The sequence below is a fragment of the Geotrypetes seraphini genome, chromosome 1 (assembly GCF_902459505.1).
Source record: "Geotrypetes seraphini chromosome 1, aGeoSer1.1, whole genome shotgun sequence".
Taxonomy (NCBI): domain Eukaryota; kingdom Metazoa; phylum Chordata; class Amphibia; order Gymnophiona; family Dermophiidae; genus Geotrypetes; species Geotrypetes seraphini.
Window position 1 is genome coordinate 447,646,166 of NC_047084.1, and position 72,089 is coordinate 447,718,254.

Here is a 72,089-nt window from a genome sequence, read left to right on the forward strand (position 1 = left end):
TGTTTTGCAAGACGAGCAAAACACTCGCAAACTTTTGTCTCGCAAACCGAGCATCTTCCGATACACGAGCACCTCCCCCCACCCTAACCTGCATCGCACCCCCCGAACCGGCATCTCAACCCCCTCCCCCCACGAGAACCGCATCTCACCACCGTGCTGGAAGTGGCATCCGCCCACCTTCCCTCCCAAACATGCTCCTTACCCCATCTGCTGCTTGTGCGAGTGAAAAAAAGCTCCCTCCTCTTGCCTGGACTGGGCCTTGAGCATCTGCGCATGCTCAAGACCTTCTGGCTCTCGTTCTCTCCGAGATCTCGTTCTCTCCGAGAGAATGAGGGCCAGAAGGCCCAGCCCAGGGAAGAGGCGGGAGCTTTCTTTCACTCGCACAAGCAGCAGATGGGGTAAGGAGCATGTTTGGGAGGGAGGGAGGTCAGATGCCGCTTCCAGCACGGGGGTGCGATGCGGTTCTCGCGGGGGGGGGGTTGCGATGCCGGTTTGGAGAGTGCGATGCTGATTAGAGCGGGGGGAGGGGGTGATGGAGTAGTGCCGGTAGCCTCAGGGGAGGGAGGAGGAGGTAGAATGAATCAAAGCAAGTTTCCATTCATTCCTATGGGGAAACTCGCTTTGATATACGAGTAATTTGGTTTACGAGCATGCTTCTAGAACGAATTATGCTCGTAAACCAAGGTTCCACTGTATTTTATTTTTTCAAATTCTTGATTCTTTTTAAAAGCCAACACAAAGTGCAACAGATAACCAACAATTGGTACAAAAAATAGCATTCACTACAATCAAATAATAAGATAAGTACTTATCCCCACCTACCCTTCCTGGATGTGCATAACACTCATTCGGAAATCAAAGGGTAATAATGATCAATTCGTACCAAATTTTGTTAATGGATCCCAAACCTCTTTTGAATTTATTATAGTGTACCAATTGTAACAAGTTCATACGTTCAAACTTATAAACTTGGCATAAGGTTTCCCACCAAAAATTATAATTTATTCTATCCCATTTTTTCCACTTTTTTGTAATTAGCTGCATAGCAACTTCTGTCATGATAAGAAGTAATCTATTCTTATTTGCATTTATTGGACTCTTGGGGGTCCTTTTACAAAGGCGCGGTAGCGGTTTAGTGCGCAGAATACCGCATATTAAACCGCCTGCCGCACTAGTACCTAACGCCTCCATTGACGAGGCGTTAGGATTTCAGGCTCCGCGGGGGTTAGCGTGTGATGAAATGTCCGACGTGCTAACCCCCGTAGCGCGCCTTGATAAAAGGAGCCCTTGGGCATTAACAGTGTTCCAAACAACACTATGTCATATGACAATGACAGTGAGACTTCCAATATTATATTCATTTGACCCCAAATAGACCTCCAAAATCTAAGGGTTCCTTTTACTAAGGTGCGCTAGCGTTTTTAGCCTGCACAGCATTGTCACGCATGCTAACCCTGCGCTACACACCCAGAACTAACACCAGCTCAATGCAGCGCGCACTAAACGCACGCTAAAACCGCTAGCACAGCTTAGTAAAAGGAGCCCTAAGTATCAAGGGACAATGCCAGCATCTATTAGACTTAGAACTATCTAACTTTTGCAAACGAACAGGGGTCCAATAAATTCTATATAACAGAAAAAACCAAGTTTGTCTCATGGATGCTGACGCTGTACATCTCATCCTCCAAGTCCAAATCCGTGGCCATTGAGTTGCAGAAATCTGCTGCTTTGTCTCAATGCTCCAAATGTCTTTTAGACTAGTTTAAGTTTTCTTATTCAGATATTAATTTATACCACTTGGCAGCCTGATGCCCTAGCAAATCTGTCTGGAAGAACAGGTCCAGCAAGCTGTACTGATTATTTAAATTTCGCCAATCAGGAAACCCTTGCTGAATGGCCTGCTTCAACTGCATCCCTTTAAACTGCTACTGGGTAATAATATAGTAAAGACTAGTGTCCAAAAAATAAGCACTTAGCACAAAAAAACAAAGAAAGAACGCTACAATCATGAAAGCACTTTATAAACTTGCTCGCAGAGCTCAGAACCATAAGATGGCATAAAGAATCACAGACAGGGATGAACCCTGCAATGTGTATTCAACGTGTCTATCATTGCTCCATCCTCGAGTATGTATAAGGTTATTTCATGTGTTGCAAAACTTGTTTCCAAAAGTTTATAATGGTTCATGAGTTATCAGTCTTTCATAATATGTAAACTTAAACTTAGCTCAAAACGGATGAATCAAATCCTGAATGTAAAGATGTCTTGCTGAAGCGGGGGTCTGACGCGTTTCACCAAGACGGCTTCTTCAGAGAACCCGCTTGAACTGGTTAACATTCTCTAATGTCCGGTTAGAGAAGTCAGGAGAATTTGAAGAATGGCACTTTTCTCACTGAATGTTAACCAGTTCAAGCGGGTTCTCTGAAGAAGCCGTCTTGGCGAAACACGTCAGACCCCCCGCTTCAGCAAGACATCTTTACATTCAGGATTTGATTCATCCGTTTTGAGCTAAGTTTAAGTTTACATATTATAAAAGACTGATAACTCATGAACCATTATAAACTTTTGGAAACAAGTTTTACAACACATGAAATAACTTTATACATACTCGAGGATGGAGCAATGATAGACACGTTGAATACACATTGCAGGGTTCATCCCTGTCTGTGATTCTTTATGCCATCTTACGGTTCTGGATACTGCTTCAACTGCAACCACTTATATCCTTGAGTCTTTGTAATGCCGAATGATTGTTGCAATCGTGAAGAATCAAGCATTTTTCCATTTGATAACACATCATCTAATGTACGTGTACCCACCTGCAGCCAGTGCTTCCAGAGGATCTTAGACTCGCTAATTTGAATCCATAAGGACTGACACGTGGATTGATGAATCGGAATAGGTATTAGGTTATTAATAAATTTTTAGGGCTCCTTTTACAAAGGTGTGCTAGCGGTTTTAGCTGGATTTGCTCTGATTTAAAGAGTGGACAGGACATTGTGGATAACTTTTTCACATTTGCTGACCTGGCGAAGAAACCATTGAAGCGGACCATCAGGAAAAATAATGTGGACAACCCAACCAAGATGCTGCTATATCTGAAGAGGAATCAATTAAACCAGCAGAAAAGTTTTTGAGATTTGCTATAATATCAGATTTCACAAAATTATGCAAATCACTCCATTTGTATACTGAAAATATTCTTCACAACAGTTTGCCATAGAAAACTTTTCATTAGCATCCAAACAATTCTCAAGTGGTGTTTATAGAGCCACCAGAACCTGCACTCCAGATATTGTGAGAGGGAAGCCCCTGTCACTGGTTTAAAACCTGCTTTAAACCCTGCCACTAAAACAAATGTGCCTATTCCTAAGCCAAGGCAATTGCCCATTAACTCCATTCCCAGTGCTAAGATCAGACAGGCAGGGCAGAACAGAGAAGGGATGGCAGAGAAAAACAGAATACCTGTTCCAAGTCACTATACAGTACTCCCCCGAAATTCGCAGGGGTTCCATTCCAGGAACCCCCGCGAATCTTGAAAAACCACGAATATGGTTTTTCATGGGGGAGACGGGAGAGGCAGGAGAAAGCAGCCGGAGCGCCGGCGAGTGAAGGAAATCACTCGCGGTATGCTCTGACCGCCTCTTCCTGTACTAAAGTCACCAATCAGGAGCTGCGTGTCAAAGCAGCTCCTGATTGGTGAGGCCCGACTTTAGTACAGGAAGAGGCGATCGGAGCATACAGCTAGTGATTTCCTTCACTTGCCGGCGCTCCGGCTGCCCTCTCCTGCCTCTCTAGCTGTCCTCTCCTGGTCGGCAGTTCGCAGTCGGAAAATGCCGCTAATGACCGGGACCGCAAACCACAGACCACAAATTTGCAGGGGAGCACTGTAATCCCTTTTATAAATCATCTGTTAATTCTCTAGCTAAACCTCTGGTCAGGCAATCTGACACAGCAAGGGTTAAGGAAAGGGGGTGGAGCTGACAGGAAGAACCTAGCTAGAGCACCAGTGAAAGTTACACAGCAGAATAAATCAAGGCCAGCTGAGAACAGAGGCAGGCAATCAGGAACCTGGAGGGAAGGACCATCCTCACAGAACAAGGAACTGAAGGCTAGGAGCTCTATCTTATTGCCTTCTGCTAATAAACTTCCTGTCCCACAGCACTGCCATGCTGAAAAATCTTTGCTTTCCAAGCAGAGGCTAATTGGAAGGGAAAAGCTCCATGAGCAGGGCTGGCCCAAGGCTGCTCTAGAGGATAGCTTGTACCCAGCTTCAGAGAGTGAGGAGTCCCTTATGGAAGTAGAGGTCTATGTCTCCAAGGGGGATGACATGGACTGTAGCCCAGAAGCCTTCGACTGAATGCAGCATAAGTCAGTAAGGTACTGTGTGGGGGAAGGGAATGAAAGTTTATTCTAAAACAATGGTCTAAAGTGATTAAAGAAACCTTTCTGTTCTCATGAGGGACTGTATAATGAATGAGAGTATGATGTGTGAGTGTGAGGATTGGTTAGCAACAGAAATTAAACCAGAATCCCTGTATGCAAGCAAAGCATAGTGAGTGGGGGATGGGTAATGCTAACTAACTCCGAATGGAGGAGAACCTTGCGAAGAACATCAAGAAGAGCGATAAATCCTTTTTCCGGTATATTAGTGACAAAAAAAGAAACACAGATGGGATAGTACGCCTTAGGAAACCCGGTGGAAACTATGTAGAATCGGACTCCGACAAAGCCAAACTTTTAAATGAATACTTCTGCTCGGTCTTCACTTGCGAAGCGCTGGGATCCGGCCCTCAGCTGCCGACGAGGGAAAACTCGGAAGACCCGTTTTGAAATTTCGAATTTACGCCCAGCAGTGTCTATGAGGAGCTATCAAGACTCAAAGTGAACAAAGCTATGGGACCGGACAAACTACACCCCAGGGTGCTCAGGGAGTTGAGTGACGTCCTGGCGGAACCGTTATCCGCACTCTTCAAGTTTCAAGTTTCAAGTTTCAAGTTTTATTTAAATTTGATGGTTCGCTTAATATTTCTAAGCGAATTACATAAAATGTACAATTGGATTAAAAACATTAAAAATATTAATAAATTTCTACAATAAATAACACAGGGCAATTTCAAACTGACAATACTGACAAATACTACAAAACTGGAGTGAAGTGGAAAAAACGTGAGGGAAAAAGTTACAAAATTTTGATTCCTAGTGCGGAGAAAAAGAGGGTTGAAGGGTGGAGGGTAAAAACATTAGGATTTGGGTATAAGAAACTGGAATTAAAATTTACATGGAAGGATGAGAATTTAGAGGTTAAATGCAGCTTTAAAGAGGAATGTTTTTAAATTATTTTTAAATGAGTTGAGATCTTTAGTGTTTCTAATATACAAAGGAAGGGTATTCCAAACAAGCGGTGCCTTAACTGAGAAGATGTCGTGACGTCTAGTTCCTATTGTTTTTAATGAGGGGACCATTAATAGATCTTGTGTATTAGATCGGAGAAAACGATTTGAGGTTTGTGGAATTAGAAGGCGGTCAATGAACTGTGGTTCATTGGTAGTTGTTGTTTTAAATACTAATAAAGCTATTTTGTATGTTATTCTTTGGTTAATAGGTAACCAATGTGAATTTATTAGGTAAGGCGTTACGTGGTCGTATTTCTTCCCGTGATGGATTAATTTAATGGCGATATTTTGTATAATTTGTAGTCGCCTTTGTTCCTTATATGTTATGTTTAAATACAATGAGTTACAGTAATCTAGTTTCGAAATTATGAGGGAATGGACTAAAATGTTTAGTGATTTTGTCTCTAGATATTTAGACATTGACCGGATTAAACGCAAGCGATAAAAGCAACTTTTAACGATATTATTGATATGTTCCTGGTAGGTAAATTTGGCATCTAATATTACGCCTAAGATCTTTAGAGATGGTACTAAATCGATTGAAGTGTTTTCGATTAAAAAAGGAGTGGAAAGCTTTAGGTCCTGTCTAGTTGGAAAGAGTAGTGCCTTTGTCTTGGATATGTTTAAAGCTAATTTATTTTGAGTAAGCCAGTTTTTAATTTTTTCTAATTTTTGATTAATTTGAATTACTTCATTGGGATTTTCTGGGTTGACTACGTGAATTAATTGAATGTCATCTGCGTAGGCGTAAGTGGTAAAACCTATGGATTGACTTAAGTTGAGTAAGGGAGCTAAAAAGATGTTAAATAATAAAGGAGATAGAATTGAACCCTGAGGGATTCCATAGTTGTGAGAAAAAGGTTTAGAAGATGCATTCTTGAACCGTACCGTGGATGTCCGATCCGATAAAAAAGAAGTGAACCATTGAAGAGATACTTCACTAACGCCTATGGATTGTAGTCTGTTTAAGAGGAGGGAATGATCAATAGTATCAAATGCAGCTGATAGATCTAAAGAGAAAAGAATAACTGAGTTATGGTGATCAAGATTATATATGATGTTTCCCTAAGTACAGGAAGAGTCCCGTTGGATTGGAAAATGGCTAACGTCATTCCACTCCACAAAAAGGAATGCAGGATGGAGGCTGAGAATTATAGACCGGTGAGTCTCACATCGATAGTGAGTAAACTTATGGAAATACTAATCAAATGCCAAATGGATACGATCCTGAACGAGGAGAATCTATGAGATCCCCCTCAACATGGTTTTACGAAGGGAAATCTGATCAGCTTCTTTGACTGGGTAACAAGAAAGTTGGATATAGGGGAGTCCCTGGACGTCATGTACTTGGACTTCAGCAAAGCATTTGATAGCGTCCCACACCGCAGGTTATTGAGCAAGATGGGTTCGATGGGACTGGGTGAAACATTAACCGCATGGATTAGGGACTGGCTTAGAGGTAGACTTCAGAGGGTAGTGGTAAATGGTACCCTCTCCGATATGACGGAGGTGATCAGCGGAGTGCCGCAGGGCTCGGTCTTGGACCCAATCCTATTTAACATCTTCGTAAGAGACTTGGCTGAGGGGCTTCAAGGTAAAATTACATTATTCGCCGATGATGCCAAACTATGCAACATAGTAGGCAACCGCACAACAGATGAAAGCACAGTGCCCGACAAAAGCTCAATGCTCAACAGTATGACGCAGGACCTACTCCTGCTGGAGCATTGGTCAAAGACTTGGCAACTAAGTTTCAATGCCAAAAAATGCAAGGTCATGCACCTTGGCGGCAAAAATCCATGCAGGACTTACACCCTAAATGGTGAGATCCTAGCAAGAACTGTAGCAGAAAGTGAATTGGGGGTGATTATTAGCGAAGACATGAAGACTGCCAATCAAGTGGAGAAAGTTTCATCCAGGGCTAGACAAATCATAGGCTGTATCCGTAGAAATTTCATCAGCCGTAAGCCCGAGGTCATAATGCCGTTGTACAGATCCATGGTGAGACCCCATCTGGAATACTGTGTACAGTTCTGGAGGCCGCATTATCAAAAAGATGTGCAGAGAGTTGAGTCGGTTCAGCGAATGGCCACCAGGATGGTCTCAGGATTCAAAGATCTCCCGTATGAGGAACGATTGGTTAAGTTGCAGCTGTACTCACTCGAGGAATGCAGAGAGAGGGGAGACATGATAGAGACGTTCAAATATGTCACGGGCCGTATCGAGGTGGAAGAGGATCTCTTTTTCCTTAAAGGACCCACGGCAACAAGAGGGCATCCGTTGAAAATCAGGGGTGGGAAATTTCATGGCGACACCAGAAAATATTTCTTCATCGAAAGGGTGGTTGACCGCTGGAATAATCTTCCACAACAGGTAATTGAGGCCAGCAGTGTGCCAAATTTTAAGAAAAGATGAGATTGGCATGTGGGATCTCTTCATGGAGGTAGTTAGGGGGTGGGCCATTAGTGTGGGCAGACTAGATGGGCCGTGGCCCTTTTCTGCCGTCATTTTCTATGTTTCTAACCTTAAAAGGAGAAATAAAGCCCGGAGTGGATTCAGTGACCTGACATTTCACATCCCTGATAGTGGGAACTTTTGGGACCGGAATCTTAGACCAGTGGTTCCCAACCCTGTCCTGGAGGACCACCAGGCCGGTCAGGTTTTCAGGATAACCCTAATGAATATGCATGAGAGAGATCTGCATATAGCGGAGGTGCCAGGCATGCAAATCTGCTCCATGCATATTCATTAGGGCTATCCTGAAAACCCAACTGGCCTGGTGGTCCTCCAGGACAGGGTTGGGAACCACTGTCTTAGACCATTAAAGCAAGGGTGGATGGTTCCCAGCCCCCTGCCCAGAAATAAGAAGGGTAGTGGGGGGTATTTATACTTCAGGTAGTCAGGTGGGGAGAACTTCATGAAGAAACAGGGGGCTCAATACAATAATTGTGCCAAGCCTAAAAAGAGTGGAGCTAAAGCACAGGGCCAGCAGGTCTTGTTTATAAGTTCTTGAAGCCAGAACGCTGCCCAGAACTGTGCAAAGCATGGCAGTCGAACTGTGAGAAAGAAACTCGAATTAAAAGGGACTTGTTTTGGGTTTTTTTCTTTTTTTCTGTGGGTGTAAGGAGAACTTTTGTTTGTGATAAATCTCCTCTAAGCACCATCAGCCAGTGTGGCTGTATTAGAACCAGTGCAAACTTGGAACTGGAAATTATTGGTGGAAAGTTTTGGTTTTTTAACCTCTGCTGTGCTTATTCCTGAGTGGTCCTCCAAAGAGCGCTAATACTTGCACCTGTGGCGGGAGCCAGGTTGCTAGCGCTAGGCTTACCCCTGACCCCGTCACAATATACAAGATATCAATTTATGGAGCCTATGAAGAAGCATCAGTGGTAAAAAGCTCCATAAATTGATATCTTGTATATCTGGAGTGCTGGCTCTGATGGCTCTATAAACACCACTTGAGAATTATTTGGATGCTAATGAAAGTTTTCTACTGCAAAGTGTTGTGAAGAATATTTTCAGTATACAAATGAAGTGATTTGCATAATTTTGTGAAATCTGATATCTGAAGAGGAAGCAGTTCTCCTCAGTTTTGATTTGGGTGAGAACACAGCTCTTGGGGCTTATGCGCTCAATAAAAGGAAGGCTGTGCTACTGCTTGTTATGAAATATGTCTGCAGTGGCACAGTCAGGGGGGTGCAGCCTGCCCCGGGCGTGGTCTTGCTAAGGGCATGGCACCCCTCCTCCTCTCTAACCCCCTATCCTCCTGTTCTTTTGCGCGCAAGTGCTCCTTGCCTTTCCCAGTACCTTTTTTACTTCCCTGGTGTGAGGTTGCTGCCCACATCGGCATCGGCGTTTTCTCTGATGTCACTTCCGGGAGCCGCACCTAGGAAGTGATGTCAAAGGGCAAGCCATCACTGTCGCTGGAGAAGTTAAAAAGGTATGGGGAAAGGGAAGGGAATAGCGCATGATATGGGGGGGGGCCACACACAGACAGGAAGATAAAGATCTCCTTCTGATGTGGAATATAATAGATAATTTTACAGTGCTAAAATATTAAGAGCACCAGTAATCATATATAATGTTCACATCCATTGCGCACATAGGGGATGCCTAGCAAGAGCGAATGTATATAATGAGCGTCTACAGAAAGTCCTACACACCGCATTCTGGCCTAGAGCCAATCCTTTCAGACCTTCAGATCCACTGCTCATTAGCTTCTCAGTCCTGGATGACGTCCAAAGCTAGTCTGCACATGTCCTCACTTTTATAAAGCAAACAAGTGTCATGCGCTTAATGCTACAGGAGCTTTTGTACATTGCCAGAGCCGTGATCTATTACAGTTTCACAAAGTTATGTGGTTTTAACATTCCATAGCATTATCAGCATTCATGGAGACAAAGACTATACTGTATATCTGAATTTATGAAAGCAAGCAACAAACCCAGAGGACCTCTAAGGGAGAGGATGGGCAAACTGAATAGACCATCTGGTCTTTATTTTCCATCATTTTCTATATTTCTATACACTGGAGCTGGGAGTGAAGGGGGGATCATTCCTGCCCTGACATTATACCACCAGTGATTCCCTCAGTAAGTGATCAGAATGATCACTGAAAAATTTGTCCACACTGGAATCTGAGTTAATCTCCACATCGTGGACAAACTTTTTGGGATCATTCTGATTGATGTGTTCGGTGAATGGCTCAATCATAATCATTTATAAGATAGAACAGTCAACATATACTGTATTGATCAAAGCATTAAGACTCCTGAGGCAGGCCTTCGGGCCGAAACACGTACGTGTCGAGTCTTCATAGAATAAAGATATTGAGTACCACCTGGTCGCCTTCTCTGTTTTCTTTGTGTATATGCCTTGATAAGGTAGAATCTCCTGTTGCTTTGTTTATGCTCACATATTCCACCATAAGTGTATTAGGTAGAGCAAAATATGGGCCTGAGTCCCCATCTCTGTGGTTGATTACACCACTCACTAAACTACTTCAGAGACTTGCTTGCTGCTCTACTAGGACTCTGTTTCATTCACATCTTTAGGGGGCGGGAGGGGGTCAGTGACCATTGAGTGAGTGTGGGGAAGTCATGTTTATATCTCTCTAGTGGTTATCTGGTCAGTTTGGGCAACTTTTTGGCACTTATTCATTATTAAAATAGGTCTAGCCCCAAATTTCCAAATTGTGACCTGTATGTATTATTCTAAAATGTTTGATTATGGCAGAAAAGATCCAAGTCTTAGGCTTGCCCTAATCCTGCCCACACCACGCCTCTAACATGCCACCTTGAGATTTAGACAAACTACTAATCCACAACATAGATATCCATCTAGAAAATAGGGTTCAAAAATAGCGAATTAGAAGGGTTTGGCAAGAAAAACTTCTACTTACTAATACTGCTATTCATTATTTCTATAGTGCTGAAAGGTGTACAGAGTGCTGTACTTTTAACATTCAATAGACGGTCCCTGCTCAGAAGAGCTTACAATCTAATTTGGACAGACAGACAGGACATCTCAGGGTTGGGGTGTATCTAACATAAGGAATTATACAATGGGTAAAGGTAACTGATGGTGAGTGGGAGTTAAGAATTGAAAGCAGCTTAAAAAATGAAGGCCTGCCACATTGTGCCACTTTAGGGATGTTTTTCTCTTTTCACAATGAGTCCAAAACATTGTATACCAACCAGCCATTTTATCTTCCTTCTCTCGTCACTTTACATGTACCTCTCAAGACTTTGCAGTCTCTGCACGATGGTCACCTTTACATGCCACCTTCTTGACAAGCTCATTTGAAGTCAATCCACCATAATGCTTTCTTTTGTGCTGCATCTCTTCTCTGACACTCGCTTCTAGTAACTTTGCACATAAAAGGTTGTTCTATGAAATTTTATTCAACAATCAAAACCTATCTATTCAAAAAAAGGAATATGGCCTCATAGCTGACCGGACAGTGGAGTACAGACTGTGGGCCAAATTCTATAAATGGCATCCCAATTGTAGGCAGCCAACTGCTGCCTAACCAGCACCTCCCGAGGCAGGTTGCCTACATTGTAGGCGTGTCCAGGAGCCTAGGGAGATGCATAAGCTCGCCTAAGGCTAGGCATGGGCGTTCCTTGGCCCAGAAGTAGCCTTAGGCGGGCCTAAGCAGCTATACGTGCCTCCATAGGACCATGGTAGATGCATACAATGGAGGCCAGCAAAATGATGGCCTATATTGTAAGCAGACGTGGACGCTGAGCTTATCGGGTTAAGCGATCTCCCTGCTGCGATACGTTTATCGGCCAACAGTCCCCCATACATCGCCGGCATGAGGGATGCCCAGTCCCTCCTGCCGAACCCCCCACCCATCCCCCCTAACATCCCAGGTATCCCTACTGCCAGAACCCCCCAGCCCGCCCACCCCCAGACCCCCTTCCACTCCCCGGACCCCCCCAGCCTGCCCATAGAACCCCCCTCTACTTTAAATCACTCGCCAGCTGGAGGCATCCTTCCTGCCTCCAGCCGGCTGTCCCACCATCTCACGAATTACGGGCCTACCGGTTCCCGGTACATAATGGAATACACCGAGGAGGGGCCTTAGGCCCTAATTGGCCCAAGCACTTAACTTAGGCACCTGGGTCAACCAGAATCATAGGTCCCATTCTCAGTGCATTCTGGGATGCATTGGGAGTGGCCTAAGATTCTGATTGGCCAGATCCCTTAGGCTACTTCTATAGGAGGGGAGGATGGTGAAAATGATTACAACTTGGGGGTGAGCATGATATGTTTCTGCCAGGAGGGTGAGCAGGGCGATATGATTATTCGGGGGGAGAGAGATTGAAGGCTTAAAAATGTATTTATAGCATGATAGGGTGCTAATGTGCTTGTTTATTTACAGCCAGTCCAAAGACTTAATCCTGCCCTGTGTCTCATTAACACTTATTCTGTACCATCATTAAGCTGTTTATAACGTTTTTTCACTGTTTGCATTTTTTTATTTCACTTTAAAATGACATACGCTCCGGTGCCTTGCTGTACAGACCTATCATCCTCCATAGATGTTATCAGCATCAGACAGAAAGACTGAGCATTTCATTCAAAATGCCCTACTCACCTTGCTTTCCAAGCAGGGTCAGCGATGGGAATCATTTGAATGTTTTGGAGTATTTACTACATGCCCCTATGGAAATCTAGCATCACCACAGAAATGTTATTATCTTAAAATATTTATTAAAACATTAAAAATTAAGGAAGATATTGTACAGATTATATATTACATATGAAGTTATTATTTAAAGGGCAGAGTCATTATCAGCAGAACCAAAGGCAGTTGTCTTTCAGCATCAAGTAGTTTTCTCTGGCAGAATTGCTTCACTGACTCGTGCACTTTCTAAACGAGGGCTGTCCTGCTTTGAAACATATCTATACAGCTTGTGACCAGCGGAATCAGTTTCTTCATAAATATAGCCTGGAGGGTCTTTATAAGAGGCAGGGCATTTATGAATTTGCTTTGGCGTGTAGCTAATAGCATAAGTGCTGTGAGCATCCAAGGGTATGAAAGACCTAGGTGGTGGAGCCGGTGGCTTGCAACTGGTAGTAAAGGGGCATGGCTTTTCAGTGTAATCCCTTCGGAAAGTAGTCACATCATCAAAAGGGTCTTTTGGCACTAGCCATTGCTGTTTAGGTTTGATCATTTCAGGTTTATTGTACTGCCAAAACCTGTAGTCTTCCTTCATGGTGGAATTGTTATCGAAAGGTGCACTTTTTTTAATCGATACCAAAGGGATAAATGGGCTGCGTGGTTTTACCTTGAACTCTTTAAAATCGCGGGCGTGAGTTGAAAGGCAGTCCATTTTCTCCTCTGGGGGTATATATGCAGCCATTTTCCTGGGCTGTGCTGGAAGATTTGGCCATGCTTTGTATTGGTCCTGGAATTCTGTGCTGTCTGAAAACGGAACATCACGTTTTGGTATGAAATAACAGGGTCTTATTAACTTTGCTGCTTCACCTTGAGACCCCCTGAAATCTTTCCTGTGGGTGGTCAGAGTATCAAATGGTATGTCACTGGGCTTGTACTGTGCCTTTTCACGGACTTCACGTCGTTCTAAACGGAATGGGATATATTCCTTTCTATAGTTGGACTCATGTTCCATGGGTGTGGTTGAAATCCGGGCTACATTAGAAGGTTTGAAGCTCTTTGTGACAGGTATACCCCTAAACTGATAATCATCGTGACACGTGGTTGTGTTGTCAAACAATCCTGGTGATTCACGTACATTTCGTGGTTTGAGTGACTCACGTTTTGCTTCTTGCCATTTCTTATAGTCACCTGGAAGACAAAAAAAAAAGCTAAACCAAACTCTCAAAAAAATTAAATAACATTCCAGGAAGCACTTATATACATTAAAACAGCAACTAAAACCTTTTATAATTCAATCCTAGCTATAGAAGTGGAATGGAATAAGACAGAGTGGTCAATGATATCCAACACTCACAAAAGAAGCCTGTGAAGCTACTTTAGGAATTAATACACCTTTTTTAAAGAGCATCACATATAATAAATAAATTAGGGGGAATTTAAGGAAATTTCAAAATGTGTGGGAGCCGTTAACAAAATATTGTAATGAACAGATGCCATTTTTCCCTTAAATTTATAAGTTCAATATTCAGGGAGGGGGGGGGAATTTTAGTGTATCATCTTCTATATAGGATATTTGTTATGAAAGGGTGGGAAGGGAAGGAAATAAGGTTATATGATTTGTATTATTGCTGAATATTAAGTGATATATTTAATGTTAAAATGTTTTAACTTGTCACACTTATTGTAAGTTTGAAAATGAATAAAGATTTTATTTTAAAAAAAAGAGCATCACATATAATATAAACAAAATGAGTGTCAAACAGATGAAATAGTGAAAGGTAGTCATTCTGTAAATTGGCACCTCATTGCAGACACCACAAAAGGGGCACGCTTCACACCGGGGTCCTTTTACTAAGGCACGCTAACAGATTTAACATGCACTAAGGCCCTGAATCTTTTTTTTTTTTTAATTCTTTATTCATTTTTAAAACTTCAATTGTGCACAAGAGATGATGCATTTACAAATAATATTAACATTACAGCACAATAAACTTAATAGAATATAAGAACATAAGAAGCGCCATCTCCGGAACAGACCCTAGGTCCTTCAAGTCCGGCGATCCACACACGCGGTGGCCCCGCCAGGTGTACCCTGGTATAGTTTTGGTCCCCATATTGCTCCAAGCTTCTCATAAAGACAAGACTTATTCCCTCTCCCCCCGCCATTTTCCAATTAACCAACACCCTGATTCTATAAACTGTGCATAACTGCTAGGCGCTGTCAAGCACAATTGTCAATCTTCCACTAGGCTCCATATATAGATTTGCACCTAGGCGCCAGTAAGTATTGAAACCTTAGGCGCACTCCCATATAGGCCAGGGTTTTCATGGTCTAAATGAGAGCGCCTAAGTCAAGCTAGACCCAGAATCCACCCAGAATCTGTCTCTGACTGTGCCTATTTCCTGGTAGGCACCTCGGAGTAGATGCATACTGATTTAGGCATCTCTAGCTAATTAGACTGTCTACCTCACACTTGACTGTTTCTTTCCTTTCTTGTGCTCTCCTGCTGTGGATTGGGAAGGGATATTGCTTACTTGTTTGAAGGAGTTTTTAATGACTTATGATGATTTGAGGGCTCACTCTTTTTACAGCTTGGTTCTGTTATGATGAGTGCCTTGATGGAATTGAGGTCATTTTCTCCTTCATATTTATTTGCAGCAATTTTGCTTCTCTCTCACCAGTAGAAGGAGATTAAATATGTAGTGTTTTTTTGTGATTGATTTATCTCATCTAGTGTGACCTGATTTCAATTACCCCAACATTGACTAGTTAAATGTTATATTGGGGAGTGCTAGAGAGGTAAAATTCCTAGATGTCATTGCTTCTTGGAGCAACTGGTCCGGGAACCGATAAGAGGGGGTGCTATTTTAGATTTGGTCCGTAGTGGAATGCAAGACATAGTACAGAAGTTAACTGTGTTGGATCCACTCAGAAACAGTGATCATAATGTGATCAAATTTGAGCTGATTCCAGGAGTAACATCGCAAAAAATTTTCAAAAAGGGCGATTATGATAAAATGAGGAAAATGGATAAAAAGAAGTTAAAAGGATCAGTTGCAAAGGTTAGGTCTGTAAACCAGTCGTGGATGTTATTTAAAAATACCCTCGTGAAAGCCCAGATTAGATGTATTCCACATATCAGGAAAGGTGGAAACAAGAGGAAACAAGAGCTGGCATGATTAAAAGGTGAAGTGAAAGAGGCTATTAGAACCAAAAAAACCATCCTTTAAAGAATGGAAAAAGGATCTAAATAAAGAAAATAAGAAACACAAGCACTGGCAAGTTAGATGCAAAGCATTGATAAAGACAGCTAAGAAAGAATATGAAGAGAAACTTGCAAGACAAAAACTCATAACAATTTTTTTAAGTACATCAGAAGCAGAAAACCTGTGAGGGAATCTGTGGGACCGTTGGATGATCAAGGAGCAAAAGGGGTGCTCAGGGAGGATAAGGCCATTGCGGAAAATCTGAATAAATTTTTTGCTTTGGTCTTTATGGAAGAAGATGTAAGAGATCTACCTGAACCGGAAATGGTTTTCAAGGGTGATAATGCGGAGGAACTGAAAGAAATCTCAGAGATCTTGCCTCACCAATTTGCTTGACTTCTTTAAATGTGTGAATAAACATGTGGATAAAGGTGAGCTGGTTGATATAGTGTATCTAGATTTTCAGAAAGCTTTTTGATAAAGTTCCTCACGAAAGGTTCCTCAGAAAATTAAAGTGTCATAGGATAGGTGGCAAAGTTCAGTTGTGGATTAGGAATTGGTTATCGGATAGAAAACAGAGGGTAGGGTTAAATGGTCATTTTTCTCAATGGAGGAGGATAAACAGTGGAGTGCTGCAGGGGTCTGTACTGGGACCGGTGCTATTTAACTTATTTATAAATGATTTGGACATTAGAACGATGAGTGAGGTGATTAAATTTGCAGATGACAATAAACTGTTCAAAGTTGGCAAAACGCATGCAAATTGTGAAAAATTGCAGGCGGATCTTAGGAAATTGGAAGACTGGGCGTCCAAATGGCAGATGAAATTTAATGTGGACAACTGCAAAGTGATACACATTGGGAAGAATAATCTGCATCACAGTTACCGGATGCTAGGGTCCACCTTGGGGATTAGCGCCTAAGAAAAGGATATGGGTATTATCATAGACAATTCGATGAAACCTTCCACCCAATGTGCTGCAGTGGCCAAAAAAGCAAACAGGATGCTAGGAATTATTTAAAAAGGGATGGTTACCAAGACTAAGAATGTTATAATGCCCCTTATCGCTCCATGGTGCGATCTCATCTGGAGTATTAAAGCATTCCGAAAAGAAATCAAAACTCATCTCTTCAAAAAACACTTCCCATCATCATAACCTCACAAAAGTTTAAGATAATGCTCTCATGACTACCCAAACACCACCACCAGCAACACCCGAATCCGAACAGTATTATCTCTACTCGTCTAAACAACAGAATCCGGACAATATTATCTCTATTCGTCTAAATAACCTATCACTATCTACTATCTACTACCAATTTATCCTGGAAAAGTCCAGAACAACAATTGTAACTTAACGCATTCTTGTTTATATGTACTGCAATGCTACTGGAAATGTCCAGTCTTCTAACTTGTAATCCGCTTAGAACCGCAAGGCACAAGCGGAATAGAAATCACTTATGTAATGTAATGTAATGTAAGTATTGCATTCAATTCTGGTCTCCTTATCTCAAGAAAGATACAGTGGTGCTAGAAAAGGTTCAAAGAACAGTTACCAAGATGATAAAGGAGATGGATCTTCTCTCGTATGAGGAAAGACTATAACGATTAGGGTTCTTCAGCTTGGAAAAGAGACAGCTGAGGGGAGATATGATTGAAGTCTACAAAATCCTGAGTGGAGTAGAACGGGTACAAGTGGATCGATTTTTCAGTCCGTCAAAAATGACAAAGACTAGGGGACACTCAATGAAGTTACAAAGAAATACTTTTAAAACTAATAGGAGGAAATTTTTCACTCAGAGAATAGTTAAGCTTTGGAATGCATTGCCAGAGGCTGTGGTAAGAAAGGTTTGGACAAGTTCCTAGAGGAAAAGTCCATAGTCTGTTATTGAGAAAGACATGGGAGAAGCCACTGCTTGCCCTGGATCGGTAGCATGGAATATTGCTACTCCTTGGGTTTTGGGCAGGTACTAATGACCTGGATTGGCCACCGTGAGAACGGGCTACTGGGCTTGATGAACCATTGGTCTGACCCTGTAAGGCTATTCTTATGTTTTTATGTTCTTATGATTGATTTCTTTGGGTGACCAAATAGCTGGATATGGGAGGGGACGCTAGATATGGTGTACTTTGACACAGTTCCACATAGGCAGCTGATAAACAATCTGAGTGACCTTGATAGAACTTAAAGTGTCAAACTGGATTAAAACCTGATTGAGTGGCAGGAGACAAAGGGTAGTGGTAAATGAGGTTTGCTTCATGGAAAAGGATGTTATTAGTGGAATGCCACAGGGATCTGTCCTTGGACCAGCTCTTTTTAACAGAAGGACTTTTGTGGATAATACCAAACTCTGTAATAGGGTAGACACCCCAGAGGCTGTGGATAACATGAGGCTGGATCTAGCAATGCTTGAAGAATGGTCCAGAACAGTATAGTAAAGGGGGGGGGGGGTGAAGTATTTCTGTGTATAAAACAAGAGTGAGACTTGGGGAGAGACTTGATTGTGTCTAATAACCTCAAGGTTGCAAAAGAGGTAAAAAGTGACTGTTAAAGCCAAGAGGATCCTTAGGAGCATATGGAAAAGAAAGGTCAGTAGGAAAAAGGGAGGTGATAGTGCCGTTGTATAAGTTTCTGGTAAGGCCCCATTTGGAATACTGTGTGCAATTCTGGAGACCACACCTTCAAGAAGAAATAGGATGGAGTCGGTCGAGAAGGCTGCTACTGTGTTTCCCCCAAAATAAGATCTATCCCAAAATAAGATCTATCCCAAAAATAAACTCTAGCATGATTTTCAGGGTAGGTCTTAATATAAGCCCTATTAGGGACAGACTTAGAGACCTCAATATGTATACTTTGGAAGAAACAATATTTCAAACAAAAAAGGCACCCCCACAGAAGTACTCTGACTAATCCCACATTGACTGAAAAACTGCTCAGGCCGTTTTAGGTAGAAATTTCACAACTGGGGTCAATCATGGCACAATAAGCAGTCATTTGAGATATACTATTCATTAGCTGGCAATAAGCCGTTACTTGAAACCCTTTTGGGTACTTAACTGAGGCTGCTGTAATACTGTCAAGGCTCTATTACAGGTTCTGATGCGTTTCACCAGACCGGCTTCCTCAGAGAACCTATTAATCCAAATATCATTAAGTGGTCAGCTTCTTCCTCATACTCTTCTCAAGTTACTTCCTCTTCCTGTTTGGTGAAGTACTTTGGAAGAAAGACAGGAGAGAGAGGATATCATAGAGACATTTAAATATCTCTGTGGCATTAATATACAGGAGGTGAGCCTTTTTCAAATGAAAGAAAACTCCAGCATGAGAGGGCATAGGATAAAGCTAAGAGATGATAGGTTTAGGAGTAATCTAAGGAAACACTTTTTTTTTTTCAGGGGTGGTAGATGCATGGAATAGTCTCCCTGTAGAGGTGATGGAGACAAAAAGTTGTGTCTGAATTCAAGAAAGCATGGAACAGACACATGTGATTTCTTAGAGAGAGAAAATAGAAGATGCTGTGTATGGCAGACTTGATGGGCCTTTTGGCCATTTGGCTGTTATTTTTCTATGTTTCTACTCAGTCAGGAACTGTTTAAGTGGTAAACAGAGATTATTCTTAGGAAAGGGATCATCAGTGAGAACATGAAGACTGCCAATTAAGTGGAGCAAGCTTCATCCAAGGCAAGGCAAATCATAGGTTGCATACGCAGGAGTTTCGTCAGCCGTAAACCTGAAGTCATTATGCCATTGTATAGATCCATGGTGAGGCCCCACCTGGAATACTGTGTGCAATTCTGGAGGCCGCATTACCGTAAGGATGTGCTGAGACTGGAGTCAGTCCAGAGAATGGCCACCCGGATGGTCTCAGGACTCAAGGATCTCCCGTACGAGGAACGGCTGGATAAGTTGCAGCTGTACTCACTTGAGGAACGCAGAGAGAGGGGTGACATGATCAAGACATTCAAGTATCTCACGGGCTGCATCGAGGTGGAAGAAGATATCTTCTTTTTTAAGGGTCCCGCGGCAACAAGGGGGCATCCGTGGAAAATCAGGGGCGGGAAACTGCACGGGGATACCAGGAAATTCTTTTTCACTGAAAGGGTGGTTGATCGCTGGAATAGTCTTCCACTTCAGGTTATTGAGGCCAGCAGCGTGCCTGATTTTAAGGCCAAATGGGATAGACACGTGGGATCTATTCACAGAGAAAGGTAGGGGAGAGTCATTGGGGTGGGAAGACTAGATGGGCCATGGCCCTTATCTGCCGTCTATTTCTATGTTTCAATGTTACTAATGGTGTGTTGCAAGTTTTGATTCTTAGAATTGTTCTTTTAAACATTTTTGTAAGTGATATTGTTGAAGGGCTGTCTGGTAAGATATGCTTCTGTGCGGATGATTCTAAAATCTACAATAGAGTAGACTCCTCTGATGGTGCAGAGAACATGAGAAAGGACCTAGTGAAGCTTGAAGAATGGCCAGGAATTTGGTAGCTAAGATTTAATGCTAAGAAATGCAAAGGTCAGGCATTTGTGCTGTAAAAATCTGAGGTAACACAACAGTGTAGGGGGTGAAGAACCTTTATACACAAAATAGAAGCAAGACTTGGGTGTGATAATATGTGATGATCTTATGATGGTCAAACAGGTTGAAAAAGCAACGGTGAAAGCTGATGATTGAGTGCATAGGGAGAGTCATGGCCAGTAAGAAAAAGGAGGTAATGTTGCCCCTGTATAAGACTCTACCTTTGTTGTCTGGTCATTGGTTTGGCCCCAATGTCTCTTTACTACTCTGTTTTCTCTTAATTTTCTTTCCAGGGTCTCCTGTCCTTTTAACATTTCTTCTCTATGTCCACTATCTATTTTTCTTCTGTGTCCCTATCTATTCTTTCCAGTATCTCCCCTCTGGTTTCCTAACCATATCCTCTCTTCATGTTCTGCAACTATCCTCTCAGTATCCACATCCTTCCTTTATACTCGGCATATTTCCTCTGCATCCCTTTCCCTGTGCTGTTTCCATGGTTTGCATTTCCTCTCTCCTTTACTATGTCCGTTTTCTCTCTTCTCTCCTCCCTTACTCTTGCATCCCACCCATGGTCCAGCCTCTCTCTCCATCTCTTGGTCTAGTATCTCTCTCCTATGGTTTAATCTCTCTCTCTATCCCCCACAAATCCACAGTCCAGCATCCTCTCTTCTCTTCTATACTCCAGGACTCTTCCTCTCTCTCTCCCCTTCCCTCTACTTCCCCTCAGCTCCAATATTTCTCCCCCTCCTTCTTACTTCAGATCTTTCTCTTTCTCCCCCTCCTTCTGCTCTACACCCAGTTGCAACATCTCTCCCTTACCCTCTCCTTTGCTCTCGTCCTCTTCCACTCAATTCCAGCATTTATTCCCCTCTCTCTCTCCAGGGTCTGGCATATCTCTAATCTCCCTCCCTTTCTCTCTGTGAAGGACTAGCCTTCCTCCCCCTCCCCCTTCCAGCCCAGCACCTCTCTAACTTCCTCCCCACATAGGCCTGGCATCTTTCCGCCAGGATCCACAGTCTTCAAAACGCATGTGGATTGCTGGCAGAGGCAACTTGATTGAAACAGGCTGCCTCTGCCTTGCCCTTCCTAGGTCTTTCCCATGCTGTGACTCGATTCTATAATGTAACTTACTGTAAGCTGATCATGGCCCTGAAAGGCCTGGGACCATTGACCATGGGGGGGGGGGAGAGAATAAAGATACCAGGCTGCAAAGGGATGGGAGAGGAGATTTCTGAGATGTTGGATCCTGGGGTGGGGTGGGCCGTGGTAAAGAGAGAAATGGCTGGAGGGAGAGAGTTCAATACTATAGGCTGCTCCTACCATCATACCTGGGCATTTTGCTCAATGGTGACTATACCCCTACTCTCCCCCTCCCCCCCATTAATTTAATTACTCACTTAGCCTCCCAATATCACTCATAACCCCCATCCACTTACTCAACATAGCCTCCTATTCACAATCCCTCATGTACAAGGCACTCAGATAGAAACTTCAACAACAGATCAGAGAGCTCCTGGACCATTCGGCTCCCACAGCATGGCACTAATGGGCAGAATGGATGGACCGTTCAGATCTTTATCTGCCATCATTTACTGTGTTACTCATTCACTTAGACCCTTGCCAATTATAACCCACCATTCTGCTCCCATCCTGATTCATAACTTCCTAATTATGAAGTCCCCCCAGTCGTTCACATACCCCCAGTCGTTCACATACCCAAACTGTTAGAGAAACACCCCATTATACAGTACTTACAGCAAGCAGCTTTCAACCTGTTCCTTTTACATTGAAATTAAGGATTGGAAAGAACATATGTGACTGGAAGATGTATGATGTAATTATTACTACATTGGAATATAAAAAGACTTTCTAGAACTGTGATGCAACAAGTCAAAGTATACATGCACAGTGACCTTTACTGAATATACAGTAACAAGGGCAGCTCTGAATTAACCCTTGAGCAAAATAAGCATGCGTTTAGGGCACCAAGAAAAGGGGGGGGGCACCATGGAGTTTTCCCCCCTAGCTATCCCTTTAACTCTTTCACTGCTGTCTGCCACAGCCATTACCCAAGGTGAATTTCAGTGTTTTTCGAATCATTATAAATATATATGATTTGTTTTGTACAATAATGATATTTCTCAGCTCTTGTTGAGCGTTAATGTCTTGCCACTTAAGTAATGGAAGTGCTGAGGGGCACCATTTTGGAGTTATGCACTTAGGGCATCAGTTGGCCTTAATCTGGCCCTGGTCTCATGCCCGTACCAAAACATCAAGTCACAGTGAAAATGTTCAACACTTTCCTTAGGGTGGGGCCAATCAAGTCCATCAGCGCTAAAAATAAAGAAAAAAAAAGACAGTCCTACACCGACTTATTTCTTTAGGACCTGGTTTGCATTAGGTCAGATCCAGGGGTCATTATGGGTTAGGATGAACAAGTTTATTTTACAGCTCCAACAGCACTGGAGCTGCAACAAATCTCCCTTGAAAACCACAAATATTTGTCAATCTTGTCTTCTTGCTTCTTTTTACAGGAACACACATTTAACAGCAACTTATCTCTCCAGTTCGGGTATTACGCTTTTATATTACCACTGGCCTGGATTGATAATAGAAACATGATAGCAGATAAAGGCCAAATGGACCATCCAGTCAGCCCATCCACAGTAACCATTATCTCTTCCTCTCTGTAACAGATCTCACATGGTCTATCCCATACTTTCTTGAATTCGGACACAGTCCACTACCTCTTCCGGGAGATTGTTCTATGCATCTACCACCCTTTCTTTAAAAAAGTATTTCCTTAGATTACTCCTGAGCCTATCACCTCTTAACTTCATCATACGCCCTTTCATTTTAGAACTTCTTTTCAAATGAAAAAGACTCGACTCATGCGCATTTAGATCACGTAGGCATTTAAACATCTCTATCATCTCTCCCCTCTCCTGTCTTTCCTCCAAATTATACAGATTGAGATCTGTAATGAAAGAACACGTCATTAAAGCATGAGATCCAAAGTATATTTTGTACTGGTATTCCATGTAGGACGTTTACTGAGATGACAGCTTCTAAAATAGGCAGAGAGAGCCTTTTGTTTTAAACAATTTATTATTAACTGTGTATAGAGAGAGCTCCCTTGAGCATTCTGAATTTACAGAAGTTTAGTTAGGATAATCCAAAAATTCTGCTATCCCAAAGAATAATGTGCTTGTTACTGAATTCCTGTGCTTCGAAGTTACTTCAAATTTCCATGTGTCCCCATCTTGAAAACATTAAAGTGTCTGGGAAAGTGGGTTATAAACAACACGTTATATTGCTTCGAGCAATGCAGTGTTTGTATCTCCAAGGAAAAAAAGGTATACAATTAGATTATGTAGATAAATTCAAGTACCTAATCCTGATTAAAATGTACACATAATAAGTTGAAGCCCTGGAAGCATTCAAGCATCCATTCTGAAATTATACAATATATCATGTAAATTGTACTGCTGACTCAAATTATATCTGGAACCCAAGGCAGAGGAAAAGCACTTATCACAAAAGCACCCCAATTTAGGTTTGCAAAGTTGTGTTTTATAGATGGAAACACAAATTCCTTGATGGATAAACTCCTCTCATGCAGCAGCAATCTATAAAAAAGAATCTGGGATCTTTTAAAGCCAGAGTATGTGTGAAATTTATCTTTAACAAGCTAATTAACTCAATATGGGGTCAGATTCTTATGAAAGAGTTCTATTTGCTTAGTGCTTTTGTCCAAGGCATTGAATATTCAATGTGGTGGCTTGCATTTAGTTGACCAAGCCAATTTTCATTGGCTTAGCTCAGTGCATCGCAAACTGTGTTCTGCGGTGAGATTCCTGGTGTGTAGCGAGACACTGGCGAGGAGAAGTGCCAATGCCGGCTCACTGCCTATAGATCGTGCCTCTTGCCGTGCAGTAATAGCAAGCTCAGGGCCCCTTCTGGAGGGCCTCCACGCATACGTGAATGCCGATGTGAATGTCATGTTGACTTCCGTACCCTCCAGTTTAGTGTGCCATGGCTTCAAAAGGTTTGCGGGACACCGGCTTAGCTGGTTAAGACAAAATAGAAAAGATAGACCTGCCTGTTAGGTGGGTCTATCTGGCCATGTGCCTTAGCTGGCTAGCCAATGAAAATAGGTGGTGACAGGCTATGTCACGCAACATAGCCAGTCACTGGGCTAGCCTGATATTCAGTGGGAGATAACTGACTACCTCCCATTCATTATCAGTGGATAGCTGGCCAAACAAGACTTAGCCAGTCAGGAGCTATTCCTGGCCAGCTAAGTCCTGCTGAATATTAAGAGGGTCTATATCAATAAATGTAAATAAACACATAGCACTACTCTGGCTGCATTTTAATTCCATAGTATTCAAGCACTTCTAAAAAAAAAAACATACCTCTGTATGTACTTAATCCATCCATCATGACAGGGCACATCGTTCTACCTTGAACAGGTTTGAATGAAGATACTGGTCTGACATCACCATATGGACTGTAATCTAGTTTATAGGTGGAATTCAAATCCATCCTCTCTGTCCGTGGTTCATATTCCGCCCGTTTTTTCGGCTTTCTTGCCCTCACATCATGAGGTACATAATCTGTCCTGGAAATAATGATAGCACAGTAGGCAGGGACATTATTTTGAAGCAGCATGGTCATTTTAGGCCTCATGTCCACCAGGCTTGTGGCAGACAATCATCCAGGTACCTAAAATTGTGTTTTGTTAAAAAAGAATTGTTTTTCAATTATTGTTAAACATGGGGTAAAAACACCTGTGTATCTTTCAAATGATTATGTCTGGGTTATCATATGCTGCTCTCTATCTTGAGCTGCTCTTTTAGTTCCAATGTTGTTCTATACTATAAACAGCGTACAATTCAGCCTAGTGGTTAATAAACAACACTACAAAAGTGTCCTGGGCCCAGTTTGATTCCTCTGTTCGAACAAATTAACCTTTTGCTACTCAAACCCTCAGCTTTCTCTTCAATTGTACAACAAGCAATTATCATGTCTCTGAAATACAGAGTCCAAACATATGAAAGCATACATAGCTCCGAAGAAATACAATTAAAAATATATTTTTTTTTAAAAAACAACCCATTTATGTAAAGGACTCTTTCTTAGACCACCATAATCCAGAGATGGGGGAGGGGGAACATGGGATCCCTATAGTGCACTGGAATAGCTCTATTCTAGAATAGCTGTGCGCTATAGGAGGCCCCCATGTTCCCCTTCCCATGTAAAGTTTCTGATGTTTCTCTCCTTGGTTAGTTTTAGGATGTGTGAGCAATTTCAATCAATATATTTTAAAAACCCAGTCTTTCCAGGGGATATCGAAAAGCAGTTGTAAACATTGAACTCCTGTTACCATTTTGGTATAAATTAGAAAATTAAGAAATTTTTGTACGAACAATGGGAGTGTTTTTCACCCACTTTGAAGATGAGAAGTGTATAACCACTACCCTGATGTTTCTTTCTTTTTGGGCTTAACTTCCCTAACATATACAGTATTATCATTGGGCTTCTAAGCCCAGGATATGTTTTGGTTGGTAGGTGATTCCCTAACTGATATTCCTTCCTGGGTAATTCTTGAACATAACATGGTTACTCCTCTCTCTCTTAAATATGAGTAGATGTGAAACTTCCAAGCGCAATCTCACAGAATCATGTTATTAAGTCTACACAAAAAGCGTTAAATATGATGAATAATCATATGGAAGTTAAAGCTCAAGACAATGTTTACTGTTCTATGTGGTACAATCCAAAAATAAAAATTGAAGGTAAATTACAATTATGGTCACTGGGGCTAAAAAAAGATATTCTTACAGTTGGTCAAATGTTTGATAACTCTATACTGCTGTCCTTTAACGAGACCCGTACAATATATAAGCTCTCATTCACTCAATGTTATAACTGTCTTCAATTGGGACATTCACTGAAAGCGTATTACAGGGACTCATTCCCTAAGGATATTAAACCAACTATAATTACAACATCCTCGAAGATTGCTGAGAATAAATACAAAGCATCCAATTGGTAAAAACATACTAAGCTCTCTACACAAACTACAGCAAACTTGGTCCTCGGTTTTTCTACTCAACTCACTGACAAGGACTGGAACTATTTTTGGGCCAGACATATTCGAAAATTGAGATCTGCTTCTGCAGGACAATCTCTGTCCACAATATCGCATAGAACATTATGGACTCCTCTCAAATCTTAAGCTGCCTTTTCTTTGACATCAGGCAACTGTTGGTCCTGTAATCTTTCAGAAGGGACACTTGATCATATGCTATTTGAATGTTCATATTGCAAAATTTTGGGAAGAAAGTCTGGCAACAAATTCAGCTGCCCTTTTGAAATATCTAACTGTTATCATGAATAAGTTTGATGTAGATATACTTTTAAAACCAATAAGAGGAAATTTTTTTTCACTCAGAGAATAGTTAAGCTCTGGAACACGTTGCCAGAGGATGTGGTAAGAGCGGATAGCGTAGCTGGTTTTAAGAAAGGTTTGGATAAGTTCCTGGAGGAAAAGTCCATAGTCTGTTATTGAGAAAGACATGGGGGAAGCCACTGCTTGCCCTGGATCAGTAGCATGGAATGTTGCTACTCCTTGGAATTCCGGAATCTTTTGTTACACTTTGGGATGCTGGAATCTTGTTATTCTTTTGGATTCTGAATGGAATGTTGCTACTCCTTGGGTTTTGGCCAGGTACTAGTGACCTGGATTGGCCACCTTGAGAATGGGCTACTGGGCTTAATGCACCATTGGTCTGACCTAGTAAGGCTATTCTTATGTTCTTTAGATATGAAAGATTTTATTTCAGTCCTTACTGCCATTGCCTTACAAGATATTCTACGTAAATGGAAAAACTTTCAAATGCTAAACTTCCAATTTTGGTGGCAGTTGGTTTGTACCATTTATAAATATGAAGCCAATGTCAATTTAAGTTTAGTACATAATTTTCATTTTGGTAAAATTTGGGGACCTGATCAAACACTATGGGCTTCTTTTACTAAGGTGCGCTAGCGTTTATAGCGCGCGCTGAAGATTAGCATGCGCAAACCCCATACTAAATGAAAAATACTAACGCAAGCTCTATGGGGGTGTTAGCGTCTAGCGCGCGCTAAAACCGCTAGCGCACCTTAGTAAAAGGAGCCCTATGTTAATGCCTGATTATTTGTTCTGCTTAATAGTGGATCATTCACTTCTGCCTTTGTGAGAGTAAGGGGTGGGGGTTCAAGGCATATTATTGGAATAGATCAGGGGTCTCAAAGTCCCTCCTCGAGGGCTGCAATCCAGTCGGGTTTTCAGGATTTCTCCAATGAATATGCATGAGATCTATGTGCATGCACTGCTTTCAATGCATATTCATTGGGGAAATCCTGAAAACCCGACTGGATTGCGGCCCTCAAGGAGGGACTTTGAGACCCCTGGAATAGATCAAGTTATTTACATTGCTGTATTCTCCTATGTATGGAGAGTTGTTCATGCATTATGGATATAAGAATTTGTATGGCTTTATATTATGTGTCTTCTTTTGAAAATCAATAAAAATTGTTGAACTTAAAAAATATATATCAGAGACAATCTCATGTGAAAGGCTATTCGATAACTGTGCAGTGGCCACTACAAACAAACGAGACTGTGGAAATGCAATGTTCTCGGACCTTTCTTAAAGACATATGTGGACTGAGCTTTTATTACAATTTCATTGCTGTTTTTGCTTTTACCAAGAAAATTTTGAATAAAATTATCTTCAGGGTCCGAGAACATTGCATTTCTACAGTTTTGTTTGTTTGTAGTGGCCACTCCACAGTTATCGAATAGCCTTTCACATGAGGTTGTCTCTGATATATTTTTTTTTTAAGTTCAACAATTTTTATTGATTTTCAATGAGTGTTTTAAGGGTCTTAACAATCACTAATTGGGACTTAGACGGAGATAGGCTCTACTTAGGTGTCCTTAGAAGGTAGACGCAAGTTCCGAGGGGCGCCTATCTATTTGTAGGAGTCGTCAACAAAAACTGGCATCTATGTCACATCTACCTATATAGACGTGGGCGTAACCTGGGCATGGTTAAGGTTAGGCTTGAGATAGGCACTATTTAGGTGTCCATATAGCGCAAAACTTGTAGGCGAATGAAAAGCTGTCTAAGTGTGGTTTTAGCTTCAGTTCAGTGTAATTTCAGCTTCAGCTGGATGCGACTTCCTATGGGCGAAACATAGGCATCCTTTGGGCTTCCAAAATGATATTTTCTAAATAGAGTTCAGGAATATGTTTTTCCCTCCTAATACATTTAATAAGCCACCATATTAATAGGGCACATCAATGCAAACATATTGCATGCAAAACATAGTACTTTTCAGCCCAAACAGCAATATAAGTAACTAATTACAGCACATGAAAAACACACACCTTTGGATTTTCTCACCAAACAGTGCTGCAATCAGCTCTTTTTTGAAAGCAAAGAAAGAACATGAAAAATATATAAAGATTGCACACATTACTTCATTTCTCAAAGCTTAAAAACAGAAGAACCAGATACAGACCTTAACATGCATTTTCCTTCATTGCAAATGGAGGTGTCTAGTTGCACAATGGTGACCTCATGGTGAGATCATCAAGGTGCACCTGCAAGGTACAATGCCACAATTAAAAGATGCGCTGGGTGTTGAACTCAAACCTCTTCAAGATCAGCAGAGGATTTTAACACATTGAGCTACATCAGCTTCCAAGTATGTGGATCTGACTGCCCTGTCATATCATAGCTTACTGACCTGACTATGTATCATCTGCTTAGGAATGATATCAGAGTCACCACTAGGAAAGCATTTTCTAGCTCACCAAGTTAATGCACCTCCTCTACTCTATTCTATTCTCTCACTGGTTCTAATCCTACCCTCACCTTCAATAATTTTAACAACATCCTAACAGCTTCTTATTAGCTCTCATAAGACAATCTAGATCAGTGGTCTCAAACTCAAACCCTTTGCAGGGCCACATTTTAGATTTGTAGGTACTTGAAGGGCCTCGGAAAAAATAGTTACAGTGGTGCCTCACACAACGAACTTAATCCGTTCCAGGAGCAAGTTTGTTATGTGAAACGTTCGTTGTGTGAAACGCGTTTTCCCATAAGAATACCTGTAAAACAAAATAATTCGTTCTGCAGCCCTGTTGTCCCATAAGAATACCTGTAAAACAAAATAATTCGTTCTGCAGCCCTACATTTCCCTCCCTCCACCTCACCTCACATGCAGAGCCTGCCAGCCTTCTCCCTCACCCAGCCGCACGATCTCAAAAAGCTGTGCACACGCAGCTGCTGGAGTTGATCAATGTTCTCCTCTCCTGCAACTTCCGGTTTTCGGTTGCGTCAGAGGAGAAGATTGAACAACAGAGCATGCGCGCATGTGCTGCTCTTTGAAAGTGTGTGGCTGGCCGAAAAAGAAAGCCGGAAAACTCGGTTTTTAAGGTAAGGTGGAGGGAGATGATGGAACACTGCATTCAGACAGGAGGGTGCTGCTGTTCCCGGCTCACATTAGAAAGCGGCGAGAGTAGTTCCGCCCCCCCCCCCGGGCCCCTCGGGCGACTTCGTTGTGTGAAACGAAGTTCGTTATAGGGAGCAAGACAAAAAGTTCGTTATGCGCAGCGTTCGCTGTACGAGGCTTCCGTTATGCGAGGCACCACTGTAATGTCTTATTAAAGAAATGACAATTTTGCATGATGCAAAACTCTTTATAAATCTTTCCTTTTGGCTAAGTCTTAATAATAATATTGTAATTTATATCTAAAGAGACATATGATCAAGAAACTGTTTTATTTTACTTTTGTGATTATGATAAACATACCAAGAGCTTCAAAATAGTACCTGGCAGGCCACATGTGGCCCCCAGGCTGCGAGTTTGAGACCACTGGTCTAGATGGTAGACTTTGCTGTTTTTCATCAGCACATTTCCCTTTCCAGGCAAACCTATTTTCACCTTCCCATGGCTAGGACATCCTAAGCTATCATGGGAGGAAACCTCTCCTCTGACAGAACAAAGCCATTTGTGGCTCACCAAGTTAATATACCTTGTTGTACCTTGACTATCTTCTCAAGCTCACCGGTTCAAATCCCACCTTCACTCATTTTAACAGCATCCTAACAGCTTTTATAAGTTGTGGACTTTGTTGTTTTTCATCAGCATTCTGCAGTTTGCAGGCACAGGTGCATCAGATACATTCATTTGCTCTCAACTACAATCCATTGTGGTAGGAGTGTGTTTCTTTTTATGCAATAAAGGTATAAGAGTTTACTTATACCTATACAGTTATAAGAGTTTACTAAAACTTCAGAGGGCTTAGACAGGTGTTGAAGGAATGTATCCTAGAGACATTACTATTGATAAATTCAGCTTGGCTTTAGAATTATGGTGTATGTGTTGGGGTGGGGGAAGGGGTTTAGGATGAGAGAACAGGCTGCTTTAGGAATTTGAGAATTGCTGCAGATCATTTTAAAGCTCAACCCAAATATGTTTAAGCTAAGGAATGGCCAAAGAGTTTGAAGGTTTTCTGGTAGAAAAACGAATATAAAATATTTGCTAACTGCACTTAAAACTTGAACCCCTGACATATGGAAGATAAAAGCAGTGCTTTAAGGCATAGAGCTATAGAGGGAACTTCATTTAGAATTTGGTAACAGAGCCTCTACAGACTAAGCAGATGAGAAATGGCTTCTTGTAAAAGCTGTGAGAAGTGAAGGAAATTATTAAAAGTCAGTACAGGTGTGTTTGGCTGAACAACACCCAAAGCACGCCCAATCAGATTTGAAAGTTTTCTGGTGGGAAGTCCTAACGGTGCCTATGACATCAGATGCCACTTAGGCATGCTTAGTATAAGAAGGTCCATCAGAGCAGAGTTTTCTCTTTTAGGACTCCTACTCTGTGTTATTGCTTATGCTGATTTCCGATTATTGATTATCTTTTAACGTTTTCTTTCCTATATCTGCCACAACTCTCTCTATTTCACAGGACCATTAGCAGCTATAGTAATTTGCAATTTTAATGTGTTTCTAACCTTTTTCATCTTTCCTGGTGACTATGCTGCACCTATGCAAAGAACTCCTTGCTAGCAGCTCAGATACCAAATTCAGGTGAGAATGATATATTGCTAGCTACTTAGGTATCTTTATTAGATAAAAGCTCAGGTAGAACTGATTTTTTCTTTTGGACTCTGTGTTATTGCTTATGGTGATTCTCCATTAACTTTTTGTCCCCCTGATATCTGCCACAACTCTCTCCATTCCACAGGGTCATTAGCAGGTCTGAGAATTAGTAATGATAAAAATTGGTTCCAGGAGTGTTGGCTGAAAAAACCCCATGCTGTTTGAAACTTTGGTGCCAGCAAAATGGATATGCAAGTTGCATGAATATGTGGAACCTATGATATTGGGAAGATGGAAGCAATGCTTTTACTCAGAGCTAAAGGTAAATCTTATCATATAACAGCTCAAAAGACTAATCAGTTGAGGAACGGTTCAGTCTAAGAACTCATTGATAACTATTGCCAGTGTGATAACTATTGCTTAGGTGTGTGTGTGGAAAAACATCCAAAGGACATCCAATCGATGCACATAGTTTTGCTAGGAAGCTCCTTATGAGTGCCTAATTGGTGCCTAATAGGGTTCAGATGCAGCTGCTTCTTCTTTTTAGAAGTCCAACAGTGTTTGTGCTTCTGTTCATTCTAGGTGTTATTTTGAGACTGTGCTTTTTTACTTTTGTCACAGATGTCTCTCTAATATTTTCCCTCTTTTCTCCTGATTCCAGCTTGACTATGCTCATCTTTCCAAAGTGGCTAATGACTCCCACTGTATTTCCCAGAGGCCAGAACAGGTCTGTTAAAACTAGATACAGCACACCAGCTTGCACCTGGGCAAAGAGTTATTGTTAGCAGATCGAATACCTAATCAGAAAGATGTATTGCAACATTTGCTTGTTTACCCTAGATATACTTCACTTGACTGCAAATTGTACTTACTATCTGCACTATTATACAGAACAGTACATTGGTGAGTTTTAGGCACTCATTTACACAGGCGCGCTAATTGAATGCATGCGCAAACTACTAATGTGTCCATAGGATAACATGCACGCCTTGATATGTAAGTGCTAATACGGTGCCTATCATTAGTACGTGCATGTTATTTTATGGATGCCTTATCTGTTAAGGCGTGCATGTTAGCCTATGGATGACTTACCTGTTAGTGCGTCCATGTTATCCTATGGACACCTTATCTGATAAGGCGTGCATGTTAGCCTATGGATGGCTTATCTGTTACTGCGTCCATGTTATCCTATGGACGCCATATCTGTTATTGCGTGTGTTATCCTATGGACCCCTTATCTGTTAGTACGTGCTTGTTAGCCTATGGATGCCTTATCTGTTAGTGCGTCCATGTTATCCTATGGATGGCTTATCTGTTACTGCGTATATGTTAGCCTATAGATGACTTATCTGTTACTGCATGCATGTTATCCTATGCATGCCTTATCTGTCAGTGCGTGCATGTTATCCTATGGATGCCTTATCTGTTAGTGCATTCATGTTATCCTACGGACCCCTTATATGTTAGTGCATCCATGTTAGCCTATGGATGACTTATCTGTTAGTGCGTTGTGTTATCCTATGGATGCCTTATCTGTTAGTGTGTCATGTTATCCTATGGATGCATTATTTATTAAGGCGTGCGTGTTAAGCTATGGATGTCTTATTTGTTAGTGCATGCGTGTGATCCTGTGGATGCCTTATCTGTTAGTGCATCCATGTTATCCTATGGACGCCTTATCTGTTAGTGCGTGCATGTTAGCCTATTGATGCCTTATCTTTTAGTGCGTGCATGTTATCCTATGGATGCCTTATCTGTTAGTGCGTGCATGTTAGCGTATAGATGCCTTATCTGTTACTGCGTCTATGTTATCTTATGGATGCCTTATCTATTATTGCATACGTGTTAGTCTATCGATGCCTTATCTGTTAGTGCATGCATGTTAACCTATGGTTCCTTTTCTGTTAGAAACATAGAAACATAGAAATAGACAGCAGATAAGGGCCAGGGCCCATTTAGTCTGCCCACCCCAATGACCCTCCCCTACCTTTCTCTGTGAATAGATCCCACATGTCTATCCCATTTGCCTTAAAATCAGGCACGCTGCTGGCCTCAATAACTTGAAGTGGAAGACTATTCCAGCGATCAACCACCCTTTCAATGAAAAAGAATTTCCTGGTGTCCCCGTGCAGTTTCCCACCACTGATGTTGCTGCAGGACCCTTGAAAAAGAAGATATCTTCTTCCACCTCGATGCGGCCCGTGAGATACTTGAATGTCTCGATCATGTCACCCCTCTCTCTGCGTTCCTCGAGTGAGTACAGCTGCAACTTATCAAGCCGTTCCTCGTACGAGAAATCCTTAAGTCCCGAGACCATCCGAGTGGCCATTCTCTGGACTGACTCCAGTCTCAGCACATCCTTACGGTAATGCAGCCTCCAGAATTGCACACAGTATTCCAGGTGGGGCCTCACCATGGATCTATACAATGGCATAATGACTTCAGGCTTACGGCTGACGAAACTCCTGCGTATGCAACCTATGATGCAATTCTTGGATGAAGCTTGCTCCACTTGATTGGCAGTCTTCATGTTCTCACTGATGATCACCCCTAAGTCTCGTTCTGCTTCAGTTCTTGTTAGGATCTCGCCATTAAGGGTGTAAGTCTTGCATGGATTTTGGCTGCCCAGGTGCATGACTTTGCATTTTTTGGCACTGAAGCTGAGTTGCCAGGACCTAGACCAGCGCTCCAGTAGGAGTAGGTCGTGCATCATGTTGTCGGACATTGAATTTATGTCTGTTTGCCCACTACATTGCTTAGTTTGGCGTCATCGGCGAATAATGTTATTTTACCTCGCAGCTCTTCTGCCAAGTCTCTTATAAAGATGTTGAATAGGATCGGGCCCAGGACCGAGCCCTGCGGCACTCCACTGATTACCTCTGTCATTTTGGAGGGGGTGCCGTTCACCACTACCCTCTGAAGCCTACCTCCAAGCCAGTTCCCAACCCATTTCAACAATGTGTCGCCCAATCCTATAGAACTCATCTTGCTCAGCAACCTGCGGTGTGGTACGCTATCAAATGCTTTACTGAAGTCCAGGTATATGATGTCCAGGGACTCCCCAACATCCAGCTTCCTCGTCACCCAGTCAAAGAAGCTGATCAGGTTGTATTGGCAGAATCTCCCCTTATTAAATCCATGTTGACGGGGATCCCGTAGATTCTCCTTGTTCAGGATCGTATCCAATTGGCGTTTGATTAGAGTTTCCATTAGTTTGCACACTATTGATGTGAAACTCACCGGTCTGTAGTTTGCTGTCTCTTGGAGCCTTTCTTGTGGACTGGAATGATAGCCGTCTTCCAGTCCAACGGGACATTACCCGTACTAAGGGAGAGATTGAAGAGCACGGATAGCGGTTCCGCCAAGACATCACACAACTCCCTGAGCACCCTGGGGTGTAGGTTGTCAGGCCCCATTGCCTTGTTAACCTTAATCTTTGACAGCTCGCAGTAGACACCGCTGGGTGTAAACTCGAAATTACTAAACGGGTCATCTGCGTCAACCCTTGTCTTTAGCTGAGGGCCGAGTCCTTGCGCCTCGCGGGTGAAGACTGAGCAGAAGTATTCATTTAACAGTTGGGCTTTTTCCGAGTCCGTTTCTACATAGTCTCCGTCTGGTTTCCTAAGACGTACTATCCCGCCTGAGTTCTTATTTCTGTCACTGATATACCTGAAGAAGGATTTATCTCCTTTCTGGATGTTCTTCGCTAGAGACTCCTCCATGCGGAATTTGGCCTCCCTAACTGCTGTTTTGACGGCTTTTGACTTGGCCAGATAGGCTTCCCTAGAATCCTATTTCCCTGATTGTTTGTAAGAGATGAATGCTTTTTTCTTCTCCTTGATGAGGTCCGAAATCTCCGCAGAGAACCACTGTGGCTTATTGTTCCTTCACTGTTTACTTACTGATTTAACATAGCGGTTTGTTGCTTCTTGTATGGTGGCTTTCAAAGTCGATCACATTTCTTCCACTTTATCGGTTTCTGCTTGGCTTTGTAGCGCCTGGTGAACGAAGTCTCCCATTTCTTTGAAGTTTGTGTCCTTGAATTTGAGGACCTTGGTCAGTGTGGTAGATTTAGTGAAATCTTTCCTGAGATTTAACCATACCATGTTGTGGTCACTGGAGGCCAATGTGTCGCCCACCGAGACCTCTGTGACACTTTCTCTATTGGTAAGTATCAGGTCCAGTATTGCCTGATCCCTTGTTGGTTCCAATACAAGTTGCCTGAGTCTTGCTCCCTTCATAGAGTTTAATAGCCTCCTGCTGCTGCCGGAAGCAGAGGAAAGCGTGTCCCAATCCACATCAGGCATGTTGAAGTCACCTAACAATACTGTGTCCCCACGCAAGGTGATATTCTCTATATCTCCGATTAATTCCATATCTAGGTCATCCTGTTGTCTTGGGGGTCTGTATATTACGCCAAGATACAGGCATTTGTCCTTCCCTCTGGCCAAATTTACCCAAAGGGATTCCCCAGTGTAGTGGACATCTGTGATTCTGGTGACCTTAATGTCATCTTTAATATATAATGCTACACCTCCTCCCATTTTGCCCTCCCTGTCCCGGCGAAGCAAGTTGTAACCCGGTATGACCATGTCCCACCTGTGGGAGTCCGTGAGCCAGGTCTCAGATATCACCACCACATCCAGGTCGGCATTCCTCATTTCTGTTTCTAATTCCAGGATCTTGTTTCCCAGACTGTGGGCGTTTACGTACATAGCCCTCCATGTTGTATGTTTGTTACATCTCAGTGGGGATGTTCCCGCTTGAGCTACTTGGATACCTTTAGCATTATTCGCATGTTTTGTACTTTCCCTAGACCCAGAGTTACAACGTGCACCTATCCCGGACTCCCCAGACCCAGAACTACAGTGTGTTCCTATCCCAGACTCGGAAATGTGTGTACCCTGTGGGGGTATTCCCGCTTCGGCTATTGAACTCCTTTAGTACAATTTGCAATGTGTGTTCTCTCGCTGGACCCAGAATTACAATGTGTACTCCCTCTAGACCCAGAATTACAATGTGATCCAGAATTATAATGTGAGCCAACCCCAGACTCGAAAGTGTGTATACTCTCCCCTGACCCAGATCGATGTTTACTTACCTTGGTCTCAAAAAAGTATTGGCAGCTTAGCTCGCCGGGTAGGTTGTTTGTGCTCGTACCCTCCCCCAATTTACCTAGTTTAAAGCCCTGTGTAGTAGGCGGGCTAGACGGTGTCCAAGGCCGTTCTTCCCTCTTCTGGTCAGGTGTAACCCGTCTGGTCCCTGTAGTCCTTGCAATGCCTCTCCATGGTGCAAGAACCCAAAGTTCATCTCCTTGCACCATCCCTGCAGCCAGTCGTTTGCCCTCTGGATGCGAACGACTGGCTGTTACTGTGCGTGTGTTATCCTATGGATGCCTTATCTGTTAGTGCATGCATGTTATCCTATGGACGCCTTATCTGTTTGTGCGTCCATGTTATCCTATGGACCCCTTATCTGTTATTGCATGCATGTTATCCTATGGATGCCTTATCTGTTAGTGTGAAAAAACAAGGAAGGCAACCAAGTCACATCAAGGTCTGTGAGGGGGAAGCTCAAAGTGCCTAACTTGGCTCACAACTTGCAAACCAAATATAGTGTAATATGTCAAAGAACATGTCACATTATATGATGTTATAGGGCGCTCTCAGTGTGAACCCTCAGTGATAGGAGCACAGCTCCGACACTTCACTTCTGTGCCAAGGCCATAAGCCTCCACCCGCACACCATCATCGAGCGCCCTGTGTGTGCAGAAATCAAACCAATCAACAATCAAAGTGAGTAAATGAAACTCAACATAAGCAACCTGAGTGACCCCCACACAAACCCTGCCAGCCAAACCCCCTCAAAAAACTCACACAAAATCACAAACAAAGTCAAAAACCATACCAAAAAGTGAAAAACATGTCCAAAAGAAACAATACTTATCCAAAACTGTCACACAAACGGAAAAACCGCGCCAGAAGGGCGCCCTCCAGCCTTCCTCTCTGCTTGTGTTCTGTTGGAGGCCAGGTTCCTGAAGAAGGGCTCCTCCCGAAACCAGCGCGGTTGAACCTCCTGGCGCGGTTTTTCCGTTTGTGTGACAGTTTTGGATAAGTATTGTTTCTTTTGGACATGTTTTTCACTTTTTGGTATGGTTTTTGACTTTGTTTGTGATTTTGTGTGAGTTTTTTGAGGGGGTTTGGCTGGCAGGGTTTGTGTGGGGGTCGCTCAGGTTGCTTATGTTGAGTTTCATTTACTCACTTTGATTGTTGATTGGTTTGATTTCTGCACACACAGGGCGCTCGATGATGGTGTGCGGGTGGAGGCTTATGGCCTTGGCCCAAAAGTGAAGTGTCGGAGCTGTGCTCCTAACACTGAGGGTTCACACTGAGAGCGCCCTATAACATCATATAATGTGACATGTTCTTTGACATATTACACTATATTTGGTTTGCAAGTTGTGAGCCAAGTTAGGCACTTTGAGCTTCCCCCTCACAGACCTTGATGTGACTTGGTTGCCTTCCTTGTTTTTTCTAGTTTAGGATTTGTTTGGCAAATTAGGAGTGTGTTGTTGTTGACTTATCTGTTAGTGTGTGCATGTTATCTTATGGACGCCTTATTTGTTACTGCATCCATGTAATCCTATGGATGCCTTATCTGATAAGGCATGCATGTTAGCCTATGGATGCCTTATCTGTTAGTGCGTCGTGTTATCCTATGGATGCCTTATCTGTTATTGCATCCATGTTATTCTATAGACGCCTTATCTGTTAGTGCGTCCATGTTATCCTATGGACGCCTTATCTGTTAGTGTGTGCACGTTAGCCTATGGATGCCTTATCTTTTTGTGCGTGCATGTTAGCCTATGGATGCCTTATCTGTTACTGCATGCATGTGATCCTGTGGATGCCTTATCAGTTAGTGCGTCCATGTTATCCTAAGAACGCCTTATCTGTTACTGCGTCCATGCCTTATCTGTTGCTGCGTGCATGTTATCCTATGGATGCCTTATCTGTTGCTGCGTGCATGTTATCCTATGGATGCCTTATCTGTTACTACCTCATAGCCTCCAAACAGCATATTTGAGAAAATGGCATTATATGAGAGCAAATAAGGTGGGATTTCAACCAGAGAGCTGGAAAGGATGGATAAGGTGCCTCAACTTGGTGAACCAGAAATGGCTTCTTTCAGTCAGGGGAGACGTTTCCTACTATGACAGATTAGGATGTACTAGCAATGTGAAGGTGAGAATAAGTCTGCCTGGAAAGGGAAATGTATGGATGAAAAATGGCAGAGTCCACCATCTAGACTCAGTATGCTATGATATGACAGGGCAGTGAGATCCACTTTGGGTTGTCTCCTGGCATATATTCTAGCAGAATTAACTGCAGCCATTTAGGCAAGCTTGGAATGCTCCGATACGGCGCTGATCATTCAGCCATAACGATGCCTATGCTAAGAATTACAACCAATCAAATATAATTTTTTATCTCAAACATCACAACATTGCAATACTAGAAACAATAAATTACAAAAGTTCTAATCCCAGACTCTCTTATGAGAACTAATAGCAAGCTGTTAAGAAGTTGTTAAAATTAATGAAGGTGACCTGGAGAAGATACAGGAGGTGCATTAACCTGGTGAGCTAGAAATGTCTTTTTTGTGGTGATTGTGATATCATTCCTAAGCAGATGATACATAGGCAGGTCAGTAAGCTATGATATGACAGGGCATTCAGATCCACCTAGTTGGAAGCAGATGTATCTCAATGTATAAAAGCTGTGTGTTGATCTTACAGGGGTTGTGAGTTCAACACCAAGTGCATCTTTTAATTGTGGCATTGTATCTTGCAGGTGTGCCTTGATGACCTCACAATGAGGTCACCATTGTGCAACTAGACACCTTCATTTGCAATGAACTAGATGCCATATTCAGGTATGTAATGTGTTTTATTCTGTTTTTAAGCTTTGCCAAAAGAAGTTATGGGCTTTTTTTTTGCTTTGATGAATGATCTGATTGAAGCAATGTGTAGTGAGAAAGAAAGTGTTATTTGGAGCAAGAAACCCTAAAGCTGTGATTTTCATGTGCTGTAATTACCTAATAACATTGCTTCTTTAGCCAGTTTTAAATTTACTATGCTTGCTTGTATGTGTCCTGTTTATGTGGTGGCTAAATAAAATCCCTGAAGTTCACTTTGGAAAGGTCCCAAATCTGCCTAAATCCCATTCAGAGAAACATGTTTCAAGTAACGTCCAAAGCTCAAAGGATGACTTACATGGTTGCCTAAATACCATCCATAGAACTCGCATCTATCAGACTAACGTCTTTCTGAAGCCCAAACCACATCTATCCAAAACCCAAACAATGCTCAAACAGCTATTCCTTCTAGGAGCTAATTTTACAATTGCTATACAGCTTCCTGTGTAGTACACAGGTTAAATTTCCACCCTTCTACACTGATGTTCCCAGTTCAACTCCCAGTCAGTGCATCTTAGTAAAATATTTTAAATATCCTTTTAAAGATGGCATAGTACATTAGTTTTTTTATTTTTATTATGTTAAAGCTTACAATCTTGAAATAGTGAAGAAAAGGAATATAGGGCTCCGATACGGCGCAGCGGAAACGCCTATGCTGCAGACATAATGATGCCTACACGGAAGAGTATAACAGAAGCTGAATTGGTATTATTTTATAGCTCATACTGTAGCACAGGAGTTAGAATAATGGTTAGCGTGTAATGCTGGTGTACTTCAGCTCACACAATACTCCTTTTAATAAATATTACAAGCTACAGACCAATCCAATCTAATTTTCATCTCAAATAGCACATTAGCAATACTAGAAACAATATATTACAAAAGTTGAGTTTGCAATTGATATAAACAGCAGTATTTGACTCATTGTCACATTTATTCAACCATACTTAAGATTCACACTGATGTTCCCAATTCAACTCCCAGTCAGTACCTCTCACTGAAAGAAAAATATTATAAATATCCTTTTGAAGATGGCATACTGTGGTACTTTTTTTTTTATTATGTTAAAGCTTACAATCGTGAAATAATGAAGAAAACAATCAGACAAAAACACATTTTTACATATAACTAAATACATTGCAGGGACGTCTATCTTGCGCCTAGAACAGAAAAAATTATTATTGGGGATGTCCATATGACACCTAAATATAAAATATGCCTAAAGCGTGCCTAAAGATAGGCGCACTTTGCAGAATCGGGGCCATAGGGTCTACATTATGTATGGATGTTGCTCTTATGTGTGCATGCCAGAAAGTAGGCTCTGTTAGTTCTAAATGCATCATTTTTATCATTGCCTCAACCAATATTCAATATAAAGTCCTCTTTTATGTCTAAATCAGGTGATCTCAGTCCAGTTCTCAGGACACAACCAGCCAGTTAGGATTTCAGGATAACAGCAATAACTATGCAAGCGATAGATATGCATACGAGTGAGGTAGTACATGCTAATTTCTCTCATGTATAGGGTTACCAGATGTCCAGATTTCCACAGACATGTCCTCCTTTTGAGGACACGTCTGGGGGTCCGGACGGCTTTTTAAAACCCGGAACTTTGTCTGGGTTTTGAAAAGCCTCCTCAAATCACGTCGGGCAGGGAGGAAGTCCACACATGTGCGGACACCATGCTATGACAGCACATGCATGTGCGCATGATATCATTGCCTGGAATCCACACATGCGCGGACTTCCTCCCTGCCTGACAAGAGTAGGCAATGGGGGCAGGGCTAGGGCGGGACTAGGGGTGGGATTAGAGCATTACAGGGCGGGGATGGGTGGAACTGGGAGGGCCTGAGGAGTGGGTCTAGGGGGTCCAGATTTTCCAATTGGAAAATCTGGCAACCTACTCATGCATATTCATTCTGGCTATCCTGAAAAACCTGACTAGCTGAGTATGTCCCAAGGACTAGGTTAAAACCCATAGACATCGTATATTTAGACTTCCAAAAAACCTTTGATAAGGTACCCCCATGAACGCCTACTTCGGAAACTGAAGTACCATGGGGTGGAAGGAGACGTACACAGGTGGATCGAAAATTGGTTGGTGGGTAGGAAGCAGAGGGTAGGAGTGAAGGGCCACTACTTGGACTGGAGGAGGGTCACAAGTGGAGTTCCTCAGGGGTCGGTGCTTGGACCGCTGCTGTTCAACGTATTTATAAATGATCTAGAAACTGGGATGAAGTGTGAAGTAATAAAATTCACAGACAACACCAAACTATTTAATGGGGCTAGGACTAAAAAGGACTGTGAGGATTTACAAAGGGACCTGAACAAGCTAGGAAAGTGGGTGTTGAGATGGCAGATGAAGTTTAATTTAGAGAAATGTAAAGTCTTGCATGTAGGAAACAGATACCCGAGGTACAGCTACATGATGGGAGGGCTGTTACTGAGTGAGAGTACCCAAGAAAGGGACTTGGGGGTAATAGTGGACAAGACCATGAAGCCGTCGGCACAGTGCGCAGTGGCCGCTAAGAAAGCAAATAGAATGCTAGGTATAATCAAGAAAGGTATTACAACCAGAATGAAAGAAGTTATCCTCCTATTGTATCGGGCGATGGTGCGCCCGCATCTGGAGTACTGCATCCAATATTGGTCGCCGTACCTAAAGAAGGATATGGCAATACTCGAGAGGATTCAGAAGAGAGCGACACGTTTGATAAAAGGTATGGAAAACTTTTCATATGCTGAAAGACTGGAGAAACTGGGGCTCTTTTCCCTGGAGAAGCGGAGACTTAGAGGGGACATGATAGAGACTTACAAAATCATGAAGGGCATAGAAAGTGGAGAGGGACAGATTCTTCAAACTTTCAACAACTACATGAACAAGAGGGCATTCGGAAAAATTAAAAGGGGACAGATTCAGAACCAATGCGAGGAAGTTCTTCTTCACCCAAAGGATGGTGGACGCCTGGAATGCGCTTCCAGATGGCGTGATAGGACAGGGTACGGTATTGGAGTTCAAGAAGGGATTGGACAATTTCCTGAAGAAAAGGGGATAGAAGGGTATAGATAAAAAGTTACTATACAGGTCCTGGACCTGATGGGCCGCCGCGTGAACGAACTGCTGGGCATGATGGACCCCTGGTCTGACCCTGCAGAAGCACTGCTTATGTTCTTATGTTCTTAAGAACTCCTCATATTAATTCTCATTTCCTGAGAACTATCAGGGAAAATTCAATATCTCACCTGAAAGTCGATTTGGCATCCATGTGGGCCGGGCCCTTCTGATAATCTTCTGCGGGCTTGCATGACACCACTGGTAGAATATTGTGGTAAAGTTGATAATTTTCTGTATATTCTGAAGAGTTTCGCGGTTTGTGAACCTTCTCATAAATTCTGGTGGGAAGAAAGGGGCAATGGTGGCGCCTGGAGTTTGGAAAAGAAAAAGAAGTGACTAAGTTAACTTCAGAACATCGAGTGATCAAGGACAGAGACTACAAAACTAGCAATAAAAAAGATATTAAAGGCAGCATACTTTTCCAAAACAAAATGTCTGGGTTCAACATAATTATCTTTTCTAACAGCACATGAAAGAGTAATTTCATAATAAGGATGGTATAAAATGTACTAAAAGGCACATATTATGTGCTTACTTTATAGCTGCGTCAGGGGCATACTAGAGGTAGATATAGCAAAGCTTGCTTCCCTCTAGAACAGGCTTGTCCAATCTTTTTCTATCAGGGCCAAATCATGCACTCAGTGGTGCAGCGAGGGTGGGAGGCGCCCGGAACACTGACACCCCTTGCGTTCTCCTCTTCACCCCCCACCCCCACGCTACACTTGTGCCCTCCCTTCCTACACCTGTACCTCTTTAAATTTTTGCCATCACTAGCAGCTTTGTTGATCGCACTGGCATTGGCTTTCCCTCCGATGTCACTTCCTGGCCCCATGACCCAGAAGTGATTTCAGAGGGAGCCAGGCCTGCGCAAGCAGCAGGCCAGAGTAATTGCTCAAACTGGCAAGATATTAAAGAGGTACAGGGGATGTTGGACCTGTTTTTTTTTTGCCTATTTCAGACATAGGTCCACTGTTTGGACTATCTGCTTTTAATGTTCTTTTTGATTGCTTTCATGCTTAATATGTTTTATATTGTTATATACCAATAAAAATATTGAACAAAAAAACAAAAAAAACCCAGATGGGCTGCTATCACAGCTGTTATTGTAATGATTTTTAAAAAGCGAGTCATTCTCCAAACAACACTCATGTAAATGAGGTTGGCGGAGAGTAGCGAAGATTCGCTAAATCTGCATGTGCCCATCACTGATGATAGCGATGGGCATATGCACAGAATAAACACAAAAAAACCACACACACACAAATTGAGCTGTCAAAGTCAAGCAGGTTGTTCCTCTTTCCTACATGCATCAGTTTACACTTGCTTACATTAAATGTCATCTGCCATTTGGACGCCCAGTCGCATAAGGTCCGCTTGCATTTTTTCCACAATCCTTTTGTTATATGTGCCATCAGCAAAGATTATTATCTCACTAGTTTTTCACATCTCTAGATCATTAATAAATATGTTAAAAAGCAGTGGTCCCAGCGCATACTCCTGGAGAACCCCACTATTTATATCAAAAAAACTGCATTTGATGAAGAAAGAGAAAATCCTCGGACCCCCATCTGTGGCAATAAATTTTAGGCTAACAGACTGACAAAAGGGGAAACTTTATTGGCTAAAAAATCTCCTTCCTCCTATGTCTTAAAAATCTTTCTCAATGTTTTTAATAAACTGTTTTTTAAAATCTTCCAAGCATGTCAAACAAAAGTGTCTTTGTAATAACTTAACATTTATTTATATATATAAGAACAGCCTTACTGGGTCAGACCAATGGTCTACTTAGATCAGTATCCCATTTTTAAGGTGGCCAATCCAAGTCATAAGTACCTGGCAAAAACTCAAATAGTAGCATTCCATGGCGGAATTCTGTGTGATTGCCTGACTACACAATGCAGAATTGCAGCAGAATTGCACAGTCGCACATTCTCACGCAGAATCTTGACCATGTCAGCATCTTTGGATTGCATATTGGCAGCAACTCCCACACACTGCCTACCACTAACTCTCCACGGCAGAGGGAGGCTTCTGGATTAGAGACAGGCAGCATGTGAGAATCGCTCTGATACTGCGACTTGAAGAAGCAAGCTTGGCACAGCAGGAGAAAGGGATGAGAGGAAGGAAAGTTGGTGGCACAGGAAGAGGGGGAGAGGAAGGAAAGTTGGTGGCACAGGGGGAGGAGAGGGGTGAAAGGAAGAAAGATGCTGGCACAGGGGGAGGAGAGGGAGACATGCATGGTGAAGGGAGAGGATGAAATTGCACTTAATGAAGGAGAAGAAAGGAGAGATGGTGCATGGAAGGTATAGAGAGATTTGACACAGGGAACAAGGAAGGGAGAGAGAAAGGTGTTGGACATGGGTGTGGGTGAGAGGAATAAAGAGATACACGGGAGGTGGAAGGGGAGAAGGAGAGAGATGTTAGATCCAGAAGCAGAATGGAGTGATGGAGAGATGCCTGGAAATGGGAGTGGGGGAAGAGAGTGGGACAAATGCTGGATCATGGGGGAGAGTGCAGCAGGGAAGAGATAGTGAGATATCAGGCTACGAGGGTGAGTAAGAGATGCTGGGCTAAAAATGGTGGAGGAAGGAAGATGCTGAGAATGGTAGAACCCTGAGGGGGAGGAGAGGCTGGCAAGGAAACAGATGAGAGGATAGATATAACAAAAGGTAGAAATATTGTAATGGAGGTATAATGAAGATGAAAGGGAATGGAGGGCTAAGGAAGAAATGAGATGGGAAATGGGAGAGAAGATGGAAATTTGATAGGTAGCTTTAAAGTGTAAAAGAAGAGACGGGTAAGAAAGAGGCAGAAAAGAACTAAAAAGAAATGATCAATACGCCTGATGCAGATGTAGTAAGGGAATAGACAGGAGAGAGTAGAAAAGACAGATGGATAGCAGCCACTTGAAGGAGAATTAGACAGGAGAGCAGAAAAAAGAAACTGGAACCAACATGATGGAAAAATAAAACATCCAGACAACAAAGGTAAATGTTTTAAATGGAATATGGATAATAATTAGCAAAAATATTGTTTAAATTTTGACAAACTTGCAGAATTTGCTAATTTTGTGCACAGAATTTTGAAATATTTTGAGTAGAATTTTGAATGTTTTGCACAGAATTCCACCAGGAGTATATGTGGCATCTAACCAACTTTCCACTAACAATAGCTCTGCAAGTTAATTTTTCAGTTCTAACTTTATCCAGTTTGCTATCTGGAGAGTGAGCTTAATATTCTGCTATCCAGATACTAGTGTCAGTCACAGCTGAATCAGCTGTTTGGCACCAGCCACTACCTGGACAGTGGAGCTAAACATCCAGATTTATTTTGGCCATGGCGGCAGTCTGTATATTATGATGAACTCTGGAGGGCAAATTTTTTTTTTTTTTAAACCCTCAGCAATAACTGTTGTAAAACAAATATTGAACTGAAAAATACTACGAAGAATTAAGCAAAGCATCACCTATACAAAGAATGACTAATGGAATGCCAAAATCTTGGGTTATAAAAAGACCAGGATGCAACAAACAGAAAATATTAGAAGGACTCTTATTGCAAAGAGTTTACAAACAGCCTTTAGAAGTAGAACGACAGAGTGATAAAAGGGTATACAGTGGCTGGAGATTAAAGGCAGCCAGAGAGGAAAATTTAAGTAATCATTAAGGCAGGGGAAACATTGAGCAAGGGAAACACTGAGGTGAAATAAATCTCAATTTGCCAGACTCGGGTGATCCAATTATTATCCTCAAGGGAGCTGGATTATTGCTGAAAAACCTTTCACAAAAAATGGCAGCCATCTTGATGTTTTCCTTTCCACTTTTTAACTCTTCCTAATGCTGATCTATCACACTGGCATCTCATTTATCACACAGTGAAAAACCAAAATGACCTGGCAATAATAATCCAGTGAAATTCTAGCACATAAAAATGAGTGCTCCTCTATTGCTCTTGAGAGACCTTCAAAAGTTCTGTCCTGTAAGTCAGAATGTTCAATAAGGACTTTCAAGACAAAATAAGTGGGACAAATCAAGTTCTGTAGTCTTACCTCACTTAATTATCCCAACAGATATGTGATTCTTAAATACTGAAGCTACAGTTATCAGAGTACTGAGTTGGCGTGCCAGTGTCAAACTTGAATAGCCAGTGCAGCTGAACAGATAGTGGGGAAATTACCTCATGACCATACTATTTTCTTATATGAAATTCTACTGCTAATGTCCAAATTCTGAATAGAGAGTACTAATTTACATACTGCACTCTTATTGCATTTGTCAAAAGCTACATGTAAACTACTTAACATATAGCAGCTACATGTGTAAGAAATTTTTGTGTGGACCTTCAGAAAGCAGATGGGCACTGAATACTTCCAACTGCTGAAATCTTCCAAGTTTTATTGATATTGTCTATAAATTCATTTCTTCATCCTTTTTTATCCTTTCATCTTTGTGTCTAACGTTTTTTTAATTGTACAACTCCTAATGTAAAAATCAGTTTGAATCACTTAGCTTCAAATATTATTTTTTTCTTTTCAATTTTTTCAAAACCACCTCTCCCGACATGCATGTTTCAAATGAAACTTTCTTCAGGGTCGAGGGGAGCAATTGTGGGAGCTTTCATCCGCAGTCATTTGATGCATGTCGGGAGAGGTGGTTTTGATGAGATTGAAAAGGCTATTCTTATGTTCTTAAATGTTCTGTGGGCCCTTGGAGAATGAGAGTAATGGCCTGCCCCAAGGTTAAATATCTCTTACATAAGAATATCCAAGCTGGGTAAGGCCAATGGTCCCTGACTGGATATGTGTATGTATGTGTACTTGTGACTGAAGCTATGGGCATATAAAGAAGCCTGCATGTGTGTTCTGAAGAGGCTCCTTGTGCTCTTCGGGAAATACCTAAATATCTCTAAGCTATGCACGCCTGATTTTAGTTTTTAAACTAAACTCCATTCATGAAGTCTCAGTTGTCAGGGTGCTAGTAAGGACTGCTTTATGAGGCACCATAAAAGTTGTCCTTTTAAGCATAAAGTTCCCCTGTGCTTTGAATGAAGCAATGGGCTCAAAATTAATCGCTGAACAAGCTATAAAAAAAAAGCAAACAACAAAAGGAACATGTTCCCTTGGGAAAGTAGAGGTTAGAAGTATCCGTGACAGTAACCGAACAAAAGACTTTAATTTGAAACCTTTAGCAGGTTAATTGTAACCCCTACAAAGCTCAGGAGGCCTCATTCTCCCCATGTCACAGCTGTAATGTTACACTGTGGAAGATGAGCCTGGCTTTTGCAGAACACACATTCCAAATAGTAAAACATGTGGCTCAGAAATCAACCCAAAAATAATTGATGGGCGGGGGGAGGCTTACAGTAAGGCTATTCTATTTAGCATGCAAGCCCGTGTACACAAAGGAGTCTGTTCAAAATTAAACGTGGCCTTTTTTTCTCTGTTCTCATTGTAAGGGACACAAACGGCTGGACTTCCATCTTTCATATACCCTGAATACCACAACAGGCTCTCTCATAATTTATCAGCTGATCAGGAATGAGGTCAATACCTTTCACAGAGCTCTAGAACTGGAACACTTTGCTAGATTCCATTCTAAACTGGTATCCTTGATTGCAGCATTGAGGTGGAGAAGTCACAACAAGGTCATCCACTTTCCAAGTGTTTACAGGGTCAAGAAAAGGTCCAGAATAATTTCACTGTATTTTCCCAATCACAAGCTGTATGCCAGACAATTTTCCTTAGTATCCTTTTTTCTTTTATGCCTCTCCAACACATTAAAATGCATATTTTATTTTATTTTTCCTTTTTGTAGTTTATGCTTAGCAAGTTATTAGCATGATCACATAACTTGGGCATCTGATCTCTTCACTCCCGTTTCCATCTCAGGCTAATAAAAGAGTTAAGCACATGAGAACAAAGGCCCAGAAAGTACTTATTGGCAAATACCTTTTTAAAGGCTGAAATCCAGTTGTTGCCAATTTTAGAGAGAGCTAGAGATTTTCTTTTGCATTATCTTGATGAAGAGGGCAAAGTACATCAAAGTTATATTAAATTAATCTGCTTCAGGGGTTCTCAATCTAATCCTCAAGACACATTCAGTCAGTCAGGTTTTTAGGTTATCCACAATTGAATAAGCATGAGATACATTTGCATGCACTACTCCCAATCTATGCAAATCACTGTTATGCATATTTAGTATGAGTATTCTGAATATGAAACCTGACTGGGTGTGTCCTGAGCCCCAGGTTGAGAGTCCCTGGACTACCATGACTTGTTGCTTGAGCTAGGGTTACCATATGGCTCCAGGAAAAAGGAGAACGGATTGAGACATCCAGGTTTATTTCCATTGCTTTCAATGGAAGTAACACCCGGATGTCTCAATCTGTCCTCCTTTTTCTGGAGCCATATGGTAACCCTACAACTCTTAAGTATGTCAGTGAACATGGTAACCAGGCTCCAGAAAAAGGAGGACGGATTGAGACATCCGGGCAGTGGCGGGTACCTAGCATATGTGACACCCGGGGCCCATCATTTTTTGGCACCCCCCTATCTGTACGAAAAACATGATTTTTAATAACAAGCCACATGTCGCACATGAGTACCTAGGAAAAGGCAGCATCTGGAGATCCAAGATGGCTGCATGAGCAGTCGCATGAGTCTCACGCTCCCGTCTATTCCTTGACATAATTTGTCCACTCAAATCTTTACCTGTTTCACGATGCCGAAGAGGAGGGGACGTAGCGCTGCTGGAGCCTCGCAGCGCTCCAGAACAGCCGTCTTCGGGAACATCGAGGACCTGATGAGGAGAATGCAGGGCACGCCGATAGCTTCGGGGAGTTCCCCGCAGGAGACACACGGCGGAGGCGCGTCAGTGGCGTTCACCATGGGGCTGGAGACATCGTTGAGCCCCGAAGTGAGAGCACCACCCCCACGCCCTCAGTCGACCAGTTCCCCGCGAGAGGAGGAACTTCCTGAGGTTGGAGTTCACTTCCTCTCGGAGGCTAAGGAGGAGAACACGGGGACTGTGCCACGGGACTCCCTGCTGGAGCAGAGGAGTCTTAACGAGGAGACTGTGGAAGAAGCAGTGGGGGATAAGAAAATCCAACAGAAAATCCAACAGATTGCAGGAGGAGACAAGTTGCCAGAGGGTGAGCTAATTAACTTAAAATTACAACCATTGCAAATTTTGAAGCCCCGAGAGGTTACATTAGACTCTCTATGGGACCTGGTAGCCAATTTGGCAAAATCTATTAATCCACAATTACAAGAAGTAGAAAAGAAATTAGAAAATCATGGAACTGAGATTAAAAATTTAAAGACTGGACTTGAGGACTCAAAAATTTCAATACAAAATATTCATCAAGAACTTAAAGTATCACAACAAATTACTGAGGTATTAATTAAAGATAATACCAATTTAAGAAGGAAAATGGAAGCAATGGAAAACTTTTCTCGTAACAATAATCTCAGATTGATAAATTTCCCTAGGGTCTCTGTGATAGCCCCAAGGGAAATGTTGAAACGTTATATGACGGAAATATTGGAACTCTCTGATGAATCATTACCACCATTTACGCAGGTTTATTATCTTCCAAGTAAGCCTCAAGACCAACAACAACAGCAATTACAACAGAAGTCGGGACCTGATTTAATGAATATATCCAATATATTGGAAATGTCTGATAGAGAATTAGTGACCCCTGCAACCTTATTATTGACAGTAGCTCTCGCACCAGATAAAAACTGGTTGCTGAGACTTTTCTTTAAAAATAAGCAAAAAGAGTTTTTAGGTTGTAAAATTCAGATGTTCCCAGATTTGGCCAAGGAGACGCAGAGAAGGAGAAAAGAATTTCTGTTAAGGAAACCTGGTGTTTTATCTCTGGGGGCGACTTTTTACTTGCGACACCCATGTAAATGTGTTGTTAATTACCATTCTCATAAATATGTTTTCTTTGAGCCATCTCAACTGACAACTTTTCTCACAACTGCATCTTTGGAGAAAGAAAGTGCTTAGTTTAAGAAAGGGTGCCTCAATCTCATTCGACTAGCCATTATTTTGTTTTATAATAATTTCTTTCTTTCTATCGCCTATTTTCCTTCTTGGATCTTATTGAGGACTTGAGTAGAAATTTATGCTTATATGTTCTTTGATATATGTTTTCATTTGTATTAATTTCTTGCTAAATTTCCTTTCTGTACAAGTTATAATATGCTTGAATATATTGAAAATTTCAATAAATATTAAATAAAAAAAAAAAAAAGGAAAAGGCAGCATCTTACATATGCAGTGAGCAGTACAACATCAATACACCCATTGTAAAACCAAACAAGCCAGACTAGTACAGATCAATCCTACACCGTCAATCCTAACAGAAAACCATGTCTTTCGAACACACAGAACACAGAAAACACCTTCACCTAGTATGAAATGTCATCACAAACTAATCCCTCCCCCTTTTACAAAACTGAAGTGTGGATTTTAGTCATGGTAGTAACAGCTCTGACGCTCATGGAATTCTGAGCATCACAGCTGCTACCGCCACGGCTGGCGTTAAAAAACGCTCCACAGTTTTGTAAAAGGGGGGATAAAATAGAAATACATAGACAAAGGTTAAATTGAACCAGCAAGAAGCTGGACTGTGCATACAATGCAACACCATAGAAACAGTGACACATGTCTCCTAAAGCAATAAATAAATAGAAAATTTTTGTTCTACCTTTGTCTTCTCTGGTTTCTGCTTTCCTCATATTCTTGTTACTCTCTTCCTTCCATCCACTGTCTGCCATCTCTCTGCCCCTATATGGCATCTTCTCTCCTTCTATGCCCCTTCCAGAAACTGTATGCCTCCTCCTTACATCTTTCCTTTCACCCCCGTTGGTCTGGCATCTCTCTCCTCTCCTTCCCTCTCCCACACCTCTCTTCTGCAATCCCTTTCTTCCCTCATTTTCCTTTTCAATTTATTTTCTGCATCCATCTAGATTACGTTCTTACTACCCTCTCATCAATTTTCTTTTTTACTGTCTACCTATAGCTCGCCACCTCTTTCCCTCAACCCTTCCAGTATCTAACTCTATCCTCTTCCCTCAATCCAGAATGTGCCCTTTTTTCTTTCTCCTCCCCACTTCCTTCCAGCGTCTGCTCCCCCTCTCCCTCCTCTTCCATTCAGTCTGCCCCCTCTCCCCCACACTTCTATTCAGCGTCTGTCCCTCCTCTCCCCCACACTTCCATTCAGTGTCTGTCCCCCTCTCTCTACCCCTTCCATCTACTGTTCACCCTGTGTCTCGCCCCTTCCATTCTCTGCCCTTTCTGCCCTTTCCATCCAGTGTCCCTGCCCACTCTCTCTTCCATATGGTATCTTCCCTCTTTCTATGCTCCTTTGTACATGATTCATTTCAGCCTCACACCCTCTCCATTTTTCTGTCTCTCTATGCCCTAGAATCTCTCTCTTCTCATTTCCTTCCTTCCCACTCCACCCCATGGTCTGGCATCTCTATCTCCTTCCCTCCCCCATGCCCTGGCATCTCTTTTTCTCCATGCTCTGGCACCTCTTCTCCCTCTGGTCTGGCATTTGTTTCCTGTCTCTCCCCCATGCCTTGGTATATTTCTCCTCTCCTTCCAACTCCCACTCCCCCTCCATTATCTGGCATCTCCTCTCCTTCCTTTCTCTCCCTCCTTCCTTTCCCATGGTCTGGCATCTGTCTCCTTCCCCCCCATGCCCTGGCATCTCTCCCTCCCCTCCATGGTCTGGTACCTCCTTTCCTTTCCTTCCCTCCCATGGACTTGGCATCTCTTGTTCCTCTCCCTTTTCCTTCTCCCTCCTTCTGTGTCAGCATGCCCCCTATCTACCTACTACTCCAATATCCAGAGCCTCCTTTTTCTTCTTATTGCATCCACCCCGTGTCCAGCATCTCCCACCTGTCTTTCTACTCACATCATGTCTGTTTTTTCCCTTCACCCTACAAACTCCATGTCCAGCATCTTCCTGTGTTCCTTTTTTTTCTTCCTTCTTTGATTTAGCAGCTTTCTTCCCTTTCCTGAGCCAGCCAACCCACCATCTTCCCACATCCCATTTCAGTAGCTCCCCTCTTTTCCCCAACTTAATAGGCCTGAATTGTATAGAAGTCCCTCAGAGTGTTCCAGTGCTGCTGCAAGACTGGAGGTGATTCTTAGCTGCCATCAGCCCTGCCTTCGGCTGCCCCCTCTGAAGTGACTTCCTGTTTTTGAGGGGCGGGATCGAGAGCGGCAGAACTTCGAGCGATGCAGGCAAGTGGAAAAGTCCCGCTTTACCGGCGCAGCCGAAGGCAGGGCTGATGGCAGCTAAGAGAGCTGCCTGGATCGCGGGGCCCCCTTGCCATCCCCTAATCCTGGCCCTGAGAATAGGGAGGGTGATTCTGGACCTGACGGCCCCCCCCTGACCATTTCAGCGCTGTAGGGAGGGAAGGAGGGAGGCAGGGTTTAGCGCGGGAGGGGAAGCGATCGCCGATCCCTTGTCCCCTCGCACAGCTTCGGGATGCTGTCCCTGAAAATGGGACATTTCGGCGTCCTGAAGCAGTGGGTCGGGACAACGGGTCAGTCGGTCACCTTATTAATAATAATAATAATAACTTTATTCTTGTATACCGCCATACCCAGTGAGTTCTAGGCAGTTCACATTAATTAAACATAGTTACATGCAGTTAAGTATGAATTGAACAGATTTACATTGATTAAACATAATTACATGCATAGTTACATGCGGTTCACATTAATTAGACAAAGTTACATGCAGTTAAGTATTAATTGAACAGATTTACATAGTTAAGTGTTAAATTGAACAGGGATGCAGGCAACGAAGTAGATGAAATTGGGGGACAGGATAGAGTGGATCGGGGGGGTGGGGGAGTGGCGTGATAAAAAAAAGGGGGGTTCTTTGAGGAGGGGGCAATTAAGTGTCGTGGCATTGGAAGAGGTGTGTTTTGAGTAATTTTCTAAAGCTGAGGTAGGTTGGAGCCTCGAGGATTAATTGGGCTATCCATGGATTTAGTTTGGCGGCCTGGAAGGTGAAGGTTTTGTCAAAGAATTTATTGGAGTAACAGAGTTTTAGGGAGGGGAAAGCAAATAGCTGGATTCTGCGGGAGTTCTCGTTTCTGTGATTCAGGATGAAGTGTGGGCTGATGTAGTTTGGGGCTAGGCCGAATACTGTTTTGTAGCAGAAACAGGCGAATTTAAATAGGACTCTGGAATCCAATGGTAGCCAATGAAGTTTGTAGTAAAAAGGGGTAACATGTTCCCATTTTTTCAGGCCGAATATAAGGCGGACAGCGGTGTTCTGGATCATTCTGAGTCTTCTGATAGTTTTCTTTGTGGAGCTCAGGTAAATGATATTACAGTAGTCCAGTATGCTGAGAATGGAGGATTACACTAGCAGGTGGAATTACGAGTCGTCAAAATATTTTTTTATGGTGCGTAGTTTCCAGAGCACCGAGATGCTTTTCCTAACTGTAATGTCGGTGTGCTTCTCCAGGGTTAGGTGTTTGTCCAGTGTGACTCCTAGTATTTTTAGGGTTTGTTCGAGGGGAAAGGTCGATCCTTTTACTTGAATTGTGGTGTCTATGATTTTGTCTTTGGGGCTAGCCAGGAAAAATTTTGTTTTGTCGGGGTTTAGTTTTAGTCTGTAGGATTGCATCCAAAGTTCTATCTGATTGAGTGTATTTGAAAGGGAGGTGAGGAATTCTGGTGTGAAACTGGATAGCGGGATGACTATTGTGATGTCATCAGCGTAGATGAAGAATTTGAGCTTGAGGCTATGCAGAAGATTACCCAGGGAGGCAAGGTAGACATTAAACAGGGTGGGGGACAGGGGGGAGCCCTGCGGAACACCACAGGAGTTTTCCCAGCTGTATGAAAAGGAGTCATTCTTAAATACTCGGTATGATCTGTATCTTAGGAATCCCTGGAACCAGTTGAGGACCTGGCCGGAGATGCCGATGAATGCAAGGCAGTCTAAGAGAATGTTGTGGTCGACTAAGTCAAAAGCACTGCTCAGGTCGAGTTGCACGATCAATGCGCTGGAGCCCTGGCTAAAGAGTGTGTGTAAGTTGTCTAGTAAAGAGGCTATGATGGTTTCGGTACTGTGGTCGGAGCGGAAACCTGATTGATTGTCATTTAGGATGTTGAATTTTTCCAGGTATGTGGTTAGCTCGGTATTTACTACCCCTTCAGTTATTTTGGTGAACAGTGGGATACTTGCAATTGGTCTGTAATTAGACGATGAATTGGGTGGTTCTTTCGTGTTTTTTATGATTGGGGTTATCAAAATGTGTCCCTGTTCTGCTGGAAAGCTCCCTGTGGATAGAAGGTGGTTTGTCCAAGCCAGCATATTGGCTTTGAAGTGGATCGGAGCAGTTTTCATGATGTGTGGGGGGCAGGTATCCAGTCTGCAGAAGGAGTTGGTGTATTTGTTAAAGTATTTGTTCAAGGTGTGCCAGTCGATGGTTGTAAATTGATTCCAACTTAGGTCCGTTCTGGACCCTGGGTCGCGTGTAGTTCTGTCTGTGTCTGGGAGGATTGGGAAGTCCCCGTGGGGGTTGAGGGGGGAAGTTAACGATCTTAGTTTCTGTATCTTAGAGTTGAAGAAGTCTGCTAGGGTGTTGGCGGTTAATGAAGATTGCTGCCTGGCTGGCCCGGAACTTCCTCTCCAACTTCAGAAATGACGTCAGGGAGAGGAAATCTGGTTGGCCTGACGCTTCTGTGTGGGGAAGCAGGGAGAGCTTGGGGCAGCGGTGGTTTGGAGGCCTGTTCCCCGATGGCGGCAGTGGCTTAGGAGCAGGCAGGGAGACAGAAAGAAAGAAGGGAAAAAGAAAGAAAGAAGGGGGGACAGGAAGACAGAAAGAAAGGAGGCATGGAAAGAGAAAAACAGACAGAAAGAAAGAGGGGCAGAGAGACAGAAAGAAAAGGGGGACAGGAAGACAGAAAGAAAGGGAGCATGGAGAGAAAAAGACAAAGAAAGGGTGGCAGGGAGACAGAAAGAAAGAAAGGGGAGGGGGCAGTGAGAGAGGAAGAAGAAGTTGGTGGAGGGAATGAGGTCTGGAAGCATACAGCAGGCTGAAAGAAGGTAAGAAATATTGGATGCACAGTCAGAAGAATAAAGTGCAATCAGAGACTCATGAAATCACCAGACAACAAAGGTAGGAAAAATGATTTTATTTTCAATTTAGTGATCAAAATGTGTTCGTTTTAAGAATTTATATCTGCTGTCTATATTTTTCACTATGGCCCCCTTTTACTAAACCGCAATAGTGGTTTTTAGCGCAGGAAGCCTATGAGCATCGAGAGCAGTGCAGGGCATTCAGCACAGCTCCCTGCACTAAAAACTGCTATCGCAGTATAGTAAAAAGGGAGGGGGTATAATTTGTCTATTTTTGTATGGTTCTTACTGAGCTGACATTGCATAGAGTCATCTGCCATGACCTCTTTGAAAAACCCCAGAATATGAATGATAATTAACATTTTCTCTGCCTACGGTGTGCTTTGTGTTTTTTAAAATTTTATTGTTGGTAGATCATTTTGACTTGGTCATTTTAAAAGTAGCTCGCAGGCCCAAAAAGTGTGGGCACCCCTGATCTAGAAGAAGGCATTTACAAATAACTGCATTTTAAGTAATTTTCTAAAGCTGCCCTTTTCACAACATTTTGTAATTAGCTGACAAGTGAGTTCAACAGTTTAATCCCTGCACAACCGAAGGTCATTTTACTGGTCTCAACATATTTTGGATTAGCATTTGTTTTTAGTAAAGCTGAATTTTCAGAGCGCAGAGATCTATTTGGTAAATAATTGGTCATCTTTTGTTTTTTAATAATTCAGGTATAGTACCATACAAGAATTGATAACAAATCATTACTGCTTTATACTGAATTGTGAAAACAACTGGCAGCCAATGTAATTGTTGAAGATAAGGTGAAATGCGATCATATTTCGATATTCCCATTATCAATCTTGCTGTGCCCTGCATCTTGTCTGGGTTATTCTATGGCTACAAGTGGTTTACTTATTAAATACAGGTACTTATTTTGTATCTGAGTATAGATGACTTGCCCAGAGTCACAAGGAGCTTTAGTGGGAATCAAATCCAGCTTCCCTGGTTCTTAGGCCACTGCACTAACAATTAGGCTTCTCTTCCACTTCAGTGACCTATCAATGTTCTTCACTCAAGCCTAAACTTCTGGCTGACTTAAACATCTGAAAGCTGGGTTACCAGGGCCATAAAACTATAATTGCATTTGGATATTGGCCACCAAACAGCATAATCTTTAAAAACATAATTTATGCTGTATCCATTTTCTCTAAGGCAACTGAGTTCTTTATATTAAAACATTCCACTGTATTGTTGATGACTATACGGAATAGGAGACTAACGAGTCAATTTTATGCAATGGCATCTGTAAGATGTAATACGTGTTAGCATATGGTGATGCTTCAAAGGGCATTATTACATTGGGCCATGAGTCTGACTCTTGGAAGTATGTTTGACATAAACCAAAGGGATTTTTCCTATTTACACTCAAAATGGAAATTGGATCACCATTATTGTGTAATTAAAATAACTTTTATATATGAGCTAGAGTTTATGATTTTATTAAAACACTCTGGAAAGAATTATTCAAAACAGTAACTTTCCTTTCATATCCTATCAGCTAATATCTATTATATATGCTCATACTTTTAGTGATTCTCTGGAAACCAATTTAGTTGGCCTTCTTCTAAAACACCCAAATATATATTCAGGAATAATTGCCCTAAACTGCAAACAGATATGAACTAATGTGCACACAGGTGATTATAACACACACTTTCTAACACTTCTCAGTGCTCAGAGAACCGTTTTTAGCTTATGAAACCGCTGGGTAAGCAAAATTTTTTAGTCCGCTACTGATACGGCTCAATTCTCAATCATTACACTGGTCCCTGTAGTATCTATAAGTATAATACTCTCTCACTTTTTTGATCTTTTTCAATTACTTTTTGTCTTTTTAAATGCTCAACTTCAAAACAGACTTAGCTTTTAATGCAGGGGTTCAACGAGTTCTGATGCGTTTCGCCATGCTGCCTCAGAGAATCCGCATCAACACAAACTTAATTCTGCCCCCACCATATCTGCTTTTGCTAACGGGTTCTGACACGTTTCACCATGCTGCCTCAGAGAACCCGCATCAACACGAACTTAACTCTGCCCCACCATGTCTGTTTTTGCTCTTAGCAAGAGTGGTTGAAGCAAAAACAGATGACCCTCACACCGGATGGCCTGTAGAAGCAACTTCCACAGAAATATGCAAGAAAGTTGAGGATTTAATTTTGTCAGACAAATTAAGGTTTCCCAAATAGCTGAAGAAATGGGCAGCTCAGCAGGTACGGTTTGGAAAATAATTCATGAAAAGTTGGGCATGTCTAAGATTAGTGTAAGATGGGTTCCACAAAGCTTCAGTGCTGTCAGGAGAACTTGGAGATGCTGTCTGAAGAACAAGTGAATTTTTTTGTTTGATGATGGGAGATGAGACTTGGGTCTATCACAGAGATACTGAGTCCAAAGTGGAGTCAATGTAGTGGAAATATAAGTCATACCCCACCCCAAAGACGTTTCATGATAGAAAAATCTGCAGGCAAAGTCATGGTAACTGTTTTCTGGCATGATTAAGGACTTTTGCTTCTGGAGTTCATGCCACACAAAACAACCATAACCGGGGAGAGTTACACCAACACAATGATCACTTTGCGGGGGTCAATCATGGAGAAAAGATGAGAACTCAAAGCAGGCATTCTGCTTCTTCACAACAATGTGCCAGTGCGCATATCATGACAATCTTAGGCTGCCATCTGAGAAAATGAGTTTCAGCAGCTGAAGTCATCCATCCTACAATCCTGACCTGGCTCACTTCGATTATTTCCTGTTCCAAATTTTGAAGAAATCTCTCCGTGGACAGTGGTTTTCAAGTGATGAAGATGTCAAGGAAGCTGTGACGTTGTGGTTGGAAGGTCAAACTGAAGAATTCTTTTCAAAGGGGTTAAAGTCAGTATAGGAAAAGTGAATGAAGTATATGGAGCTATCAGGGGGACTATACGGAAAAATAAAACTACCATTTGTTTGAAAACTTTTATTTCCTACTGCGGTAGATAAATTATTGAATGCCCCTCATATCTTTGCACCACAGCCAGAAAAAGTAGATTAAAAAAACTGTAGGAGTTAAGCTACCAGGAAATAGAATCAATATAAAGGATGTAGTCCAACAAAATAAAAACATTTAATCTAAGTTAAAAAAAAACAAAAACCCCAAACCAACTAATCACCACCAGTTCTAATTAGACAGGAGAATGGATGAAATGAAAGTAAAAGGTATTTAATGCAGTAACCATAGTTCGTTCCTAAACATACAGACTTTATTCTCTTGTTCTACCGTCTTTTCCCAAGAGATGTGAGGAATGAGTTGATGGAAGCTCTGCTAGTGAGACTGCAAAGCAGAGGAAAAGTGAACTGAGCTGAGAACAAAGACTACATCACATTCAGGGAAGCATAATTACATACATATACAAATTTACACACATATATATATATACATCCAGTGCCAAAGAGACTGTTGAGAGAAGAAAGTGCTGTGTTGTTAGGACATTCTCCTGCCAGATGGTGTTGATTGGCGACACACAGTCAGCAGCAAATGCTGGCAGCTTTGTTTATGCTTAATACTCAGCAACCGTAAGATAAAATGTGCTAAGTTCCTTCCCTCGTGCCTTCAGATTCTCTCACACGCATAACACTGCCTGTTCGGTGTAAAGAGAGTCTCTCAAGTTATTTCAGTGTACTTTAACAACTCCTATTGCCCACCACTTATGAGGTATTCAGGAAACGCCTCAAAACTCACCTATTCCTGAAATACCTAGACAGCTGGCCCACTTCCCTCCTTCCCCTCTCTTGCCCTTTCTCCCCATTGTTCCCACATCCCTTAAGTTAACTCAACTTGTACTCCACTAATCTTCTGTAAACCGCATAGAACTTAACGGTATTGCGGTATATAAACTGTTATTATTATTATTATTATTTAACATCTAACTCAACACATAGAAACATAGAAACATAGAAATAGACGGCAGATAAGGGCCCACGGCCCATCTAGTCTGCCCACCTTAATGTCCCTCCCCTACCTTTACCCTGTGAATAGATCCCATATGCCGATCCCATTTGGCCTTAAAATCAGGCACGCTGCCCTCTTGTTGTCGTGGGACCCTTGAAAAAGAAGATATCTTCCTCCGCCTCGATGTGGCCCGTAAGATACTTGAACGTCTCGATCATGTCCCCCCTCTCTCTGCGCTCCTCGAGCGAGTATAGCTGTAATTTGTCAAGCCGTTTTTCGTATGGTAGATCCTTGAGTCCCGAGACCATCCAGGTGGCCATTCTTTGCACCGACTCCAGTCTCAGCACATCCTTGCGATAATGCGGCCAGTTTGTACCAACCAGCCAGTTTGTAAAATCATAGGGATCAATATTCAAATTGATTTAACCAGCCAAGAAAGGCTCCTGCCCACTTAGAGAATGGCACGGGGGCCAGAATGTGTGCCCGTTTCCGCAGATAACCATCCCATGTCACTCATTAGTGCCTATCTACAACAACAACTTAATATTTCTATATCGCTACCGGGCGCACGCAGCGTTGACATTGTACTATGGAAGAGACAGTCCCTGCTCCAAAGAGTTTACCATCTAATTACAACAGACACACCAGAGGGGGCTAAACAGTGGTAGGGGACTATTAAGAGAATGACAGACAGATATGCTGCTTGGGTCAGCCTCACTCCTTTTACACCAGCATTCTTCATTGAAAGCCTTGCGGTGCCCATTCATGCTCTGAGTCTTCCCTCTCTCTCCTTAAAGAATGACCTAGGGATGGTTTCCCATGGTTAACTGCAGGGACAGGGACAACTGGTTAGTGCTGCTGAATATCATAACCAACTAACTAAAGCCATAGCTGGCGATTACGTGGCCAGTCCGGGGGGGGGGGTGGAATCAGCACTTATGCTGTTAATTGCTGATATTCAGTCATTAAACAATTAAGTTAACCAGACAAATTGGACTGCATATAACACAGTTCTGTCTTTGGCCGGTTTCACTTAGACAGTTAAGTGCTATCACACTTAACCAAATAAAAAACAGCCAGCTGCAAAAGCTTGGGTATTAAACAGCTGAACATGGCCCAGCATTGAATGTTTGTTTATTTACTTGATTTTTTAACCTGTCCTCTCAAAGGAGCTCAGAATGGGTTACAAATCTTCCAGGTGTAAGTACTTCTGCAACCACAGTAAGGCTGGGAAACATTGCGTCACCAAATACGACTGGGATAAAGTTATACTGGGCTATAATCTGTTCAGGTAATACAGGGTAGGAAGAAAAGGAAGGAGAGTAGTGTTATATGTTAAGTATCATATTAAAGCCACACAATTGCAGAATCTGCAGGGCAAGGAAGAGGCACTGTGGATTAATTTGGAAAGAGGGAATGGTAAATATATTTACATCGGTGGGATATACAGGCCTCCTTCACAGACAGTTGACAGAAATTTTTTTTTCAGTTCCAAAAATTTTATTGAGTTTAGTAGATGAAGTACAATAAATGTTAACAAGGCAAGAAACATGCATGCCATACCCATGCAAAGATTCACAAAATATTATCTATATAATGTAATACAGCAGGCAGACCTAGACATTCAGAATATATCTAAAAAAGGGGAAGTTTTACTAATAGGTGATTTTAACATGCCGGACGTTGATTGGCGTATCCCTATTGTGGGGGTCTTCTAGAAGTAGAGAGATCCTGGATTCTCTACAATGAGAACTGTTCCAGCAGTTGGGAATAGAACCTACGCGAGATGGGGTCATAGTGGACTTAGTGCTTACAAACGGGGAAAGTGTTTCTGATGCTACAGTGCGTGATCATCTTATGTATTATTTATTTAGATTTCTATCCCGTCCTCCCAACAGCTCAGAATGGGTTACAAAAGGACATTCACAGTGTAGGAGGAGGACATGAAGTTAAAGACAGGGATTACAGAGGGCAAAAGTATTATAAAAGGAAGAAGGGATATTGATAGAAGCATACAAGGAGACAGTTTCTTAACTATATAGGGGCGAGAGGATGCAGATAGAAGCTTTCAAAGGAGTCAGTTTACAATGAACCAGTATTTTTGGTAAAAAGGAAAATCTTTGTTGCTCTCTGAAAGGCCATTAGCTAGTCCAGTAGGTAGGTAGTTGGCATCCAGTGATCACTGCATGGTACGGTTTAATATTAAGACGGGTATAGAGAGGGATGATTTAAAAGTAAAGGTTCTATCCCAAGAACAACAGATTACTGCATCTCAATGGCCACAAATTTGGACTTGGAGGATGAAATGTACATTATCTGCATCTATGAGACAATCATGGTATTTCTTTTTACACAGAGCTTTTTGGACCCCAGTTTGTTTAAATAAAGTAGATAGTTCCAAATCTAATAGATGCTGGCAATGTCATCTCGAACCTGGGACATTGGATCATTTGTTATACTATTGTCCCTTGATACTGAAATTTTGGAGATCTATTTGGGATCAAGTTTATAATTTATTGGAAAATCCAGTGGCACTATCATATGATACCATTTTATTTGGTACATTTATGAGACCGAAGAGTCAACTATCTGTGAAAAGTAACAAACTTCTCTTTATATCGACAGGGGTTGCCGTGCAGCTTATTTTGAAAAATTGGGATAGACTAAATTACACATTCTGGTGGAAATCCCTTTGTTATATTTTTAAAATGAAGTGGTTTATGGCCATTCAGCAGGGAAATTACAAGAAAGTTATGGATGTTTGGCAACCGTTAACTAAATAATGTAAGGATTGATCTCTTTAGATGTCCCTTTAAACATATACATCCACATCCAGGATGGGAGGGTGGAGGAGGGGGGTATGTTTTGGAGTTGGTTTAAAGGCTATGTATTGATTGTTCTTGAAAATATTTATTTATTGTTTAATAGTTGGATGGGTGAGGGGAAATAATTTTCCTTTTTATAAATTATTGTAAGTTTAATGTGCTTTAATTTTAATATTATATGTAAGAGTATTAATTATTGTGCACATCTGTAGTTTAAAAATTGAATAAAGAATGAAAAAAAATAAAAGTAAAGGTTCTAGACTTTTAAAAAAACTAACTTTATTCGGATGGGGTTACATCAAGGAAAATTGTTGTCTGGAAGGAGTCAAAATGCAGTGGGCAAAACTGAATTATTGTAAAGGTGATAAACCTTTTTGTGAGACAAGTATGAAAATTAAGAGGAAAAGAAGGCTGCTTTGGTTCTCAAAAGAAGTAGCTGAGGTAAGGAATAGAAGGTTACCTTTCATAAACTACAAAAGATCGCAGAAAGAGGAAGACAGGCAAAAATATCTGGAAAAGTTAAGAGAGGCTGGTCAAGTAGTCAGGAAAGCAAAGATACAAATTGAAGAAAAAATAGCTGACATATTAAAATGGAGACACAAAATATTTTTTAGATATATTAGTGATAGGAAGAAGTGCAATAGTGGAATTGTGGGACTCAAAAGTGAAGAGGAAAAATATGAAGAAGAAAAGGCTGAATTGCTTAACAAATATTTTTGTTCTGGTGGATCGGGCCTGCAGAGGACAAATGCGAATAGGGATGGAGGAGTGGTAGACCCTGATTGATTTTCAGAGGGTTGTGTTTGTGAGGAGCTAGCTAAATTAAAGGTAGACAAAGCAATGGGGCCGGATGGTGTACATCTGAGGATGCTGAAGTAACTTAGGGAAGTTAGAAACATAGAAACATAGAATATGACGGCAGAAAAGGGCTGTAGCTCATCAAGTCTGCCCACGCTAATGACCCACCCCCAGACTTCACCCGGCTAGAGATCCCACATACATATCCCATTTCTTTTTGAAATCGAGCACGCTGCTGGCATTAATCACCTGCAATGGAAGTTCATTCCAATGATCGACTACCCTTTCAGTGAAGAAATACTTCCTGGTGTCGCCATGAAATTGCCCACCTTTGATTTTCAGCGGATGACCTCTTGTGGTTGAAGGTCCTTTAAGAAAGAAGATATCATCTTCCACCTCGATGCGGCCCGTGATATATTTAAAAGTCTCAATCATGTCCCCCCTCTCTCTACGTTCCTCGAGCGAGTATAGTTGCAGTTTATTCAGTCTTTCCTCATATGGGAGGTTCTTGAGACCCGAGACCATCCTGGTGGTAATTCGCTGAACCGACTCGATTCTCCGCACATCTTTTTGATAATGTGGTCTCCAGAATTGAACACAATATTCAAGATGAGGTCTCACCATGGATCTGTACAGGGGCATTATGACTTCGGGCCTCCGGCTGACAAAACCTCTACGGATGCATCCCACCATTTGTCTAGCCTTGGATGCAGCTTTCTCCACCTGCTTGGCAGTTTTCATATCTGCACTAATGATTACTCCCAAATCATGTTCTTCCCTAGTCCTAGCTAAGGTCTCACCATTCAGAGTGTAAGTTCTGCATGGGTTTTTGCTGCCAAGGTGCATGACCTTACATGTTTTGGCATTAAAGCCCAGCTGCCAAGTCGAGGACCAATGTTCCAATAAGAGCAGGTCCTGCTCCATACTGTCGGGTAAGGTGCTGTTATCTACTATGTTGCATAGTTTGGCGTCGTCGGCGAATAGTGTTATTTTACCTTGAAGCCCTTGAGTCAGGTCTCTTATGTATATTTTGAAAAGGATCGGTCCCAGTTCTGGTAGCTCCACTGACTGTTTTGTTCAATGCTTCTCTAGACCAAGCAAAAACAAAAAACAAACTGCAGACTCCTATGTACGAGAAGCAGGCAATGTTTATTATATTAAATATTTTATGCAGTTGAAAATACCACCTTATAACAAACCAAGGGACCTTACATGGTCCGTGTTTCGGAAAACACTCCTTCCTCAGAGGTCCTAATGAAAATAAATATGAAAACTAAGTAGATATGTATAATAAGTAAATCAATATAAATTGGTGTGCAAAAAATGATAATTTGCTTATGTTTATAAGTGTAAACGTGAAACTGAAACCCATAAAATATAGATTATTGGAAATGCTCACAAACCTGTGAAAGGTGCAACAATGTGCTTAAATGTTATGCGACAAAAACACATGATGTGAAAGTGACTGGCAACAATGCGTATACATATACTGAACTTGGGTGAAAACAGAGACCACAAGCGGGTGAGTGAACACAAACTAAAGAAATCTATAAAAAAACAGATCCTAAATGGAATACCAATAAATAAGTGAAAAGATCAAAGGAGACCTACCATGGTTGCTAAGGTATAAAATAAACCGCAATGAAAGGTATAAAACTGAAGGAAAAGAAAAGAACCGAATGAGTAAATTACAGGTCATGACTTTAATCCGTATAAAAAGTAAAAAAATATATAATTAAAACATATGTAAAAGGTATAAAACATTTAATAAAAGCGGGTTAAGTTATAAAAGTTTAGTTAAAAAAAGGGGGGGAGAAGGGAAACATAACCCATCACGTGAGCCCATACATGTTCTGTACTGAGCACAAAGGGGGAGAGAAATAATGAGCCCTGCTTAGCGGTCTAGGCCCCATTAGAGGATATCTGTCACTGCATCCCATTGTTGTTATAAGATCCCTCCTATGGGTCATGTATACCGTTTATATTGCTATAAATATGCATAAAAGCCTGCCAGGGCTCGCCCTGCCCCCAATCTAAAAATACTCATTGACGATACATGAGCTTTAAACCCCTTTTTTTAACTAAACTTTTATAACTTAAACCGCTTTTATTAAACGTTTTGTACCTTTTACATATGTTTTAATTATATATTTTTTTACTTTTTATACAGATTAAAGTCATGACCTGTAATTTACTTATTCGGTTCTTTTCTTTTCCTTCAGTTTTATACCTTTCATTGTGGTTTATTTTATACCTTAGCAACCATGGTAGGTCTCCTTTGATCTTTTCACTTATTTATTGGTATTCCATTTAGGATCTGTTTTTTTATAGATTTCTTTAGTTTGTGTTCACTCACCCGCTTATGGTCTCTGTTTTCACCCAAGTTCAGTATATGTATACGCATTGTTGCCAGTCACTTTCACATCATGTGTTTAAGCACATTGTTGCACCTTTCACAGGTTTGTGAGCATTTCCAATAATCTATATCTTCTGGGTTTCAGTTTCACATTTACACTTATCAACATAAGCAAATTATCATTTTTTGCACACCAATTTATATTGATTTACACATTGATCTACTTAGTTTTCATATTTATTTTCATTAGGACCTCTGAGGAAGGAGTGTTTTTCGAAACACGGACCATGTCAGGTCCCTTGGTTTGTTATAAGGTGGTATTTTGAACTGCATAAAATATTTGGTATAATAAACTTTGCCTGCATCTCGTACATAGGAGTCTGCAGTTTGTTTTTTGTTTTTGCTTTGGCTGGCAATACTGCAGTTTTCGTTGGATTCCTTTGTGTTGTCAATGCTTCTTTAGAGTCAGGAGTGGTACAGGAGAACTGGAGAAGTCCCACTACACAAAAGCGGATGTAAGGAAGAAGTAGGGAATTATAGGCCAGTAAGTCTGACTTCTGTGGTAAGCTTTTAAAACAGAGAATGGTGAAGTTTCTGGAATCCGGTGAATTACATGACCAGAGGCAACATAGAAATATATTAATTTATTGGAAACAAATAACATTTAATCTATTTTATGGAAATCAAATATTAAATTAGATAAATTTGTTATAAAAAAAAGTACAAAAAATAATAAGAAAGGGGAATTTAAGGGACCAATGATAGCTTGCATTAAAGCTATATTGACAAGATCAGTTCTAAAGTCAAAATAACTGCAAGCACTTGAGGTCACCTTTTCCCTAAATATGCTATATACTAGATTGGTTACCAAAGTATTCAATTGAGATATTAAAAATAAAGAGGAGTAATTCATTCATATACAGTCCATCAGTTATTCACCCGTGTTGGATTAATTTATGTTTCCTGGAGTACTTTGGTTTTCTCACTGTATTTGTGCATCTGCCACTTGTTTTTCTTTGTTTGCTGATCTAAATCTTTATAGAGTTTTGTTTCTCAAATTCAGCCGTTTCCTTCCCTTTCTTTTTTTTTTTTTTTTCTTTTATCGCCCGCCCTTATCCAGGGCGAGTTACATGTTAACATACAAAATAAAATGTAACATTTATCGTACAAAACACATCAAGACCAACTATAACAACTACATATATACATATAAAATCAGATTGCATAAAACATAATAACCAATACTGTACTGTACTGTTGGATTATTAATTATTCTTTCTACTCATTGGAATGCTTCTTCTACATTAATAACAGAGACAGATTCTGGATGTTTACTTTAATACTTTCAATACATTTTGAGCCTGATTCTATATAATTGAGGACACCTAGTGATGCCTAATTGAAATCCACAATGAACCTAGATTATTTTAATTGGCTTAATTGGCATGGCAATTGACCATGCCATTGAAGTTAATTTTAAGAAAAATCATCAATCAATTTAGGGTTCCTCACGAAACTTGGAGTGCTGCCTAGAAACACCTAAATCAAGGTGTCTACCGGCACCTAACACCACCTACCTGAAATGTAGGTGTAGTTAGGGGTAAAGAATAGGTTTGGTTGACTTAGGCGTTGATAGGTGTCAGAGTTAGGTGCCAGTATATTAGACCAGGTAAAACCTGTAGGATGCTTAGAAATATCTAAGCACACCTAGGCACCACTAGGCGTAATTCTATAAGCAGCACCATAGAAATAACATCCACGTACTGTATAAATGGCAATTTTAGAAAAGGTTCAGTTTACACATGGATGTCTATAATGTATTGAATTCCATACATTGTACCAATAAAATTAGCACTGAAAAAAAACACTGAAGCGCTATTCTACAAATGGTGCCTAAAGTTAGCACTTATGGCCCAGGAACCACAACTACATTGCATATCTGGATTTTCAGAAGGTGTTCGACAAGGTTCCATATGAACAACTACTTCGTAAAATTGCAAGCCATGGAATCGAGGGTGAAATACTCACGTGGATTAAAAACTGTCTGGAGCATAGGAAACAGAGAGTGGGGGGGTAAATGGACAATACTCAGACTGGAAGAGTGTCACCAGCGGGGTGCCGCAGGGCTCGGTGCTTGGACCCGTGCTCTTCAACATCTTTATAAACGATCTGGACATTGGTACGACGAGTGAGGTGATTAAATTTGCGGATGATATGAAGTTATTCAGAGTAGTGAAGACACAGGGGGATTGCGAAGATCTACAAAGTGACATAATCAAGCTTGAGAAATGGGCATTGACATTGGGGAAATCCTGAAAACCCGATTGGATTGTGGCCCTCGAGGACTGATGTTGAGCAACCATGGTATAATTGAATAATGAGCCAATGAGTGGTGATAATTGCAATCTTAACAAGCAATTATTGACACTAATTAGAAACACTAAAATTTACATGGGTATCTTTAGGCACAGAATCCGTTCATAAATTTTGTGTGTGGTTCCAAAAAGTAAAGTGGCCATGGGAGGGTCATGGGCAGATCAGAGGTGTTCCTACAATTCTGAGTGCTTATAGAATAAGATTTGGGGGAACTATACCTAGTTAAGATGCAAGGATTTATACCACATTTCATTTGATATAAATCGCCACACCTAAAGTTAAGTGCAATTCCCAACCCCAGGCACTATTCTATAAATATCACCTAACTTATTTTTTCAATAAATTTTTATTAGAATTTTGTGATTATAAAAAAGTCAACAATACTGTACACACCAATACAGAGATATAACACAGCATACAATTAGGGAAAGCCAAAGAAACAAGGTCAGTGGCAGATCTTCCTCCATACCACCCTCTCCCTCCTTTTACTCATAAACACAGAATACACAGAAACAGTGCCATCTCTATCCCCATCCTAATACCAACCCCACAATCATCCATATGATCCCCATCTTCCCAAGCTCAAATGGCACCCCATGTGGCAGCCCCTCAGTTGGTTCTTCAGAGAGGCCCCCCATCACACCCCTCGCCCCTTCCCCCTACTTCTGCTCGCAGATATAATTAAGCATATTGAAAAATTTTCTCCCAAGACCTTTCCTGCTGTTCATAATGTAATGTAATGTAATGTAATTTATTTCTTATATACCGCTACATCCATTAGGTTCTAAGCGGTTTACAGAAAATATACATTAAGATTAGAAATAAGAAAGGTACTTGAAAAATTCCCTTACTGTCCCGAAGGCTCACAATCTAACTAAAGTACCTGACCATAAAGCTTTGCAGCAAGACATTCCATCTAGGCCAATTGGCTGAACTTAAGCAACAAATATCACCTAACTTTGAACACCATTTATAGAATAGCACCGAGTGCTATTTTTTTTTTTTTTTTATTGGGGTTGCACCAATTTTTTTTTTAAGGCATCCTTTATAGAATCTAGCCCTAGCTTAAAGCCATTGTGTATACCCTCTGTTCAGTTCCTGGAGGAAAAATCCATAGTCTGCTATTGAGACAGACATGGGGGAAACCACTGCTTGCCCTGGATTAGTAACACGGAATGCTGCTATTTTTTGAGATTTACCAGGTACTTGTGACCTGGCATGGCCACTGTGGAAACAGGATACTGGGCTAGATGGACCATTGGTCTGACCCAGTATGGCTATTCTTATGTAAGGGTTGCAATCATTTTAGCTGTGTTTAGGGAACAATCTTTGCCACTTATAAATGAAGAATCATGGGGGGGGTAACTGTATAACTGGGTGCCTCTAAAAATGTGCCCAAAGGGTATTTAGTGGGAATCCGCTCTACTGTATAAATGAATGTAGGTGCCTAAATTCTTTTATAGAATACTAGTGTGACCAATTATATTCATGCTTTTAAGTTAGGGATGAACACTTAAGTCAGCCATAGAGCTGGCATAAGTGTATACACCCAATTTCTGGTGATACATGCATAACTCATAGTATGCTACAAGTTATACGTGTTTATTGTTTAGTGAGAGCTCCTATGCCACTACTAATGACTGGGGAGTCAATTCAAAGTGGTCTACATGAGTCTTTGTAAAAGCACTACAATATATGGCATTACCATAAGGAGTTGTGAGGAGTTACAGCGCATGAGCTTCTGTAGAGATGTTACGAAACAGAGTTGCATAGAGCTTCTGTGAGGGCTCAATACTGACCTACACGGAGCTCTGTGGTGGTGTAATACCGGCATGATTATGCCATATCCATCATTTTACTTATGTTACTGGCACATTGATCATCCTACTTATAAACACATGTTTATACCAAATCAGTCATCCTACATGTGTATAAACACATGTAAAACTAGGTTTACTATTGCAGCTAAATACCCTGTACACTACATTTGAACACCTCCTAAGGAGGTTGACCATTTCAACTAAATATAATCTTTTTACACGCATCCCTGAAAGTTCTAGTTTCCTCTCTGTCAACTTCATCATTTCGGTTGAAGTAATTTGAGAAAAGGGTAGTCTTTATCCCTTTCTTGAATTTTCCAGTGTCCTTTTCCAGCTTTAATTCCTTCGGTAGGGCATTCCACCATGCCGGGCCCATTACCGAGAACATTCTTGCCCTGGTGCTTTTGTATTTGATGTTTTTAAAGGAATGTAGTTGTAGTGTGCGAGTCCTATCCAGACTCTTCCTACATACACCTCTCTGTAAAATACACATTATGCAAGGTGGAATTTCACTATATACACATGTGGTGCTCACATAGACACATTATCTAGGAAATTCTATAAATGGCGCCTAGCGTTACATACTATTTCCATGATGATTTTTTTTTCCATACGGCAAAGCATTATAATGGATGGAATTCATCAAAAGCCAAAAACAGCAGAACTGCACTTAAGTGCTCTGTTATAGAATTGCACCTGAGTTTCCATGCAGATCTGAAAAAGGACCCTAACGATGGGAGGGACATGGGCATTTTAGGGGTGTTCCCTTAAAATGCATGCAGTGCCACACCGCAGGTTGCTGAGCAAGATGAGTTCTATAGGATTAGGTGACACATTGACGAATGGGTTGGAAACTGGCTTGGAGGTAGGTTTCAAAGGGTAGTGGTGAACGGCACCCCCTCCGAAATGACGGAGGTGATCAGTGGAGTGCCACAGGGCTCGGTCTTGGGCCCGATCCTATTCAACATCTTTATAAGAGACTTGGCAGGCCTTCGAGGTAAAATAACATTATTCGCCAATGATGCCAAACTAAGTAATGTAGTGGGCAAATGCACAACGGACGAAGATTCAATGCCCGACATGATGCACGACCTACTCCTACTAGAGCGCTGGTCTAGGACCTGGCAACTTAGCTTCAATGCCAAAAAATGCAAGGTTATGCACCTAGGCAACCATAATCCATGCAAGACTTATTCCCTCAATGGTGAGATTCTAGCAAGAGCGGTAGCAGAACGAGACTTGGGGGTGATCGTCAGTGAGGACATGAAGGCTGCCAGTCAGGTGGAGCAGGCCTCATCCAAGGCAAGACAGATCATAGGTTGCATACGCAGGGGTTTCGTCAGCCGTAAGCCGGAAGTCATTATGCCTTTGTATAGATCCATGGTGAGGCCCCACCTGGAATACTGTGTGCAATTCTGGAGGCCGCATTATCGCAAGGATGTGCTGAGACTGGAGTCGGTTCAGAGAATGGCCACCCGGATGGTCTCGGGACTTAAGGATCTCCCGTACGAAGAACGATTAGACAAACTACAGCTATACTCGCTCGAGGAGCACAGAGAGAGGGGGGACATGATCGAGACGTTCAAGTATCTCAAGGGCCGCATCGAAGCGGAGGAAGATATCTTCTTTTTCAAGGGTCCCGCGGCAACAAGAGGGCATCCGTGGAAAATCAGGGGCGGGAACGAGGTGACACCAGGAAATTCTTTTTCACTGAAAGTGTGGTTGATCGCTGTAATAGTCTTCCACTGCAGGTGATTGAGGCCAGCAGCGTGCCTGATTTTAAGGCCAAATGGGATCGGCACATGGGATCTATTCACAAGGCAAAGGTAGGGGAGGGTCATTAGGGTGGGCAGACTAGATGGGCCGTGGCCCTTATCTGCCGTCTGTTTCTATGTTTCTATGTTACAGAATTCAGGGCATCCACTCTCAACTTGTACACTAGGATTTACACCTGGTTTCAGCCAATATAAATGCTCACACCCATAAACGTCGCCGGTGCTTTTTGCTTCTTTGGGACCCCTACTTACGTTCCTTGTCCCCTAGGAGGCGCAGCCTTATCCTTAATACCCTAGCTTAATGGTGCAATCTCCTGGCCGGTTCTGGATCCCTGCATCTCTCTGCTCTGTGGGGGGGGGGGCGGAATGGGTTTGGGGGGACTGTTTTTGGAGGGGATGCCCTGTTCATTTGTGTGCCCTGGGGTCATCAGAGTCCAGACCCTGGGGGAATTTGATCAGTGTTTTTCTTTTCTACGCCCTTGCATTCCTCTCCATCTTGGGAGGGTAGGAGGTGGGGGAGAG

At 41.8% G+C, this 72,089-nt stretch overlaps 1 protein-coding gene across 1 annotated transcript; it reads right to left on the reverse strand.

Moving 5' to 3' along the window:
- Positions 1–12,731: 12,731 nt before the first annotated feature.
- SAXO1 (stabilizer of axonemal microtubules 1) lies at positions 12,732–46,697 on the reverse strand. Its single transcript, XM_033961467.1, has 4 exons — positions 46,693–46,697; positions 42,645–42,824; positions 24,675–24,880; positions 12,732–13,717 (listed from the first exon to the last, which is right to left on the reverse strand). Exons 1-4 carry the CDS (start codon positions 46,695–46,697, stop codon positions 12,732–12,734), a joined length of 1,377 nt encoding a protein of 458 aa, XP_033817358.1.
- Between the last annotated feature and the right edge of the window lie 25,392 nt (positions 46,698–72,089).

What these genes read in the sequence shown, in the direction of transcription:
- SAXO1 (XM_033961467.1), bottom strand. An exon ending in GATGCCAAATCGACTTTCAG is followed by an intron (nt 24,881 to 42,644) that starts GTGAGATATTGA and finishes CATTATTTCCAG; the next exon opens with GACAGATTATGTACCTCATG. An exon ending in TGGATTAAGTACATACAGAG is followed by an intron (nt 13,718 to 24,674) that starts GTATGTTTTTTT and finishes TTTGTCTTCCAG; the next exon opens with GTGACTATAAGAAATGGCAA.